The sequence below is a fragment of the Quercus lobata genome, chromosome 1, assembly GCF_001633185.2.
Source record: "Quercus lobata isolate SW786 chromosome 1, ValleyOak3.0 Primary Assembly, whole genome shotgun sequence".
NCBI classification, from domain to species: Eukaryota; Viridiplantae; Streptophyta; class Magnoliopsida; order Fagales; family Fagaceae; genus Quercus; species Quercus lobata.
This window is the reverse complement of record NC_044904.1, coordinates 3,137,929-3,210,017: the sequence shown is the minus strand read 5'-3', so window position 1 is coordinate 3,210,017 and position 72,089 is coordinate 3,137,929. Positions and strand designations below refer to the sequence as shown.

General features: G+C 34.1%; 3 protein-coding genes, 1 long non-coding RNA gene and 1 other non-coding gene across 6 annotated transcripts; 1 reads left to right on the top strand and 4 right to left on the bottom strand.

The window, feature by feature from the left end:
- Nucleotides 1-5,767: 5,767 nt before the first annotated feature.
- On the top strand, nt 5,768-7,809 carry LOC115964639. 2 transcript variants are annotated; one of them, XR_004086005.1, is made up of 3 exons: nt 5,768-5,882; nt 7,504-7,615; nt 7,739-7,809. It is a non-coding gene; the product is annotated as an uncharacterized LOC115964639 (long non-coding RNA). The 2 variants fall into 2 exon arrangements; XR_004086004.1 differs by having other exon boundaries at nt 7,489-7,615.
- A 12,086-nt stretch (nt 7,810-19,895) lies between these two features.
- Nucleotides 19,896-19,969, bottom strand: TRNAN-GUU. The gene has a single exon. It is a non-coding gene; the product is annotated as a tRNA-Asn (tRNA).
- A 16,824-nt stretch (nt 19,970-36,793) lies between these two features.
- LOC115950095 (E3 ubiquitin-protein ligase RHA2A) lies at nt 36,794-37,854 on the bottom strand. Its single transcript, XM_031067552.1, has one exon. The coding sequence runs from the start codon at nt 37,650-37,652 to the stop codon at nt 37,083-37,085; it is 570 nt and encodes a 189-aa protein (XP_030923412.1). The 5' UTR covers nt 37,653-37,854; the 3' UTR covers nt 36,794-37,082.
- An 11,847-nt stretch (nt 37,855-49,701) lies between these two features.
- Nucleotides 49,702-56,297, bottom strand: LOC115974756 (uncharacterized PKHD-type hydroxylase At1g22950-like). Its single transcript, XM_031095268.1, has 9 exons — nt 55,824-56,297; nt 54,323-54,370; nt 53,887-54,060; nt 53,632-53,782; nt 53,440-53,526; nt 52,573-52,697; nt 51,891-52,009; nt 50,161-50,272; nt 49,702-50,068 (listed from the first exon to the last, which is right to left on the bottom strand). The coding sequence occupies exons 1-9, from the start codon at nt 56,157-56,159 to the stop codon at nt 50,033-50,035; spliced, it is 1,188 nt and encodes a 395-aa protein (XP_030951128.1). The 5' UTR covers nt 56,160-56,297; the 3' UTR covers nt 49,702-50,032.
- A 4,484-nt stretch (nt 56,298-60,781) lies between these two features.
- LOC115974748 (protein PHYTOCHROME-DEPENDENT LATE-FLOWERING-like) lies at nt 60,782-70,385 on the bottom strand. Its single transcript, XM_031095255.1, has 12 exons — nt 70,128-70,385; nt 68,775-68,862; nt 68,633-68,697; nt 68,458-68,520; nt 66,986-67,066; nt 65,995-66,156; nt 65,801-65,899; nt 63,890-65,073; nt 63,160-63,380; nt 62,918-63,066; nt 61,760-61,798; nt 60,782-61,674 (listed from the first exon to the last, which is right to left on the bottom strand). Exons 1-12 carry the CDS (start codon nt 70,260-70,262, stop codon nt 61,015-61,017), a joined length of 2,946 nt encoding a protein of 981 aa, XP_030951115.1. The 5' UTR covers nt 70,263-70,385; the 3' UTR covers nt 60,782-61,014.
- Nucleotides 70,386-72,089: the final 1,704 nt, after the last annotated feature.

Sequence of the window (72,089 nt, the reverse complement as noted above, 5' to 3'; positions counted from 1 at the left end):
ATGAGAGAAATAAATGAAGAATCCTCTGGCATTCCTGCTTTTTCAATTTCTTGACAGTTAAAACACATCTGCTTTTAACTTTGAACGGTTTGAGCTAGTCATTCATCATCAAATAACTTGCATGATTATCTGTTCAAAGCTACAATCATTAGAGGTCAATATATTTTTGTTTCTTTCATTTTTCATTAGTATTTTGTGTAGGTACGTATGGTTCCGTATATATTAATAGTATACTTGACGTTGCTCAATTAAATTCAAGTGCACAGTTGAATTGACTAATACAATACAAAAAATGTTCAAAGCCAATTAAAATCAATGAAACCATGTGTTTGAATTTAACATGAGAACTTAAAGTACAACATCTAAAAAACCATACATTTGGACCCAAGTTACTCTATTGATTTAATATGTTGACCTTTGTCTAGAGCTTTGTAGACAAAGATTAGTTAGCATCGCTTAGTGTCTCCCACAAAAACATCTAGGATTTAAATTTATAGTATCATAAAAATAGGCTGGCTTTCGCTATAAAAAGCTAAATATAATTTAGCACTGCCTCTGTAGAGATAGTATTGGTATGTGTGTTTTGGTTTTGATTATTTCTTCTTTGGATTTTTCTCAAATCAAAATGCGAGGAATGTTGAACGAAAAGTCGGCCCCAGCCCCCCTCCCGCTCCAATGGTAGCGGTGGGGCACAAGTTTCCTGTTATCATCAGGGCTCCAGCACCTTCCCCCAGCTAGTCCAGATAGTTGCAATATTGTATCAAGATTTATGTTGTTCAAAGACTGATTTTTTGTTTCACTTGTGATGAGAGAATGGGTCATTATAACCTGGACAAAGTTTAATTACAAAATTAGTTGTAACTTAAGTCTACAACCTTATTCAATATCTTTTTTTTAAAGGTGAATTTTGATAAATCCATCATTGGATTACATCTTTTTCTTATAACCTCCATGCATGTTTACAAAATTTTTAGAAAATTAAATATCAATAGCTATGTCATCAATAAATAGTTTAAATTGCAAGTTTTTGTAATTTAAAATTATGCATAAAATATAAACTTCTAGATCATATAGTAAATAATATCTAATTGACACAAAATTTGACATGTATATTAAAAAAGTAAAGAACATACAATTCAACGGTTAGATTTTCAAAATATATAATAATTTTTATTTTATTGAGTAAAGTTGTAGTTTAAGGTGACAACTAATTTTGTAGTTAAATTTTATCCTTATACCTTAAAGTAAAATATGTTTTTTGGTAGTTTTTCTTGGCTAAAGGGAAATTGAAGACATTTGCTACATAATTACAAAGCTTTCAATTGTTTAATGATTAAAACTTGCCATAACCCCATCGTCAAAATTTCACTAATAAATGCTTCATTGGCCAAAACATCATATTTTGGTCATTTATACAATTCTAGCCCTTTCTTGGATCATAGCCTAAAAGGATACAACAAAGAAAGAGCTGGTCGTGATCTGTGAACTATGGTTGTTTGGGTTGATTTGTGATGTTGTTTGGACTGATTTGTGGAGAGGGTACCAAGTTTTATTTTTTCGATTTTTAATCGTTTTGGTGGTTTTAATGCTATTTTGGTCATGTTGTAAGTTTGGGAGTATTTTAATTGATAGGCCAAAAGTATTGACTCCTTTTGGCAAATTAATTAATTAATTACTCAAGTGAATTAATTAAGTCAATTTAATCATGCAATAGCGTGGTAGCACATACAAATCACCAACTAAGTTAAATGCAGCAGAAAATAAATTTAACGCAGGTGATTTATTTACGAATGAGAAAAACTACCAAGGCAAAAACTCACCGGGTGAATTTAAGGTCACCACTCTCAAGAATCCACTATTATTAAAACAAGCGGTTACAAGTAAAAGGAATCTAAGTACCTAATACCAACTTACAATTGAACCCTTACCCCAATACTCAATTGGACTTGTATTGTAGCAGCAATTTCTCCTTTCAATGCACGGCTCCCAGTACGTGACTAACCAATGATGCATGCATCCCAGAATGTGACTAACACACCAACTTGAGGAAGATGTTGGCTGCAAAGTTCTTCAATTCATCCAACAATGAAGATTAAGAAGTTCCTTGATCACAAAACCCTTGATGTAAAGACGCAGTAGCTTCTACAAAGAATATGATAAATTAGAGCAAATTTTGTCTTCGATCACAATATGCATGTATCAACAATTGCTACAGCATTTGCATTTCTTTGCATCACTTGTGACAGCTCTTAAAATAATCTTTATATATATCTTGGGTTGTGAGAAAAGAAATCCTACACAAATACTCAAGGATATGTGTGAAATTAGATCTAGAAATTCTAATTTTGTAATTCTCGACAGATATAACTTCTGTTGAGCTTCAACATTATACCTCGATAGAAAGTATTCTGTCAAGACATCTGTCGAGCTTTAATGAACATCACTTCTTCACTTGTTTCTTGAACAGACTTGCATGACTTTAATACTAAACTTGAACACTTGTTTCTTGAAGTACTAAACACATCCTAAATATACCCAATTACAAGTAAAGTACGTTTTGTCAAATAATTAGCCAATTTACATCACATATGCCTCTAACAATTCCCACATATGTCCTGACAATTTCCCTATTTGGCAATCCGTGACAAAATCACAACAAACAAATGAATCATGAGAGAAGTCTTAAATCACTAAACTCATAACCACTTGTTTGAAAAACTTTGCAAGAAGAGAGTTCATGGCATGATAGATTTTCATAACCTATCTTTCTGAAACACTTAAACAAAATTCATCAAGGCATCATGTGTGAAACAAAAATAAAGGATTGCATACATAAAGAAACATGTGTATAAAAAGAGAAAAGAAATAACACATGAAAAGATAGGTGAAGAACAACAACATCATCATATATATATCAAAAGATAAGTACAATGTATGTCAATAAATGAATGGTCACAAGACCAATATACATAAGGCTAAAGAAAGAAAAGAAAATACATGTAAACCTCACTACATCCCTCAAAATGTATAAACACTCCCCCTAACAAAAAAAAATGTCCTATACTAACTCTCCCCCTAAGTATAAGACTACTCTCATCCCTAAATTACTCCCCTTTTTTGTCACGAATGACAAAGGGTAAGTTACTAAGAGGTTGTCATCTCATCACCACTGGAAGAGCTAGTATCCGCATCATCACCATCCTCATCTGCCAAAGCCTCTGAAGAAGGAGATAGAGAAGGGGCAAAACCACCAAGGCAAGCCTATCGTCATGCAATATGATCGACAAGGGTGTTCACTTGACACAACTCATTAGAGAGAGTGTCAAGGCGAGCATCCATATACTGAAGCTACACCGTGATAGCCTCAAGGATCGCACCACCAACTAAGGAAGAAGAAGCAGACGTGGAAGGAACAACAGAAGCTGCAGGAACAGTAGTCTCCACACATGGCCGCTTCAGTCGAAACTAGGCCTCGCTCTGCCAAACAGAACCGGCATCTATGGCACCCATGGTGGTGTAGTAAGGAGAGTTATAAATGGGGATGGAAAAATGGCGAAGGATCCTTGTGATACCTGAAAGAAAGATGAGTTTATCACAGGTCGTCGTATCCTAATAGACATCAAGGATAGAAGTGATTAAGTGAAAGGGGAAGTCAATAGAAAGATCCTCTAAGAGGGACAAAAGAAAACAAGCCCGAGGCTCTGTGATAGAGTTATAGTGAGATAATGAAGTAAGAGTAAATGTTATCACCATGTTAAGGAATCTTGGATCTTTTGCAAAGCCCGAGCATAGGGTGCTTTGTTTCCTACCCCATATGGAAGGCATCTCACTAAAGTGAGACAAAACCTCTTCTTTGGACACAGTTCGAAGACGCTCACAACCTGGGTAATCAGGATGTGATACCCTCGGGACATGTAGTACCTCAGATATAAGATTCAGGGTAACTACGATACGTGTACCTCGAAATGTCATGGCAAAACAAGGTATAGAGGTATCAATGCCATGTATGTTGGAATAAAACTCTTGTATAAACACGATGGGACACCTTAAGGGACTCTCAAGTAGAGATTCTTAGCCCCAAGTCCGAATGACGCCTGGTAGAGGAGTGTCAGAAAAGTCCAATAGAACAACATGACGCTCTGGATGAATGCCACATTTTTGAAAGTTCTCAAGGAAGTCCTATTGGGCCTTCCCCTCACTAAACCAAACGTGAAGAGGGGGGATAGGATCAGAAGAGGAAGAAGAACTGAAACCATGAAGAGGATTCAGGCCTGGAGTAGATTTGCATTTAGGTGCCATATCGCAATCTATCCAAGAGAGAGAGAAAGAGAAAACACAATCACAACCAAATATAGGAATAAAATGTTACGTATGCATGAAATATGCATGAACATGTAACGTGCAAAATTTAAATTGCATCATGGGTAAAACCCAATCCAAACTTAGCACACATTTCACAATAATCAATCACACATCTAAATGCATGAAACATTGTTAAAATGCAAGGAATATGCAATCCGTGAGCATATAGAATCAAATCAACACAACCCAACCCAAAAATTTCACAAAAATCCCAAAAAATTTCAAAAACCCCAAAACCTAGGTCTAAATGCATGAATGCATGAAAAAGAGGGGATTTAGAACACATACCAAGTAGTCTGAGCTTGATATATGCCGAAAATGAAGTGAGTAGAGATATTTGAGTGAGGGAGAAGTGTTTGGGGCGAAAGAGGAGAAAATCTATTGAGAGAGAGAAGTGAAAAAAATGAATCTGATTTCATGCTCAGCATATAAATAAAAATCACATCTCAATGGATCGAGGAGCTATCGAGATATGTCGAGCACTAAATCTCGACATAAGTGAATTTGTCGAGGTGCTATAAAGGATCTGTCGACAACACTTTTTACAAAAATTTCACAATAAAGTCTATATGACATGTTGTTAATGGTAGATTAAAAAAATTATGTCACTAGTAGGTCCAGATGAGAACCAATAACAACTTAGTGCGTAAACTTTATTATGAAATTATTACGAAAATATTGTGTCAATAGCACTATTTTACTTCTAAAGAAAAGTGGCCAATCCTAAACTAGTATTTTATTAATTTATTTAATTTTATTTTGATATAAGAAAGATTTGATGCCTTAACTATTGTGAAAATTTTGTGATAATTTGTTGTGTCTTAACATAATTGAAAATTTTATTTTACAAATTTCCTTGCATGATGGACACGAATCCCACTCAAACCACTTTTTACTTTTATTTACATTTTTTTTACTTTTCTTTTACCCTTATCTTCTTTTCACCTTTATCTTCTCCCATCCACCATTATCTTCTTTCTGGATTTTCGTTGCTAAATAACTGTAATATGCTAAGTATTTTGTTAGTTGTCCTGTTGCGAAAGTATTTGTAATAATAGCATCTCGAGTTTCTTAAACTCGAGATTCAATTAAAAAATCGAGCTTTTAAGACTCGTTTTTGTTGTTTTTCAGTTGCTGACATGGCGAAAGTTTCCAGTTGGATAGCGAGTTTATAAAACTCGATTTCCAAAATCGAGTTTTATAAACTTGCTTTCGCTTTAACGCTTTTTCCCTTCCCACTTAAAACAATCTACAGAGACCCGATTCAAAATCTCTCAATCTCAGACACCGCTCTCTCAAACTCTCTCAAGCTCTCTCAAACTCTCTCAAACTCTCTCAAACTCTTCCCCTCACTGTAAAAATTTCAAAATCAACTAACTCTCAGACACTCCGCTCTCAAACTCGCCGTGCCGAAGGTGCTGCTCCCATTGACACTCAGCCACCGAAACTCAGTTTTGCTTCCATTGACAGTCAGGCACTCAAAGTCAGTACTGCTCCCATTGAACCACCGTGCGCCTAAGGTACTCTCTCTTTCTCCAACTTCAATCTTAGGTTTTGGAATTTCATGATGTTTCCTATTTCGTTTTTCAATTCCGGATCTTTCTGGGTTTTGGTGGTTCATGTCATTTCAATGAATGCATGTATATTATTCTGTTTGGTTGTTTGGGAAATTAAATTTTTTTAACTGATTGAGCATTTGATTGGGTTTCATTAGTGTAAAAAGTGTTAATATCTGGATTACATTGATATTTAATCTAGTTTGTTGGGGTTTCATTTGATTTGTTCGTGGGTTTTGTTTGATTTGTTTGTGGGTTTTGTTTGATTTGTTTGTGTATCTTGTTTCATGGTATTTTCACTGATTTGTTTTGGGTTTGTTTTAATTTTCTGATTGTATTTTCGTTTGTGGGTTTGTAAAGCAAATTATGGGTTTGATGAAATGCTTCTATGAACGGTGTATGAGTTGTGAAGTAATAAGTGAGAATATTCATTTGAAAAAAATGAGAACTTACACCAGAACATCTGTATTTGAGCGTGGACAGGGTTTTGGGGTTGTACCCCATTTGGTTCAGCCATGGGAATAAGGAATGAGTCATTGTTTGGTTTCCATAGATTGATATCTGTCAATCTTTATCATTCTAAACAGAAAGAGACCAAAGAAAACAAAGAAATAATTGATAAGACTCAATTTCTAATAGTTCAATGGGTAAAGTGTAATGAAGATAATAGTTTACTGTGGAAAAGTGTAATTTGCTCTTGTTTTTATAGGCTTATCGATGTTAATTCAAGAGCTAAAGTAGCTTCCTCATTCCTTTCTTCATATTGTTAGGAATAAACCAATTCTGTTGAGACTCATGATTGATTTCGATGTTGAGAGCTTCAATTTGTCCATCATCATTGTGAAAATTAACTTTAGCTATAATGCTCTTATAGTTAATTTAAACTAGATGATGTCCCGTACGATACACGGACTATTTTACAATTTCACTTGAACGTGTTACATGACAAAACCATAGGCTACCATAACCGAATGAATTATATATATATCCCCTAACCAATTCGAAATGAGAATGAGGAGAAAGAGAATGAGAACCTCTTAATCTCATTCTTTGAATAAATATGCGAAGGTACCACAATGAAAAATTTGAAATAATTTTCTTTTGTGTTGTCCCTGTTTTGTTACAACTGCATTGTTTAATGTCAAGATGGGTCTCCTCTTTTTTTATTTTTTTGGATAGTATAGATATGTCTCCTTTAGTTGCATTGTTTAATTCTTATAGGTGTCTTTGTCACTTCTCTACCTCTCTCTCTAAATGAACAAGCTTATTCTTGTGGGGGTATAAACTCAATTCTAAAGTACATTGATTCAAAAAAAAAGCAAAATTAATGAAAGTAGTCATTTTATTTGGTACATAATTCAATTTCTTTTAATTGTAAAAGTTTACAAAATTATTCCAACTCCAAAAAATTCATTATGTTTTTTTCTAACTTACCAATTCTAATTTCTTTGATTGCGTAAACATCATCGATTTGCATGTTTTTTGGTATGATTGCGAACTTATCTTTTTTGAAGAAAATTCTATTTTACAGTAGCACTCCTTTGCCCCTACACTATTAATGATCTCACAGTTGCACTGTTTGCAGTATGGAGCCTCAGATTGATGAGGAGTTAGAGGTCTTGGACCCCGGTCTACGTCAGAGGTCATTGTTAACACGACAGCCATATCATCGATCAGAGGCCATTTGGAATGGCGAGGTGAAATTTCAAGTTCTAACAACTGTTTTAATATTTACGTTGTCTTTGACTGTTAGTTAGCAAGTTCTTTCAATGTTGTATTTCTAGTTCTAACAACCGCTATTATTTTGATCGATTTTGTAGGACTCGGGCCCACTTACGTGCCGTGGTCGCACTAAGGAGATGGCAAACGTTCAGATGCAAGATAATCGAGTCATTGATATTATCAAATTGCTAAGCCTGGAAGGATTATTTAGAGCCCCTTCAAGAGAGATAAATAATTGCCTAATATCGGCCCTAGTTGAGCGATGGCAGCCGGAGACTCATACTTTCCATCTTCCACATGGTAAGATGACAATCACCCTACAAGATGTGGAGGTAATTTTCAGACTTCCTATAGTCGATGACGTCTTGGTTGGGCCGACTGCTGTGGTGGATGATGGGGGTTGGAGGCAATTGCGTACGGAGTTGCTGGGTTTTAGTCTGCCGAATGACAATAAAACATTGGTGGGGCAAAGAATTCTCATCAGCCGACTTGTTGAGGCCGTTGCAGCACCATTGCCTCATGACGCAACGGAGATGCAGATACACCGGTATGCCCGGTGCTATATTTTAGCGCTAATAGGGGACAAACTTTTCATGGACAAGTCAGGAGATAGGGTGCATTTGATGTTCCTGGACTTCATGCGTAACCTTCGTGATCCGCCACAGTATAGTTGGGGTAGTGGTTGCCTGGCATGGTTATATAGGGAGTTGTGTCGGGCAAGCGAGAAAGGGGCATCGCAGATTGGTGGGGCGTGCACGTTGGTCCAGTATTGGGCATGGGCAAGGTTGCCATTCTTGTGCTCGAGGATAGAGCCCCCACCTGGATGTGATTATGGCCCATGGCCATATGCTCCACTTGCATCTAAGTCTTTTCCTGATACCAAGTGTGTTCTGCAATGTACTCTTCTTAGTAACTAAATTGTATTATTGTTCTTATGTTATTTGCTTGCTTGTAATTGTAGGTGGGTGCGGGTGCCAAGCCCCAAGAGTAGGCCATCCGGCATGGCCTTGGTCCACTATCGCAAGCTATTAGTTACAATGCAGCCAGAGCAGGTAATAATATTCAAAAAAATTGTTTGGTTATGATCATCTTCGTTAATAATATGATTGCTTCATCCTTTAACATATCTTTTGTTATAATTTTAGTTTTACCCTTTATCTATGTATTTTCCCTTGTTTCACATTTGAAGATGCTATGATAATTGTTTTTTTTTTTTTTCTATCGTAGATTGTGTGGCAGCCATACGAGGCACACTTCGGCCACCTTCCTGAGTTCTGCGTTGCAGGGAGGGATACGTGGACAGCAAAGGTGCCGCTTATGTGTTTTTGTATAGTAGAAAGACACCACCCAGACCGTGTGCTTCGACAGTTTGTCTTGGCGCAGGAGCGGCCTGACCATGTTGTCTACAATGATAGACTGCATAAAATCGACTTACGTGGGAAGGTGGAAAAGAATTGGAGGGAGGAGCATCGACCATATATCATTTCCTGGGAAATAAGACGACAACAACTTTGTCATGCACCTCCTCAGATTGGTGAGATGCCCCGCAATCATGCGTATTACGTCTGGTACCGTCCGGTCACTCGAAAGTATGTCGACCGCAACAGCGCTAAATTAGATACTATGGTAATGTGTTCTACTTACATTTGATTGCCTACTTCGTTTTACTTGAGTACATGTATGAACATAGAATCAATTTCTATGAATTTCTCAGCAAATCTGGTTTGATTTGACTGACATGTAATGAAATAGTTTTTGATACATATAGTATTCTAATAGAACTGTTAGTTTTGAGTAGATTCGTAAGTATTATATTATTCATTCATTAATTGATACATAAATGTCTCAAGTCTAATTGTACTGGTTCTTTCTCCGTTTCAGATTCAAAGCCATTTAGCGCTGTCGGCGATGCTTCCTGAAGGCAGCCAAGCTCACAACCATGTCCGGCGTGTCCTAAATAATGTGACTGGCCTTGGTGGTGGTCCTGCAGTAAATGAGCATGCAAACAATGGGGATGAGACTGAACTAGCAGTTGCTGCAACCCCAAGCACAAGTGCAGCACCCGTAAGTACACCGACCCGTGGTCATCGTGCTACTACAAGCCCAAGCACAAGCACAGCTAGGGGTCGTCTTCGGCCTGCTACAGCAACCCCAAGCACAAGTGTAGTCAGGGGCCGTGGTCGGCGTGCAACAACCCCTTCACCCATCCCATATGCATCTCCTCAGCCCGAGGTCCCTTCACCCAGCCCACCTTCGCAGCCTAATTTCGATGTCAGTATTGACCAAAATGTGACCCCTCCTATACTCCCCGAGACACCCTCATACCCACACACCGGCTCTAGTGCACCCACTCCTGGCCTCTACATAGAGCAGGATTACCCACCTACCGCATCCTCATCTGACCCTCTAGGACCTCCGGTTGGGATTGACACTGTAGAGCCACATACTGATGTACCGGACGAGCATCCCCCTCATGAGCCCTCACCCCCACGAGGTAGACCGCAACGCAGTAGAAGAGCACCCACTTGTGGGACAGGTGGACACAAAATAGGACACTGAGGCCCTGCTATGGTATGATAACTTTAATTTGAATGTAATAATATAATTTCTACTTCACTTTATTCTTACCATTATATCGAATATTGATTGCATGCATCTAATGGAATTTGCAACACGATGATGACCCTAAGGTTGATGCCCCGCAGCCTCCTCCCCCACCCAAACATTACACGAGGGCTAAAAAATACAAAATTGGTGAACCTTGAGTAAGTGCTAAAGTCATGGAATTGTACCATAATATTGACTTCTCAATATGCATTGCTGCGTTCTTTACCTTAGCTCACATCTAGTGACTCTCTTCCTCTTTTCCTTAGCTCTCTTACCTTGTAATTAATGTTTTTTGTTTTTGTTCTCTGCTTTTCTTTTTTGTACTTGTGTTATGCTGGTGCTATTTGGCATCTAGTAGTTTTTTGAATATATTTTTTCTTACCTATCAAAAAAAAATAATGTTGACTTATAGAGGTTTGAAAATAATATGAAATCGAATGTTGCTGGATGCATGTAACATTAGGAGTTGTACTTGGAAGTGATCCAACTTAGCTTTCTTGGAAAATACTGGGAAGGTAGAAAGAAACTAGCTGCTTCCCACAGTTGGGTGGCTGACTCCAAGATGTGGTATTATGTTATTAGGGAAGCTTTACTTTTGGTTTTGAGGGAAAGCTTTTACTCTATGTCTCCGCGTTTAACTAATTGTTCTGAAGGGGTGAAATTGCTATTTGGGATTTGAGCGAACTGCTGGAGATTAGAACTTGTGATAGCTGATATTGGGATCCTGCAAACATGGTTACCACTGTGCTAGTTGAGACCCATTAGTAAATTGGGTTTGGTAAGGTCAGGCGGTTAGCATTAAAGGCTTCTAGTTGTACTTCATATCTTTTGATTTATGCAAATGCCTTCGTTAGGTATCACGCGGCCAATCGCATCTCTGAGGCATTGTAAAAACCACCTCCAACTAGACCCTGACTCAGAATCCACAATAGCAAAGACAAGAGGGAATATCTTGTTGTTAGCGTCGGTTGCCATTGCAACCAACAACTTTCCTTGATATTTACCATACAGATGGGTCCCATCAATACTGATAACCGACTTGCAATATTTGAATCCATCAATGCTTGGACCGAATGACCAAAACACATAATTCAAAAATACTGTGTCATCTTCACCAGTGGATGTGGTACGATAGAACACCTGCGTAGTCGGATCCTGATCAATATATGCCATTAGCAACTTTTGCAACCTTTGATAAAACTCTTCCCAATTCCCAAACATCTTCCCAATCGCCTTTTGTTTCGCATCCCACACCTTGTAGTAAGAAGGCTTTTGTCCCTCATATTTCGACTCTATCATAGATCTGAGATGCTTAATTGGGGTAGTGTGATCCTCACATAACTTCTTAAGGATGTCATTTGCAATAAATTTACAACTCATCATTCTACCATCATTTCGCACCCCAGTCCATATACACGTGTGAGGACCCTTGTACACGGTGACCATCCATAGATTGTGGAACTTGGGCTTCATGACTACGCAAACATACCACGTGCATGACTCATCAACGCATTTCGCACAAAGTTTTGTCGTGGTTGACCTACTGATCATAAAATGTTTGTTTTCCTTGAGGGCACACTTTGTTAATACGCGTTGCACCTCCATTTTATTGGCAAAAGTCAAGCCTTTGCACAAATTCATCCCCTCTCTCCAACTAGACAAAATGGTGTCTCAATATGTGAAGGATCAACCAAATTTTCCCAAGTATTTTCAGAAAATGACAAGGTAGGTGGTGAGTACACAGGGATTGTGTCTGTAATGTTTTGGACACTAAGAACATTGTATGCATCAGGTTGACTACCGTCTAATGTCTCATCGTCATCAATGTCCCTCTCAAAGTCCCTAAAGTCCCCTTGTTCAATCATGTCTTCAATCTCATCTTTATCGCCAAAATCTTCACCGTTAATGGCAATATTTTCATCAACATAGTCATTATCCTCATCCTCATCCTCATCATCATAATCATCATCATTCTCATCATCATCCTCATCCTCATCATCATCATCATCATCATCGACATGAACATCTTCATCGGCATGAACATCAGCATGCTCTACATGTGTAAAATACTGGTATTGAGCATCTGGAACTGTAACTTGTAAACTTGTTTGTGTTTGTTGGATTTCCTCAATACCAACTTTTGCACGTGGCTCCAACTGTATGTACAACTCAATGTTAGTTACTTCAGGTATTCTCTCCAACTTGTCAAACATGATCTTCACATGTTTGTCTGCTTCTATCGCCATGTACTTGTAATTAATCCGGTGCTTCAGGATTTCATTTGGCATGCGATAAGTAATGTGTATGTTGTGTACAGCGGGTGCTTCAGGATTTCATTTGGCATGCGATAAGTAATGTGTATGTTGTGTACAGCGGGTTCTCACACAACTCTTCCATAACCATCATCTTCAATTCGTCAAGGGTCTTCAACCTACGATCAATTTGGGTATAATAGGTCTTTATACCCGGCCCTTCAAATGGCAATCCCTTGTTCGCATTGGCATTCTTTAACGGACCACCGTGGTATATGATTATATCAATTTCAGGCATTGTGAACCTGTTACAGTCAAGTTACTATGTTAGTTAACAAACATTTTCAAGTTCCCTGATCTAAAACAAATTTTTTAGTAGGTCTTTAACTTTCTAATAAAAAGATGCGGCCGAGAAACTTTTATAAGTTGCTTTTCATCATACATACAAACTGAACATTTTTTCGTGCCATTTCTTAGTGTAGTACGACTATATTTAACAATTGAACATATACAAATCCATCTATCCTTCCTATATACAAGAGGCTAATTACAGCAACATGGTATGAGAGGTAAACACATGTAAAGCAAAAGATAATTGCAAACGCAATTTTTTTTAACACATACAAAATTGCAAAAGATAATGGGGGACTAAATAATTGCAAAAGATATATCATATAATTTTATAACACAAACACAACCACATTTGTTGGTAACACATACAAACCCCTCCCCCCCAAACAAAAAAGAATCGAGACCTTTTCAGTATTTGCAACATATTTTATGCTTAAGACATTAGTATCAACTGAAATCCCAATCAACTATTTTATTAGATTCCAAGACTACCTTTAATAACCACATCAGAGTGGACCTTTTAGCCTAATGAATACACGATACACACTCATTACAAATTAAATCTGCTTCAACATTGTGACTGTTCTCAACAAAAGCCCCTTCAAAAATGAATAAGAGAACCTCTGCTCCATAATATTTTGTTCACACATACACATCTATATTAACCTATACTAATCTATACTAACCTATACACATCTATACACATCTAACCTATATTAACCTGTACTAACCTATACACATCTAAACTCAATCTGCTACACCACTATAAAAAGTTTTAGGGACTTTAAAGGTTTCACTGGAAAAAAAAAAATGTAAACGTCCACATGATTTACCTATAACAAAATCAATGGTTCTTAAGTTTGCATCTTGTACAGAGGCAGACAATTCCTAAATAAAGGAACTGTCATGTTCTAGTGCTACGTTTACCATTTACTAAACTGAAAAGGGGCAACTCAAGCAGTTAAAATTACATTAATGTCTCTAGCACCGTGTCAGAAAGCAAAATGAAGGAAATATTAGGCAGCCCTTAAAGTACTTCTTAGTAACTACACAAATAATCCTCTCCAAGTTATTTTTTTACTATATTCTGAGATGTTCACAATTTCCAGGCATGGCAAACAACACAGTCAACTCCAAAGCAAGACTTACATCCTAGCATCCACACCTAAATCCCCTGAGATATCTGCATACTCATGTCCTGCTAGTCTTTTGTATGCATTATTTCAAGAAGAAGTTTTGTAACTTCAACAATTACTATAACCATGTGCCCATTTTATGTCTTTTAACAATAAATTCAAACAATCCACTAGCTCCTTCAAGATAAAGTGGTGACTCCACAATCAAGCAACACTCCACATATCAGATAACAAGGGAAACGTACATTGCTATGAATCTTTCATAAAATTTTCTAACCTACAAGAATTTGGTGAATCTAATTCATGAAAGATTCATTCTCTTTAAAATTGGCAGATTTGATCAAGAAGAATTAATGCAGGGAAACACCTCAAAAAGGATAAAGTCAATGAGAACAGAATTTTTTCTATTTCACCAAAATGGCTAATGCAAAAACATATTTTTATCAAGATGGTTAAGATTAATCACATGAATTAGTAATAAATCAAAGAAAATATAACAAATATTATATAGCTCAAATGACATGCAAGCCAATAAAAACACGGAATTGAAATCAACAACAATGGGATACTACAAGAAGAACATCTTATATTAGGAAAAAACATGGAGTCATTGGAAAACCCATAAAGTCATTGGGAAGTTCTCTTAGTGGCAAAACCCATACACAACTAATACCCAACTACAATAACAATCAAATCAAAAAACCCATACCTGAAATATGAAATTCTTGAGAGGGAAGAGCAGTGAGAGAGGCAATGTGGTGAGTGAGAGTGAGAGTTAGTGAGGCTGAGTGTATGGGTGAGAGTTAGTGAGGCTGAGTGTATGGGTGAGAGCTGAGGATGCTCAGTTTTTGGGTGAGAGTTTGAAGATACTGAGTGTGGACTGAATAATATAGTCCAAGGAACACGTTCTGAAAACTACTGCTATCTGTTTTTGAGTGTGGACGGAACGGATTAGTAAAATAGTTCCACCAGAACTCGAGTCTTATAGACTCGAGTTCTGTTCAAAGTTTATTTAGAACACCGTTTGGATAAGTAAATCTCGAGTCTTATAGACTCGGTTTGTGCCAGGCAAAACTCGAGTCTATAAGACTCGAGATCTGTTGAAATTATTATTATTCCTCTAATTGAACCTCGAGTCTTATAGACTCGGTTTGTGCCAGGCAAAACTCGAGTCTTAAAGACTTGAGATCCGCGTGGCAATTTTTGCCACCTCAGCAGTGCAGAACAAATGGAAAGTGATTGTATAAAAGTCGGTTTTTAAGTTGAATCTCGAGTTTCAAAAACTCGAGATGTTAGTTTTCTTAATTGTTTGAAAACGTGCCTAACTTACTATTTTGAATGGCTGAAGGAATCTGATATGCACAATACCTCCTTCTTTCTGCTTCTCCTTTTCTCTAATTTCATCAAATAGCTTCCAAGAACCAAACTGAACTCCTCTCAAATTTGTTATCCAACCTCATGCATGCCAATTAAAAATCATTAAGAGTAAGTTAATTTTTTCTTAATTTCACCCAAAATCAACTCCTCTCTCTCTCTCTCTCTCTCTCTCTCTCTCTCTCTCTCTCTACGCGCGCGTGTGTGTGTAACCCTAAAACCAAATTGGAAGTGAGATTAGATGTTGAGATTTAAGAGTGAGATTGGTAGTGGAGGTTCTTATCCTTCTGTGTATATTTTGTTGTATTTTCTACTGTTCTTTTGTGTATGTTCTTTTGCCAATAATTTTCTTTGCATGTCATTCTCTGTCTATTTTGTGGTTGGTTGCTTAAAATTTGGAGAAAAGGAAAGGAAAGAAGAACCACTACTACCGGCACAGTGGAATTCTTTTTTTGGGCTTCTTGCAATTGACAAGCAGGGAGCACAAAGTGTAGAGAAATTCTTCTCCAGCTCCATGACAGTATTTTTTTGGGTAGAGATCTAGGTATTGGGATATTATAATAAAAACAAGGATAGTTTATGAATAATACTTAAAATGACCAAGGGTAACATTTCAAATCATATTTGCATTTTTGAATGGTAGTTCCAATGGTCCAATATGAAAGAAACCTTTAGGCTTAGAAACGTGTGTTTTGGGCTCCAAAAATGGAACCAAATGCTCACTAATTTTCCTGTGAATGTTAAGTTGAGACACTATTTCCTTTCATAAATTTGGGTCCAAACACACCACTCCAAATGAGTGAAATGACTAACCATGTCAACATGTTATTGCAAATGACATTAATTTGTACTTAAAGTGTCATATCAGAAAGGTGAAATTAATTTTCTTTCACAAACGACTTGACAGCCACACTCCAACTAAAGAGAATCAATTTATATTACTCCACTATACAAAATTTGTGTTTGGTATTTCTCTCTCTTTCACTCTCTCTTTAAGTTGTAGTGTAGTATTTATTGCTATTACGCTTTTATTGAGCCATATCAACAATCATATCATCCACCCATTTTCAACATTCACTCTCTTATTTTTAATTCTTTTTTTTCTTATAAACTTTCCAACTTATTGTTGTATTTTCTCTATCCCTTTATCTTACTTTTTTTTTTTTTTACTTTTCTTATTTCTCTCCTCTTACTATAAATTTACAATTTTCTTTTCTATTCTATTCATAGTTTTTTCACATACAAAAGGTTATTTCTCTCTCTCTTTTTTTTTTTTTTTTTTCTCTGCATCTCTACTTTAAGTTGATGAATTTTTGTATTACTTGGAACTCTACTTTAATAAATATGGCAATATAACGTATCTTTCTGGTAAGGTGACACAGTAAACTTACTTTGTTTGTCATTAAGTGGTATATATAATGGTTGTTGCCAACCACAGAAAGCACCTCCACAACAATCTCTGTTATATCCTTTACACTTTTGGGTCTAATCTAAATTTTCAATATGGAAGATACAACTTCTTCTATTCATATCACATTGCAGCCACAACAATTCTACTACCCCAATTAGGGATATGCTAAATCTATTGTAATAGAACGAATTGGATTGAATACAGAAGTTTGATTTGATTGAAGTGTTTGATGTATTGTACACCTTGATTAATTAAGTGGGATGTAAGAATTTTCATACATGTCACATGTGTTCTCTTTTTAAGAAATATTATGAAACAAAGGAAAAAAAAAAAAAACAAAAGGAAATTTTTTTAAATGTTCCTCTAAATTTCATCATTTTAATAAAGCACTAGGCATACCTATATGTTAGTATATGACACAATGTTTTTTTTTTTTTTTTTTTTTTTTTCAATGCCCAAGTCTCTCATTCTGGGTTGTTAACATTTCTCTTATTTATGGGTCAAAGGATCCAGTTATCCAAATCACAAAAAAAAAAAGGAATGCAAGTTTGTAAATTTTCATGATTGAAAAATCATTAAGTTGGTTTTTTAAAAGAAATGTTAATGTCACCATTTATGGATCATAGGATTCGGTTATAAAAATCACATAAAAAAGGAATGTAAGTTTGTAAAGATTGTCAATGCCCATATATAGGAGAAAATATGAGTTGGGTGCATGCATCCTATGTGAGACTAACATGTAGCCTCATATATAAAGATATTTGGTCTTAGTAGATTTCTTCTGGGAAAAAATTATGTAAACATTTTATTAATAACTATTAAAATTATATATCTTGAACCCATCATAAATATTGAATTTAATTTCCTGTTCAAAAAATTTTCAATGCATAAAATACATGTTTCTTTGACTTTGAGAATGGAAAGTTCAAATTTAAAGTTAAGGGATAAATGGTACCTCCTACAAGCCAATGTTTATGGAATTTCTTAAAGAGACACTCTTTTTCTTTTTCTTTTTTTGGAGATACACATACAATTTTTTTTAAGGAGATACATAATCTTGAAACATCCCACCGTAATTACGATTTTATGAAAGCTCAGGTATGAACAAATTTTTTTTTTTTTAAAAAGAACAGCAATCTAAGCTTTTGGGATCGAGATTAATTTTCCTGTGAATGTTAAGCTGAGACACTGTTTCATTCATAATGCTTCATTCACTCTTGCGTATTCGGTTTAAATTTGGGTCCAAAAACGCCACACCAAATTAGTGAAATAACTAACCGTGGCGGCCAAAATGGCCCATTAGCATTAATTTTTGAAATATTTAGCAACAGAGCACTGTTTCGGAAATAATTAGGGAAATACCACTTTTTCGGGCCCTATAGCGGCGTTTTCCTGCAAAATTTTTTTATAAGTCCCATAACAGGTTTAAGGGGCCCTATAGTGACGTTTTTAGGCCCTATAGCGGCGTTTTCCTGCAAAATTTTTTTATAAGTCCCATAACAGGTTCAAGGGGCCCTATAGTGGCGTTTTTAAGCCCTATAGTGGCGTTTTTAAGCCCTATAGTGACGTTTTTGGGCCCTATAGCGGCGTTTTCCTGCAAAAATTTTTTATAAGTCCCCATAACAGGTTCAAGGGGTCCTATAGTGGCGTTTTTTAAGCCCTATAGTGACGTTTTTGGGCCCTATAGCGGCGTTTTCGGAAAAAGTGGTACTTCCCTAATTATTTTCGAAACAGTGCTCTGTTGCTAAATATTTCAAAAATTAATGCTAATGGGCCATTTTGACCAACCGTGGCAGCATGTTACTGCAAATCCAAATGTGTGTGTGTATATAAACCAATTTTAACCATTATTAATAGAAGGATTTTACTAACATGTGTCTTAGTAAACTATTTTAAGAAATTTTTTATTAAAAAAAAGTTTATTACATTTTTTGACAATTTTTTCAATTTCCTATAAAATGTTTCCCAAAATAGATGATTAATATATGCCCTTATAGAAAATATTTAAATACAAAGATACTTCATGTGGTATCTTCAACGAATTCATACCATAACGAAGCAGCAATATATTTCTTACATATGTCACGAAATGCTAAATGGTATTATTAGATTAATTTCTTAAATTCATCATTCTTAATAACTTAATTTTTTAGAACAATAAGTAATTTATCAAATATTTTTATTTTTATAAATAAAAATTAATTTATAAGCCAAGAACCTTTAACTAAAGAGAGTCAATTTATATTACTCCATTATACAAAAATTTGTGTTTGGTATTTATTTCTATTTATATATATCTAAAAATTGAAGTGTAGCATTTATTGGTACTACGCTCTTGTTGAGCCCTATCAATAGCCACATCACCCACCCATTTTCAACATTCACTCTCTTATTTTTAATTTTTTTTTTCTTATAAAATTTCCAACTTATTGTTATACTTTCTCTAACTTTTCCCCTCCCTTTTACCTTTCCATCTCCCCACTACTATCTACCTTAATATCACTTATCCTCTATCCCTTTATCTTACTTTTTTTTTTTAAACTACCAAGAGCTTGCATAAAGAAGACAAAACACCAACCCTCCTCCTCTCAAATTCCAAGCATAATTAAGTACATACACATCCACTCAAGGTCTATGATTTAGTGAGGTTATTTACAATCAATAATTATCTTATGCATTTGACATATACACCCTCACAATATGTAAGTATATAGTTGTGTAAGATTCACATGTTGTGAGATATAAAATGCATATATCAAATACATTACGTGTTAATGCTAATACTACTAAATTATATTGTTCAAAGATTGATAATTGCTTTCATTGGTGATGAAGAATAATGGTTTGCTTGTTTCAAAATTTCCACTCAGAAATGCTAGCAGTCTAATAGCCCGAGGTGCAATGAAATATAAAGATTTTCACTAGCCGAAGTTTTTGTATTTCCTTGGAGATGTAATCTTGACAAACTTCTCCCATAATTGAATGATTTCCTTTGATCCATGCTCTATAAAAATATAAGATAATCAGGCTGTGGACATAACCTAACCAAATCGTTGAAAATGGTATGGAACAAGCGCCATGAAAGTGTGTCAACTATTTCAATTTTTTGAAAAAATTAAAATAGCGCTAGAAGGAGGGCTTGAACCTCCGACCTTGTGGTTAACAGCCACACGCTCTAACCAACTGAGCTATTCCAGCTGTTGTTGCTTGGAATGTACAAAATTATTTGAAATAGTAAATAATCGAAAGAGCTGTATCCCATGGAATTGTGTCTTTATTTTCACTTAGCTCCTTACCAAAGTTGAAACAGTGTTGCCAACTTTGCGCATTAAAGAGATGAACTAGTATATTTTACTTTGCAAATTATGAGCCTGTTAAAATTCAAAATATTGCATGTCAAAAATTGTGTAACTTAGTTGGTATTTTTAGAGTTTTAAATAAAAAATTTTAGGATTCAAAATTTCTCTTTCTTATCTTTCATTTTTTTAGGAGACAAATATAGTATTGGGCCATTGGCATTAGAAGCAGGAAACAAATAAGAGAAATGACTCGTTTTTAAATGTACATAAATCTTTATTTCAAAAGTTATTGAATCTCCATGTGTCAAACAAATTGAAATTTGAGCAAGTTTGACCACATGGGCCTAATACAATAATTGATTCAATTTAGTCTTACTGTGAAGTTATCATTTAATTAATGCTCAAACCAAGCCAAGCCCGTTAGAATCCTAATTAAAAATTAAAAAATAAATGATTTTAGTATATATTAATGTATGGCATGTGTGAAAAGTCTAGATTTTTTGGGTTATTTATGAAAACTAGAATTAACCTGTTCTTATGAAATTTGTATTCATAATCATTCTTAGAGGGATCAAGTCTCCCTAACCCAAGGTTTAAGGGATCCATGACCTCTTAAGCTAGACCAAAACGAAAGATTTGAGCTTGACAATGAAACCACTTACAAATGATCTCGTTAAGGATCTCCCTAAATGAACAAAATTACTTGGTGGCTGAGGTAACTAACATAAGTCATCTAAAGCATGTTCGGGATAAATAAATAAAAATTTGGTCGGTCTCCTATTAAAGAAAAAAAAAAAGTTGTCTCAAAGAAGTGTCAGACCCTTGATCCGTCATATTTGTATTTATTATCTTATAACCAACTGTTGATTTCAAATTCAATGCTACAAGTTAATGAAAACATTCACCCACGCCCTCAAAAACAACAACCTAAACTCATGTTCCCTCACTCAACTTGAGGGGATGATGACCAAACCCCACCAACAAAAGCCTGTAGATAACCCCCCCTCCCCCCCAACCCCCCTTGAATCGTGAAGATTTATACTTTTTTCCTAACTACAATTGTCACTCCGAATTTATCTTCTAGACCTCTTCTAAGTTCATATAATAGTATAATATTGAGATTGGAGGATTTTTTACCATCCTCATTAGTCATTCATTCCCAATGGGTCCCACATTGTGAAAGACCGATAATTTGTCACTTTTATTTGACAAGAGCCCTTATCATGATTCTTACTCTTCAACCTACCTACTTATAACCCTATTAAAATTAGATAGATAAGTTGTTTATCCATCTTATTTCTATTGTAAATCAAGTATAAAGAATAGACATCTTCCTAGGTTTAGGTGAGAGTTGTTATTTGAATGCTGATTTACAAAGAAAATAGATCTTCCTAGGTTTAGGTGAGGGTTGTTAAAAAAAAAGTTGTCCCAAAGAAGTGTCGGGCCCTCGATCCATCATATTTGTATTTAATATCTTATAACCAACTGTTGATTTCACATTCAATGCTACAAGATAGTGAAAACAACACCCTAGACTCATGTTTCCTCACTCAACTTGAGGGGATGATGAATTATTAGAACTCCTACACTTTATGGGATAGTGACCAAACCCCACCTACAAAAGCCTGTAGATAACCCCCCACCCCCTTGATTCATGAAGATTTATACATTTTTCCTAATTACAATTGTCACTCTACATTTTCTCTTCTAAACCTCTTCTGAGTTCATATAGTATTTTAATCTTCAGATCAAAGGACTTTTGACCATCCCTATTAGTCATTCATTCCCAATAGGCCCCACGTTGCTAGAGACTAATAGTTTGTCACTTTTATTTGATAATAACCCTTATCATGATTCTTACTCTTCAACCTACCTACTTATAACCCTATTAAAATTAGATAGATAAGTAGTTTATCCATCTTATTTTTATCTTAAATCAAGTATAAAGAACTTACATCTTCCTAGGTTTAGGTAAGAGTTGTTATTTGAATGTTGATTAACAAAGAATATAGATCTTCCTAGGTTTAGGCAAGGGTTTGTTAATTGGATGCTTATTAGACCTTGAGTGATAAAGGGGGAGATGGTGTTATTCTCTAGGTCCTCTTTAGTATCATTTTTTATCTAACCAACTTTGATTTATATCTCTTGTTTGGCAAATAAAGCTTTCATGACGTTGGTATGAATTAATTGTTGAAAATGAGATGTAAAATCGAATTCCCAGCTTAAAAAATGTTCAAATTAAGGACCCATGTATGACATACTTGAAACTGACTAGCTACCATTATCATCACCCATGGTATATCCTTGGCTATGAAAAGCCAAATCCAATGTGACAAATCACTCAAAGACAAGAAAAAGAGAAAATAACTTGGACCCACGAAAAGCAATGCACGAGCATGTCAATCACGTAAAGATTAAACCATTTAACCACATCTTTCTCTTTTTTTTTAATAATTTCTTGAACAAAACCTATATTTTAAGGTAAGAATATAGTAACTTCCTTGCAATTGCATAATTCATACCATAATGTCAACATGAAAGACAAACTTTATCCCCTATAGCCAAAATTTCCAAATGCCAACCCACTCAAATCTCCAAAAAGCACATCAAATCAAATACACACACACAAAAAACACTTTCACATGGCCCTCAATTTCTTCCAAATTCTTTACACACCTAACCACATTAACCATATAGTAAAAAAAAAATAAAGAAAAAGAAAAAAAAGTGAACACTACCTAACGGGATCCAATGTAAAAAGCAGAGCGTTTGTGTTCACCGAATATAGCCCCAGGTTGGGCTTGAAACGGCTCAAATCAAATGGGCCTTGGGGGAGTGAGTGGGTCCCACTTTCTACTTTTGTGCCAGCTTAGATACACTTTCGAGGCCTCACGCGCCGCACTTTGTCTGGCTATCACGAGACATGAAAATAAAAGGGCGCACACACGATTGCCACTTTCTAGGATTTCTTCCCACACGAGACAATTTGGCGGAGATGAGTATCCAATGATTGATTATTTTTTTCTTCACCTTTTTTTTGGACTCTTGCATTGGCTAGTTTAGGCAAATTTGATTAACAGTTCTTCTTGGTGGGATCACTTAATTTGCAATAATTTGATGATATATGTAATTATGATTTGTGTAACATCGCTTTTATATGTATAGATGGGTCTACAATTTTTTCTTTCATCACTCATGTTAAATATTAGTAACGAAGAGATGTGTTATATCATGTTGTGTATGCTAGAATGGATGCGGAAGAGAAAGCATAGAATAGGAACACTGAGAACACGAGGGTTACGTGGTTCAGCCTTGACGGCCTACATCCACGGAGGAATCCCTTAAGGGCTACATCTTTATTGTATGAGAGTGTAGTACAATAACTTCCTGTGTTACAATGAACCCTAACATGAGTATATATAGGTGACTAAACCCTAGACTACTAGTATAAGCAGGAATGGGCTTGAGCCTATTACATTGGGCTAATATGTCTAATATATATCTCTAACACCCTCCCTCAAACTCAAGGCGGAAGCTCGATGAAGACTTGAGTTTGGATAATCATGAGAAGATCACTTGGAGATGCCTTGAAGAATGCCTTTGAAGAAACCATAATGAAGAATGTGTCAATTGACTAATTTCGGAGCTTCAAATGAAGAAACGGAGGCCAAAATCGGAATCTACGCGAAAAACTGAGCAAGATAGGCCCTTTTGGAAATTTTGCAAAAAGTCAAAAGTCAAAGTCAACACAAAAAGTCAACAGTCAAAGTGCTCACGGGTCAGATCCGGGTGGTCCGGGTCGGGTCGGTCCGGGTCAACGACGTGGTGCTAACGAGACGACACTGCTGACGTGGCTGATGACGTGTCGCTGACGTGGACTAGGGCTGACGTGGAGGTGCTTGCGTGACTGCTGACGTGGAGTGATGACGTCATCCGATGACGTCAGATGACATCAGCAATAGTTTTCCGGCGAGTGGATGGCACGTGACATCGTTGCCGGCGCTTGGAGGAGAAGCCGGAAACTTGTGAGGCGCGTGGAGGCGCGTGTAAGCTCCGTTGAGGCCCGTAATTTCAGGTTTCGTAGATCGGCGGACGAGGAGGCCGACAGGGCGGCGCGTGAGTCCAGAAGACGATCTAGAAGTCAAGAATCTAGGCGGCGCGTGAGAGATTTTCCGGTTGCTTCTGCGGCGCGTGGAGGCGCGTGAGAGATCGTATGATTACCAGATTCTCAGGCCAAGTGGATCGGTGGACGACAAGGCCGGCTTGGCGGCGTGTGTGACTGAGATCCGAGCTGGGAGTCGAGAATCTTCGGCGGCGCGTGTGAGAGTTCCAGGAGCCATTGGTCGCGCGTGGTGGCGCGTGCGGCTGCCGTTGGAGGTCGGGTTTCTGGGTTTTGGCCGCGATATGCCGTGGAGCACGTATGTCTTGTTGGTTTCATCAGGCGAAGTCTTGATGTGCACAGATCTGATAAGTTAAGTCCTGGCTTTGCTTGAGTTTGTGGATCTTGGACACAGCACTGCGTCACGGTGGCTGCGAGATGCCATGGATTCTAGATCCAGCAGAGAAACATGTGTGACTTCAGATGGTGGTATGCACGTGAGAATCTTCTTTGCTTGCTAGAGATGTTTTGTTTGATGCCAAGAACGGAGTTTGGCTCTGATACCATGTTAAATATTATTAGCAACGAAATGAGTTATACCATGTTATATATGCTAGAATTGGATGCAGAAGATGAAGTATAGAATAGGAACACTGAGAACACGAGGGTTACGTGGTTCAGCCTTACGACCTACATCCACGGAGGAATCCCTTAAGGGCTACATCTTTATTATCTGAGAGTGTAGTACAATAACTTCCTGTGTTACAATGAACCCTAACATGAGTATATATAGGTGACTAAACCCTAGACTACTAGTATAAGCAGGAATGGGCTTGAGCCTATTACATTGGGCTAATATGTCTAATATATATCTCTAACAACTCACAATCTCAAGTCAAATTATGACAAAAATTGTTAAATTTTTGCATCCAACTTCATAATTTACTAATTTGTGCGACTATAATTGATTGATGATTCTACCTATTACTAATCATATGGATCTATTACTTTTCATCGATCTCTAATAGTTACATTAATTAACAAGTTGTAAAATTGAGTGTGCTATTAGTATTGTTGTAAGTTATGGGGCAGAAGTTGTCTCCGACAAGTTTTTCTTCTTTTTTTTTTCCTTAAAAAAAAAGCTGTGAATTTTATTAAGTGTAGTCAACGAGATCAATTTAAATTACAGCAAAAATGTATAATGAGACATATTCTGTCTATAATAAAAAAACTTATAACATAAATAGCATATCTAATAAAATTATGAGCAACAAAATTTTTTTCGTAATAAGAAAAACTAATATACGGATAGGATTCTTTAAAAAAAATTGCATCCTGCATTAAAAGACCAAAAGGAGCCAAGGAGTGAGAAACATCTTTAGGGGAGTTTATTACCAACTCTGAATCACCTTCAAAGATACTACACCCAACTCTCGAGTCTCGAGCAAACTCGAGAGCTCGTACAGCTACTTAATTGGTTAAAGTTTAAATTTTAAACTACTGATTAGAATGAAATTTTGTTAAAGTTAATTTGATTTTGACGTATAAATGGCGTAGAAGTGACGTTAAACATGGTGGGGCCTAATTGGCTCAATCAAGATAGCAATCAGCAAAATTGGACGGCTGTGATTGCACTGATTGGGAAGTGGAGCACTCAATGTGTATGAAAACTACTACCAAAGAGGTTTCAAATTTCAACTTATAGGACCTTGTGCAATAATGGGTCCCATTAATCTGTTATTGCTCTATATCATGAGGAGGACCATGGGAATTGTTGGTAGTCAACTTTCAACAGCTAAAATGTAACATCATATGATAAACGAGGTGCTAAGTCTTAAATAATAGCCGTTGATCAAGATCAGAAGGCTGTACGAGGTTGTGATGATCCTAAAGAGGAAAAAGAACAAGACCAATCAGGCAATTATTGAGACAGCCCACCAACTTTTTTGGTAGTCTGGTGGTGGAACACAGTGAGTGTGAGACCCCACAGGAGTCCCAAAAATTACAGTATATGCTGAAGTTGTTTTTATTTTGACATTAATTTTTCTGAAAAATAAATCTATTTTTAAAGAAATTTTTTTTTTAATGTTTGGTAGCGAATTTAAATTAAATTGAAAAAATATTTTTTGACTTTTCTTATTTAATTTGGGATCAGATAAAGTTATTTTTTTAAAAAATTTAGAAAAAAACAACAGTAACTCGCACCAAACTAAACAAGATAAGTTAAAAAAATAGTTTTTTTTTTTTTAATAACTATCAAATACAGAAAAGCGAGAAAAATAATTAAAAAATTAAAAAAAAAGTGTAAAATAAAAGTAAAAAGAAAGGAAGAAAAGAGTAGAAAAGTAAAAAATGGAGAGTGACATGAATAGCAAAAGGAAAGAGTTGGAGAATCTAATCGCTGACTTATACTGAGCCCTTTATATCTTTGCTTTTTCTCATGTCATGGACAAATCCATGGTAAAGTACTGTTGAAGCTCCAGTTTTCCTTGTTTGTTTATCAATTCATTTCTTCCTCCATTAAACCTAAAAGTATGTTTCTCTGTCTCACCATGGATAATGACTTATGCAATTATTTCTTCAAATCCAAGGCTGTGTTTCCCACCAAATTTTGACAAAGCACATTCTTTTTACCACTTTTTATTTTCCATATTAGTATTTGGGAAGAGAACAACCAAGTGAAATCTCATTAATGATGTTAATTTCAGATGTATATATTTAAGTTACAAATAACATAATTTTGGTTAATATTATGTCATATAATAACTTTTGAAAAAATATCGATGTGTGCGTTTAGTCAAATAATATATTTAATGAGTTATATGATTTATTTAAATAATCTACATGATTGGATTTATAAGTTATTACATAATGAGTTAGAGCTCCATTATTGTTTGGAGAAAACTTAATCCATAATTTTTATTTAACATATTTTTTGACAAATTTACTATTGAATTATATTATCTCCCAATATCCTTATTTTTAGCTTTGGAAATAGATCTAAACTATCGTTATTCTCCTCTTACATTTTATGGCCAGTAAAAAAATTTACTAAGATATCATTTTTGAGATGCAATTAGTTCTTCTTTTCTTATTCTTTTTTAAAAAATCAGAATCAAAATTATATTTTTAGTAGACTTTATAATTAGAAAAATATTTATAAATAAAAGAAACATGTCTATAATATAATTATTGTGGGGGTGAAAGACCAGGGAGCCCATACCTATATATATGTTGGGCTAAAGGCCCGCCAGGCAAGGCCGAGGACAAAGGGAACGGTCTACTGTTGAGAATGACACTCCAGACCATTCCATGGAAAAGGATAAGTATTAAGAAAGAACAGGATAAAGGAAGGCATAGAAATATCTAAGAGAAAGCTATTACTATTGTATTAAATGCTTTGCAACTAACTAAACCATGCTTTCCAACCTTTACAACCACTCCTAAAGACTTTGGGGGGGGGGGGCTGATGGGACAAGTATCAGCACTATCAATTTAAATCTACACATGGACGGTGGAAATGAGAGGAAAATAGTATAAAATAGAGGAGAAGGGAAAAAAGATGGGGGGAACAAAATCTGGAGACCAGACTTGTAAAAAGTATTACGAACAATATTTAAGAATCAACCTCCTCGAGTAAAATCTGAGAACGTCTCTCCCTAGTAAACTTATGTTATCTTTCTTTCTTTATCATCAAGACCTATTGGTCGATCATCTAATTCGCTAAGGTCCAAGTTTCCAACCTATTCTCTACAAATTCATTGTATTGGGTTCATTAGACAAAGTTGTCATACATTTTGGGCTTGGGCTCCAAATTGTGACCCTACAACTATAATAAAATAAAATTTAATAAGTAAAAAAAAAATAATAAAAAAAAAACTTGATTTATTAAAGATACTGTTGTAGCTTTTACTTATTAAACAATAGAGTCATTCGATAACCACAACCTTCACAAGGGAAGATGTATTCACATAACCAAATTAACATTAGAAATTTTCACAATAATCTTGTTTACAAAGCATAATATATAAATCAACCAACTTCTTTGCTTTAGTAATAGACCACTTCTACTAACAAAAACAAATAATTTGGATTCCATTTAGGGGTAACAAAGCTAACCCTGCACCACTGACATATCACAGCACCCCCGAGTTTCTTGACGCCATTTAAGTTCCATTCCATCATGAATTGCCATCAACAGAAAAAAATAAATAAATAAATAAATAAATCCAAAGTTTTCAAGAAAATGTTTTTGCTTTATAATATTTTAGTAGCTGTTTTTAAAAATTGAAAAATAATAATAATAATTTCATCAAACAAAAAAAAAAAAAAACCAACCAAATGCTACTTAATTACCAATTTTTTTTTTAGAAACTGAAAGCTATTTTTAAAAATAGCAGTCAAACAGGGTTAGCATTTATAAAATATCCACTGATTAGAAGTTTTTGGCATGTTTTGCCCTTTTACTTTCTTTCGTTTTAACGAACTGTTATTCGTTGCCCTTTCTTCTTTTTTGGGTAATAATTGTTCATTATTCGCTGTTCAATCATCCATGCATAGTGCAGAAATTACACATAGACAGGCAGGGTCAGCTGAAACTTGGTCCAATGGTCTGCTTTCAAAATTTTACGCACACCATTCTAGATAAATGCCCCACCATTCACTACATCTTTCCAAGACTCAATAATAAGGTAATAAATCTATAAAGTTAGCCATGAACACTTCTGTCTTGCGCCGTGTGAGATCATTTGTAAACACTATCCCCTATTTTTCATGCTGTATGCAAAGCCACGTTCACGTATACTGACAAACCAAACCCATCAAGAGCGATTCTACTATGAGACCTCTCTTATAATAGTAGTGATGAACTCACCATTTTTTAACCCACCTCTGTTCTTCTTGAACCCTACAAAAAGATAATTTAATTGAAAATTTGAGCACAACAGGAAAGGAAAATGATCTTCTCCAATTAAAATTGAGCGTTATAGATTTAAAAGTGTGTGTTGGATTAATTAAAATTGAAATGACGCGATATTATGTACATGGTAAAATTCAAAAAAATATATATAATCTTAACCTTGAAATGATTTCTCGTCATTTTAAGTGGATTGCTTGTATGCATAATATTTTGCATTGAAATTTTAGATATGGGTCCAATCTGCTATCCATTGATTTGGTTTACATCTAGAGCTTTCACGCAAGTATGATAGAAAATTTGGAGAGCTCATGATGACTACAATGAGAGGGTTCTCACTATAGCAAATTTTCCCCATAGGTGCCCATATGGCCATTTTCCTTTTGAGCTTCATGAGAATAATATGAAAATTCCAAGAGCCTTGGAAACCGAGTTAGTGGAGTTATTTGCATTCCCCACAAACATGCCCTTATCGAGCTTGGACCAAGAATTTCAACCTCACTTTAAGAAATATACATTAAATATAACACCAAATTAGAAAAGTTAAAAAAAAAAAAGTTTTTAAAAAAATATCCACTAATGTTGAACCACAAAAAGCTACAATCTCGCCTTTATATACGACCCATAATGTCCCCTCAATCCTATACTCAAAACACTCTTTCGAGCCTCTCTCTTGCTAGCTATCTAGGCAGCTTAGCTAGTAGCACTTCAATTTTTCAGCTCATTTTTTCTAAACATTTTTGTTTTAGGTTTTTTGTAAACTAAGCAGAGACATCAAGATGAGTAATATCCAATGGCAGTGCTTCATGAATTGGGGCGGTGGTGACGACGAAGGAAGTGATGGTGGTGGTGGCAACAAGGTGAAAAAATGGTTCTTTTGTAAATATGAGTGAAAGCTGATGGCAAAAGAACAACAAAAACAAAAGCTTTGCAATTGCACTCTCCTGAGTTTCTAGCCTGAGTGACTGAAAAAGGGCAGAATTGGGAGAGCGTTATTGTTGCATCGCGGGGAATTGAGGGTAGCGGTCCGAATTTACCTTTTAACTTTAGGTCTAATTGTGTTTTTTTACTCTTTTTTTGCCTTGTTTAACCTTGGTTTATTGTGCTTTTTACGTCTTTGCCATTACTCTTTTTTTTTTTTTTTTCTTTGGGTTGGAACAACATGGGATGTAAGAGATGCATACGAAGTAGCTTGTTTGTTTGCTAAGGTTTGGGACTAGATTGTGGGTTTGGGATTTAAGTATTTGAGGAATGTAATAGTTTGTAATGCTGCTGGGCATGCATCGCTTACACCTTTCATGTATTTTCCTTTTTATCATGAAATGAAATGAAGATATGATAGAATGAATGACTTTATTTTCCTTTCTTTTTTCTTCCTTGTCTCTATGATCTATTCTCTTTCTCTTGCTCGAGGCAAAGTGTGCACTCTAATTTGGTAAAGTTTTGCAGCAAGCAAAATCCGATGCTTTAATTCTTTTCTCTTCTCCACTTTTGGACTTGTTCCCCTTTTGATTTCAATCTTCAATTGGTTGAACAGAAAAGGAGAAAAAGAAAGAAGAAGAAAGGATAACTTGAATTCCAATAAAGGAATATAATTTTTAACACGTTTTATATGATTAATCGTTTGAAGGCGATTAAAAAAGTATCTCTTGTTACAAGAATATTGAGTCAGTTCATATAATAAATTAATAAGTAAATAACATGTGGGGGTTAGTAGGACCAACTCCAATAAAAGATTATAAGTTCATATTTTTAAGAATCAAAAAAAGTATAAAATAGCATGATATAACATTAACTTATTGGATTATTAACATGACTGACTTAGTACGTTTGTAATAAAAATACATTCTTTGACTGATGACCCCTGAGTATTATGGATCCAACTATTGAAGTTAAAGGACTGCCACTGCTGTCGGCTTCTATATATACTTTCAAGAGTCAGTTTTGTATTTTTCATTATTATTTTTGTGCTGTAAGTGTAAGGTACTTTCCTGTGTTGTGCTTGTGCCTCTAGTTGTTGAATTGGTAATTTTATTTATAAGATTGACAAATAAGGAAAACAAAAAAAGAAAGCATATGGTATTAATATATATATATATATATATATATATATTAAACTTGCTACAGCAACGGTTTCAGAACACATTAGTGAGGGATTTAATTGGGTGGAGAGGGTGGTTTTTTTTTTTTTTTTTTTTTTTTTTTTTTGGGGTGGCATGAGAACTACAATTTTACAAAATGACGATCCATTATTTCTATCGGAACTAAAAGTGAACATTTTTCCTTTTTCCAAAAAGCAGAAAAAAAGGTTACTTTTCTAGAACATGAAGGGCACTAGCAGCAGCAAGAGCACCAGACATTACTCATGACCTTCCTAAATTTTATAACGATACTTAATCATCACCTTATGATAAAAAACTGATTGAAGAAGGTAGTTGTTAGAAGGTTGTAACAAACATGGTATGCCTTTTCATATATATAAAACAGTTATGAATAACTATTTAACCTAAAAACTTAAGAATTAAGATTATGAGCCTCTCTGTGTGTTTGTTTTCAAAAGAAAAAAAAGGGTAATTCTCCCGCAATACTTAAGAAAGTGTGTTATGCTTATGTGTAGTATAACTTACCATTCTTTCCCTTAAAAGTTATCATATTTTTTTAGTGAAGTTGTGGTGTGCCTTTGTGTTAGAACCCATTTCCCTCTCTCTTATGTGTGTAGGTTTGTTTCTCAAAAAAAAAAAAAAAAAAAGATTATGAGCTTGAGTCTAGTTATGTTATATATAGTTATATTTTAATTTCTTTACTCTCTTTTTTTCACGTGAGACTTTAATTCACACATGAATACACAACAATTTAAACAGAATTACATGAAAGCAGGAAATTCACACTTGATCCTAAGCTAGCTTTTTAAACTAATAGATTTTACATAATTCAAGAGATTTGAGGTCCTCTTTTCCTTGGGCAGAAGAGAAACAGAAGAAAGATTTGTGGGTTGTGGCTCACTATTACACTCTAATTAATGTGGATATTAGTAATTGGGCTCTAAATTGTTTCAGTGCCTTAAAGGTAGACATTTTCATGTCACACTCAGTGGATTGAATTATATTATCATAAACCTTTTGTTACATAGCCCAAAGATACAATCAGATATTAAAATTCTATAGCTTGTCAAGAAAATAAATAAAATAAAATTCTGGAGCCCTTTTCACCACACTGGGAACCAATCAAAAGGGAAGCCACGAAACAAGGACCTTAGGGTCCAGTGACCAACCTACTGGGTTTGCTCCATTGGCGTAGGGCCCAGCTTGAGAAAAGGAACAGCCTGACTGAGAGGCAGCCCAGGCCCATAAATCAATAACAGACTCAATCTCTCTATTGACTACTGACTAGGCTAAGAATATCATTGACAGGGTCCAACAACGGAGAGACTTCATTCTGGGAGAAGTCAGTAATCTTATTGGAGAGCTAGGAGCTGGCTGGACTTTACTGTAAAACACTTCCTAATTTTAGCAAAGTTCAATTACTTTTTAGTTTTATTTGTTAACTATCTCAAAGAGAGAGAGAGGATTCAAATCTTAACTTTAGCAAAGTTCAATTACCTTTTAGTTTTATTTGTTGTGACTACCACCTCCTGAAAGAGAGAGAGGATTTTGTTGTGACTACCCCCTCCCTAGAGAGAGAGAGAGGATTCAAACCTTAATTTCAGCAAAGTTCAATTACTTTTTAGTTTTTTTTGTTGTAACTACCACCTCCCGAGAGAGAGAGAGGATTCGAACCTTAGATGTCATGGACATACTAAAAGTTGTTATCCTGTTGAGCTACAAACCTACAACGATTTTGGCTATTAATCATTGCCTTTAAAGTCTACTTAACTATAAATTGAGAAAAAATAACTATTTAGTGCAGTTCAAGTCATAAGAGAGATAAGAGGGAAGATGTATATATCTAATAGATATTATTTTCTTGTTAAAGCAAAGGACTAATCTTGAACTTGAACATTAGCTTGAGGAATCAAGTCTTTGTTTTCAAATGTCAGCTTATTTTCATTGTTAGTTTAAATACAATTTTTTTTTTTTTATAAAATTATATTTGGGTAAAATCTGTTTCACCTCTTAAGTTTTTTTATTTATTTATTTATAAATAGCTCAATCTATGGAACCAAATTTTGGAAATTGGAATTGTAGGATTCCTTTCGGCCAATAGTTTTTATTTATTTATTTAACACAGCACGGCTTGTCGGATACTTGGGCTTAATCGAGTCAAGGCCCGAGACTACATTATTGGATTATAGCTTTGAATACCAAATTCATGGACTGTGTTTCGGGCTTAAGCCTAAAAGAAGTATTAGATATTAGAGGCCCAACTAATTAACGTTTGGCCTATGAGGAGATAAAGTCCGACATCAATCATCATGTGATTCATGTCCCACAAATCATAATCAGAAAATGAGAGAGCACATTTTCCTAAAGATAAGATACAAATTCATTTTTTACCAAAAAAAAAAATACAAATTCATTATTAGTAAATAACTTTAATCTATATTTTGTGAAGAAAAACAAAGTGAGAAGGATTTCTTTATTAGAATCATCTACATTATCCCCAAAAAAAAAAATCACTTCCTAACATTTTATGAGAAAAAGAGAAGAATAAAATAAATAAATAAATAAAAAAGGTTAACATCAATATTATTGTTGACTTTCTAGCTTTTTACCTAAAAGCGTAGAAAGAAAATCTCATGGTCATGGCCTCCGACCTAATGGAATCCCTTTCCCTAAAGCAAGCAGATCACATGTTTGGCTCCTTCTATGGATTCAATCATTTTAGTTTTGATTACTCATTAGATTTTTTTGCATTATTAATTAAGATACTGCTTTATTTTCATCAAATCAAATCTTAATTAGGTAGAAATACCACTTGAACTAAAAGTTTTCCGTAATCAAACAGGTATCTTAATTTGACTGAATAGTTACATTTGGCAAAAAAATTTCATTCGCGGATTAATATTTATGATACAAGATAATCGTTCATTTAATTGATAAACTTTGCCGCCCTTAAATAAAAATAAGAGATTTGAAATCAAATCTCATCCATAAATAATCGCAAAACTCATTTGTGTTTTGATCTTTGACCTAATGGTAAAAATAAATCATCATTGCTTTATATCGTGTTCCTTTGTCTTTTTCTTTTTTTAAATCAAGAACACATCAAAACCAAAAAGAAAAAGGTCATTTCTTTTCCCGGAAGTTTCAGCCCATAGTGGACGCAATTAAAACAGTCATTTTCACAACATCATTACTTGTCCTGTTACTTAATGTAAATGTTCTCTTCGTTCTGCCATACTGTGGCAACCTCTATTGAATTTGTACCAAGACTGACTGACAGAGGAAAATGATCTAGAGTCTTCTTTTTCTTAAGGTCCAGTGATTGGGCCCATGTATTTATGAATTATCACAATCTTAGCAATTACTCTATAGATGTCTTCAAATGGTGATAATTGACTTGATAAGAGAGTAATCGAGTCATGTCCAAATCCAGCCTTGGTACTACTAGTATATGCTTCCTTCACCCACCAATTTCAAATATTAAAATAACTTGTAAATTACTTGTACTATTGTCTATTGTACACCATGCCTTTTCACCTTTGTCATTTTCCCCAAATAGTATGGGTACCAATTTTGGTGGTCTAGGACTACCTATCAAGATCTGTACAATATATTTTGATGGTGGCTTATATCTTCTTTCTTCTTTGAAGTTTCATTTCTTAGATCTACTTTCATGTTGGGTTTTCACTTTTCACTATTATCCTTTGTTCTGCTTATTGAACTTACCATGACTGAACTCCAAAGTATGAGATAGGCAATGATCATGTCTTAGTCTAAAATCAAATATTAGGAATGTAGAGTGGAAGAGATAATTGCATAATTTCATTATAAAAATAAAAAATAAAACTACCTTAAGATGTGTTTTAAAGCAAGAAATGAGGTGTGATGCATATAGAAAGTCCAATCTTATATACATGTTTGTACGATCATGATATTTGGGAATTTCATATTATAAGGTGGCATTTTATGATTGGAGCATTTAACATTAATTTTGACCTAACACTTTTTTTTTTTTGGGACATAATTTTAGCTTGTTAACATCAATTTTTAGTTTATTAATCATAAATCTAATCAAAGTTGTTTACCTAAAATATACACAGGTTGCACAAATCACGAAATTGATGAATAATATTTGTCAAGGTGGCACCTAGTAATTGATGCATTATACAATATATTAGACCTAACACTCTATTTTCAGCATGTTGGCATCAATGCCTTAATAATTCATCAAAAACACGAGTTTAGCATCAATCTAGTCTTAGTCGTGGTGGACACACCACATATGTACATATGTTGGCCTAGTGATGAAGCTAGTTAATCCTACTTATTGACTTGGTCTCCCATACTTAAGTATTTAACAATATCTTAGACCTTTTTAGGTTGATTTTAACACAATAACATCAATTAATTGGTTCATCAAACATAAAATTAATCGTATTTATTAAAAGATGGCTTGGCTACAACCAATGGCTACAATTCCAATTAAAAAAAAAATTAACATTGCTATTTATTTTGAAAATCTAACCGTTAAATTGTTTGTTCTTTATATGTTTTTAATATACATGTCAAATTTCATGTCAATCAGATGTTATTTACTGTTCGATCCATAAACTTATTTTTTATATATAATTTTAGACTACAAACACTTAAAATTTAAACATTTGATTGATAACAAGCATAAGGCATAAATGATATAAGAAGAAAATGTATTCTAATGACAAAAATTCACATCTAATAAAAATATATTGATGAGTGAAGTCGTAGCCAAACTTTGTCCTTTATTAAATCAAAGTAGTTTACATACCGCCTGTATATATACTGTATGAATTATAAAACTAACAAATCACATTATTTTAAGTGGTGTCTTATAAGTAGAGTACTTAGTCGAATCACATTATTTCCAATGGTGTCTTATAATTGGAGTAATTAGTCGATAGACTAGACCTAACACTTTGTTTTCTTTCAAAACCATCTACTTCAACCCAACTTGAGCTTTTAGCATCAATTAGTTAAATCATTAAACATGAATTTTATCATCATTATCATCCTAATCCACATTCCACACAAACACTTTGAGAAACAAAAACCAACTATTGGGATAGTCAATTCAATAATCAAGTTGTCATATGATGTGATTCACCAATTTGCTTGAATTTTTCAACATCAATTTGAAAAAAAAAAATACAAAAAAAAAATGATTAAATGATCTTTTTTTCTTTCCACCTAAACTCTTTATTTTTCGGTTTTTGGGTCATGTCCCTAAAGAGATTCAAAATCTAATTTGATTCCATATGTAGCGGAGTTTGGATTGCGTTTTGAAAAACAGATTTTTGCATTTTGTTGAAAATTTGGTGGGTCCTATGTTACTGTTTTCATCATTTTTTGGTATTATTCTAAGTTTCACTGTATTATTTCAACTAACTTTTACATTTATCTACAGTACTTTCAACGATAAATTTTTAGTTTCAACAAAATAAACAATATCCAAACACATCCGTAGTGTACCAAACATCAAAATACCATTAAAGAATTGCCTTATTTCTTATCACTAAAGAAAACAGGAACCATATATTCCAATTGTAGAAAAAGTATGAATACACAGCCAAGAAGAGAACAACAACCACCACCACCATCACTTTCATTATTAAAATCACTAAAAACGTGGAAAATTTACAGCAGTGAAAAAGAACCCCACCAAGAGCTCTTCCAAAAAACAAAAAAAAACAAGAACCCAAAAAAATAAAATAAAAATGCCCACCGGTCAAAACTGTCACCAACCGCCCAAAATAATAAAAAGTTAAAAATGTAAAATTTTTAACCTCCAAAAAAAAAAAAAAAAAAAAAAAAAAAAAACTAAAGCACCGCCTCAACAATAATATTGATGAGGGCGTTCACTTCACCGCCAAGAGAACCAAGCGAGGAGGTCCCCACCGACGCGCCGGGAAGCGAGTGGGACGCGCTGATCAGAAACAAGCGGGGACCGACACAGAGGACAATTAAAGTTAAGGTGGTCGAGCCAGCCATCGAAGCAATCCTTATGGAACACGTGACAACAATCCAGCTTTCGAACTTGGTCCCCATCTCTGAAACTGCTAAGGCACACCACGCACTCGGGTCGGGCCACCCGACCCATTTCCGACCCCGACCCAGCTGCATCATCTTCATCTTCATCTTCACCTTCTTCATGTTCTTCTTGTTGTTGTACGGAGCAGTACTGGTAGGAAAGGGCACGGTTGAGGTTGAGTTGATCGGCTAGGACAATAAGGCCGGCGAGACCCGACCCGACTGAGCCCAAGAAGGCTTCGTCGACGTTGTGGTGGTGGTGGTTGAATCGGGTAAGGCCCATGGATTGGAGGAGGCCCAATAGGAAGGAGCGGAGGCAGCTGATAGAGTTGGCGATGAGAGCCACAAACAGTAGTGGGATCGAGTCCGATGACACGTCGTTTAGCTGGCTCTGTAACCCCATATCTCCTCTTTTTTATTACTATATTCGTACGCTTTTTGTTTCAGCTTTGGTTCTATTTGTTTTGAAGAATTTGAGAGAAAGAGAGAGTGTGGGGGGTGAGGATATGAAGGGGAGATGAAGTGTTGTGTTGTGTTGGGATATATAAAAGACGAATGAGAGAGAGAGAGAGAGAGAGAGTGGTTAAATTAAAGAGAGAGGAGTTAAAGTGAGAGGATATGGAAAGAGAGATGGGGTAGGCACCAAGGCAGACTTTGTTTGTTGGTTGTGATAAGTTTGTAACTTGCCACCACTTTCCTCTTCATTTCAACGTAAACAGGCCGTTTGATAATATTGTTTTAGTAAGGTTTGTATTTTTAAAAATATATGTGGATAAAAAAGTATATAAAAATATGTTTAAATATTTAAAATTATTGTTTAAGCAATGATAACAAATATCTTTTTGATTACTTCTTATGAAAAAAAAAACATGTAGCATTCTACGATTGGTGGAATATAAAATAAAATACTTAGGATATGTTTAGATACCGGTTATTTGCTGAAAACTAGAAACTTATTACTGAAAACACTATAGTAAAATAATTTTTAAAGATATGAATAGTATTGTGACTCAAATTTACCTAGAAATTTGTATTTTGCTGAATTTGGTGGTACGTGAAGAGTACCTATGAGACCTACTAAAAAAATGTTGAACACGCGAATTGGGCAAAACCTCCAATCCAAACGCACACTTAAAATGCGATAGATGATTTTTATTCTATCAACATTAGTTTTGTTTTTACTACTCAATATGTCGGCTCAACTGCCATGAAAATTTTTTAATTAATTTGTATAAAGATGTTAAGAAAATAGTGCGCAACAAAATTTATTTATTATTTTTTAAGGGACCACCTTTAACATTTATGTGCAAACGAATGAATCATTAACAAGTGTATTTTTTTATTAAAAAGTACAAACATTAATATTGTTAGCATGTGCTGTTAGAGCACTCTTCAACAATGTACTAAAGTAAATAATGATTATTTTATTGTGAATATTTAATTGTTAATAATAGTGTTATTCATTTAAAAATGAATAGAGTAGATTCTAATACAAATGAAATTTAGGATGGGTTTGGGTTGCACCGAAAAGGAAAGCAGACGCACATTTACGTTTTTTCTGTGAGTCCCGTGCATTGTTCACAGGACCCACAAGTATGGATTTCAACAAATTTTTCTTTAAAACTGGGTCTCACAGTACTATTCACACATTTAAAAATTATTTTGTTACAATATTTTCAGTTTTCAACAATAAGCGATATCCAAACAGACTATTAATACTCAACTAACACACATCAAATCAAATTAGACTTTATGTGTGAGGTTCTAGCCATTCAACTTAGGTTATGTTTGCTAAGACAAAAATGAGAGAAAAAAGAGAAGAAGGTGGATGGAAAGGAAATATAAGTCTCTTCCTTTAGATAGTTGGAAAGAAAAATAGGATTGGAAAGAGAAGGCAAAATGAAGGGAAATAGAAGATAAAGAATATAACTTTTTCTTTATTATGTGTTAAAATAAAATATATAGAGAGAGTGGAAGTAAAGGTTTACATTGTTTGGTCTAATGGCCTTCATCCACAACGGAAGACCTTAGTGGTTACATTTTTATTATTTTAACTTGATTTTACAGTAAACCTTAAATAGACTATAAATAAGAACCAAAGTTGATTTAGAATAATTTCTTGATTAGACTAACATAAATGACAGTTAATTTTCTTCGATTAACTACAATTAAGGATATTAACATGTGCTAAATGAGTATGACATGTATGACACACCAACATCATGCAAGAACCACAATTTAGTTTCTTATCCCTCTATTTTCCTCTAGACAACCAAACACTACAAGGGAAGCAATTTTTCACATCCTTTCCTTTTCCTCCCTTCCATCTAATAAAAAATGATACTGTATAACTTATTCAATAATTAAATAGTGAAACGGAAGAACGGTCCATTCTACTAATTAATTGAAGAGGAATTTATAGTTTTTTTAACTCATTTATCTAAAATACAAAATATATTGAGCATGATAGAAAAAGTATATAGTCATTTCTTTTTAACTTCCTTTTTTTTTTTTTTAATAAACTCTTAAATGCATTAGAATAGAAAAAAATATTTATTTATTTTTGATTCATTTATGTCTATCTCTTCCTTTATCCTCTTTTTTTCTCCTACTCATTTTACTCCATCCAAACATACCCTTAATTTGAGGAAATTTAGAAATTTCCTTGATTATTTTATGGGTGGGTTAGATTTTTTTTTTTTAAATCCATTTCATATTATCAGTTATGAGTCTTATGACATTTTCTTTTGTAAAGATACAAATGCTTGTTTGGTTGAGCTTATTTTCTCCTAAAAGAGAATGTATAGCTTTTTTTATAATAAAAAAATAGCATTATCCTTTATAATAAATAGCTCTATAGAATAAGTTAATGAAAATAAACTCATCCAAACACACACTACAAATGATGATATTGCCTCTAGTTCTTAAAATTAAATTAAAGAAATTTTGTTGTCTTACAATTAAAATGGATTGGCGGTTCCTCAGAAGACACATTGAAAATTGATTTAAAATAGTGCCGATCAAATGAATTTGGGTCAATGAAGCTAAACTAGTGTAAACTTGTCCGAAAAGATCAAGTGGAGAGAAGATTCTTTTTGTTTATCTAAACCACTTGAGATTAGATAAGGATAAAGCTTGCGTCTTTCAATTTAGATTGTTAACCCAATCCATTCATCACTTGGCGTGGATGCCTTTTTCAAGTTTCATACAAAATTGGTCTCAAAGTAAAAAACAAAAAAGGGAATGCTTAATATGAGAAAAGTTTGCTTTGTCTAAATTTTAAGTTGTCCTTTCTGTTTAGTGAAATATATTCACTGGAAAAAAAAAAATTTTCTTTCATTTTTTTTTTTTTTTTAACATTGATTAAGTTGGGAAAAGAGGTCGAATCCTAAACGTTTTCTTTGAAAACGTCAAGAGTTACTAATTTACTCGAAGATGATTAGTTATTTTCCTTCAAGTCTACAATAAAGATGTAATGGTTTAATTTTCTTTATTCTTAGGCCCATATTATTGAAACCTCGTGCAAATTCCACATCAAACTTAGTAGATAATATTTGCTCTTTTGATGCACCAGTGTATGCAAGTTTTGCATAACACAAGCAAAAAATTAACAAAAAGACATCTAAACAAATTACGAGAAACCTCTCTCTCGCTTTTACACAAAACACATAAATATAGAAGAAATGAAAAGAAAATAATTGAATCTTAGCAAATTGAAATGCATTACTTTTTTTTGTTACTTAAAACCTGCACAATTATATTAATTAAGCTTGCAAATTCACACTGAAAGATACCTGAATTCAAGTGAACTTTTTGAGAGAGAGAGAGAGAGAGAGAGAATTGTAAAGAATCTTAGCATGGCATCAGAAAATTGTCACGTTATTATCACTGATGTTAACTGATCAGAGTTGTGATTATTATCATTGATTTTGAGAAGAATTCTCCTGCAAGGATTCTCTTTTATTTTACACAAACCCCACATATCACATGCAATGTTCAATGAAGGCAGACGCGAATCTCTTTTATGAGGAATGTTATGAGAAACATGTGCTAATTAATAAGAGAAGCGTGGAAGGATAGAGACCTCAAATTCTAGTTTCAGCATTGTAAGATCGATGCAAAGGCCAATTTCATATTATAAAAAGTTGATCCATCATTCATAGGCTTTTTTGTTCATTATTGTACTTTTTTTTTTAACTCTCTCTCTCTCTCTCTCTCTCTCTCTCTCATGAACAGAAAAGTATGCATAAACTTAAGTGATAAGGAATGTGATGCTCCCAACCTCCCACGGCCTAATATGTTGTGCATATTAGAATAAATGCAAAATACATTAATTGTTTTTACTAGAATAATGGTTAAACGATTAAATACATATTTTCTTAACATCTTAAATTATAGGGAGAATGCGTAATTTATTTGTTTCCGTAGTTTATATCTTCTGCTCTTCTCATATAATTATTCTTCTACTTTAAAGAGTTTATGAGACACAAGATTTTTCATTGGTGAATCTTTGGAAGGTTTCTTTTTGGTCAAATTCTTAACTTGTACGAAATTATATCAGTATTTTGCTTACTACACTCTTGTCCAATCTTATCTTATTTGATATATCTCCCCCAACCTAAAATTATAATTTTCAACTCATACAAGCACCTATCTCAATCAGAAGAGTACCAGCTACCCAGTAGTCTCATAAATTCACTGAATTAAGCAGCTCTAATATCGGGTGAAACCACAAACAGGGGCTTGAGGGATCCACTTGCACTAAAGTAGATATCTTGCTTCTTAATAATGAACTTCTCAATGTTTTTATTCCCACCTATTTGTTTAGTAAACCACTTGGTTTTATACGAATATCCTTTCAAGTTTAAGCAACTGTTCTTTTTTTATTAAGTTGCGGCCTTGGGGGTGGTAGTGAATAAAAAATACTTCAACATGTATAATTTACAATTTTGCGTACCATATGATAGTGAGAAGAAAAATAAAATTTAATATGTAGATTAGACATTGATTTGAGCACTCCAATGTTGATTAGATGCATGATTGCTTTGTGTTTGAAATTTTGTGAAAGGGCTTGGTTTGATTGTGGGCAGTGGGGGGTGTTTTGACTGTTTTCTAAATGCATGCACTTTCTAATAAACATAGCTTGTACTACTAGTATTGCTTTGCCAGATATGTTCTCATCCTCATCTTCACAACATTCATCTCAAAATTCTTAGTCATTCTAGTCATATCTGCTAAAATCACTAAAAATATATATAAATATATATATATATATATAAGTTTTTTAACCTAAGAGAAAAAAAAAATTATGGGAATCAGAAAATATTATTTTGATAGACATGTTAAATTTGAATCTTTAATGTCCACTTATAAAGATTGGTAATGGGTGCAACCAGCTTGTGAAAACAATGGAAAGGAGAAAATATATAAATATATATATATATATATATATATAAAAGGGAGAGAGAGAAAATATATTTTTACCCTTTTTTTTAAGGGTGATGTGTAATGGCAGTTAAAGGATTGAACCACATGTATCCTTCATACCATGGATAAGTAACGTGTAATTGTCTCATATTGCAAGTGGACAAATAATAATTATTTCTAAATTTTTTTAAATATTAAATAGTTAAGGAGGAGGAATTTGAAAGTTGATACCATAATGTCTTTGTTGAAAATACCAAAAAGTATAAGTTAAAAGTTTGACTCCAAACCTGTATCAAGCTATCTTTTCCCACTTAATACGTAACAAATTATAAGACTATTTATATGTATTATTAAAACAAATCACATAACTCATTAAAAAATTTATGTGACTAAACCTACATGCAAATAGTCTCTTCAATTACCACATAATAGCTTCAAAGCCAATCTTTTTCTTTTAACAATTATCCCTTAAATTTCGAAAAAAAAAAATAGTTCACTGATTTTTTTATTTTTTCAACCTTTGCTTAAATGATTGTAATATTAATCTTAGTGAGATGGTAATACAAGGAAAGTACACCTAATCCAAGGAATAGTGTCCCATTTAGAAAGGGAGGGGTGGCAAAAAGAAATTGTCACCAAGATTTCCAACATGCAGGTGATTAAATAAACAAGTGAGATAATTAAACCTGGTTGGGCGGTGGAGGATTAGACAATTAATAAAGACAGGGACCAACTCTGAGATAAAGAGATTTTCCGCGATCTCAGCTCATTAATATTCACAATTACAGGGTTAATACTAATAATTACTTAGGACCACAAAATAAAAATTAAATAAATACAAAATTAATCATAGGCTTAGAGTTGAAATTGACAAGCTTTAGCATCATGCAGATGCTATCTCAACCGTCCAAGAAGATCCCGGATCCACCGACCAAATATACTTTTGGCTTTAAAAAAAAAATCTTTTATATGAAACTATTCACAACTTGTTCTTATTAAGCAATTATAAGTTTTCAATTTCGAACACAGCTTGTGTCCAGTGCATTAATGCACTGAACATGTTAAAATACAGATACTTATTTAAAATTGGACATATGTTCGCATTTTAACGTATTCAGTGCATTTTGATGCACTGGACACAACTCACAAGCTCTTTCCTTCAACTTCATTCGCTTGCCAATTTTTTCCATTGAGGTGGGGGTCCTCCTCACTTGCCACCTTTGCTATGCATGGTTTTGACAGCTTTGTATGGAATATGACAGCTTAACGTAATGATTTTTTGAACTCTATTTGGAATGTTGCTTCATCGGGTACCCTATCATCCTTATCACCTTTGTCATAATTGGAATACTTGGTCATAATTCAATTGGGAGAAATTAACACAGTAATGTGTTTTTTTGTAGTGCCAAACTTGTGGTTGACAATAGGCCTTCCCACTCACCCCCTTAATTGGTGTGAACTATTGACTTCATGAATTATACGTAATTGGTGGAGTTCAAGGACTTGGAGAGCTCAAACGTTTATTAGTTATGATCATCCCCAAGTGTGATTCATCACTTTTGAACCTTTGATATATAATAAACTACACCTATCCATGCTTAATTTTGTAATTTAACTACTAAAAATTTGATGATGCTAATCAATTGTTAATTCTCTTTACACACATATTTGGTGGAAGAAAAGAAGAAGTTTAAAATGTTATTTACAGTCAAGTCCAAGGGATTTTCCTAATGATTTCTAAGATCAAATGAAATTTATGAGGTCTTGAATTCAAAACTCCTAAAACTATTGTTGTTAATTACTTAATTTACCTAATAACGATTTGTTGGATGGAAAAAAGAAATTGACATTATTTTTAGGTGGGCTAAGAACAAAAATGTGGATGATCATAAATGAATGGACACATCAACATCTTTGTAATAGTCAATTGTGTAAATTGTAAGTTTTAAAAAATTGAGTAATTGACATAGAGATAACCTTAAACTTATTAGTTGTAAGTTGCATTTAAGCCAAAGAAGAAATACTAATTCCAAAATTCACATAAAATTAAGTTCCAAACCACCTAATTTCTTACTTGATAACTGTTAGGGAGAAACATTTTGAAAGAGTTCTTAGGTAGCAATATACTTCAACAAGAAAATACCCTTCAAGTTTTTGGTACAAGCTTCTACAAAAATATTCCGCTTTCACATTGTCCTTGCAATGTGAAACTTAACACCACTCGTTTCACATGTAAATTCAAGAATTCTATTCTTTGTGCATGACCCTACCACGAGCACCACACTTCGTCAAGAATCGTACTTGCCATCACGTTCACGTTCCCTAATTCAAGAATCGTACTTACCACCTTTCAACATGAAGCAATGCTAAATAAAATAAAATAAAAAATTTGAAGAAAAAAATCTAAAATCATATCTTATTGTGTCACAACTTCATTATAACTCTAATGTAACAAATTATGAATAGTAAAAAAAAAAAAGTAGTGAGTTCATGTAAAAATATGACATACAACCACAGTCTGTCACATAAAATAACTATAAAAAATGGTATAGTAAAGTGTGTAGTATTAAAATTATTCCATAAAAAGTGAAAACATTTTTTACAACAGTCGAATTGGCAAACTTATAATTATATTAATTAGCTCTTATATAAGTCCATCATTAATATTATATTTTTATTTACCATTATCAATCTACCACAACAACTAATGTCAAATCTTTTTGAGTGTTTTATTTTTATTATCTTTTTGAGCCTTCTTACTATCATTTCTAATACCACTTACTGTGAGCTTTAATTAATAGTTAGGAAAGTCTTCGTATTCAGTCTTGATTACACGTCGCAACACTAGGTTAACGTAAAAGTTCAAAGCTCTTTAAGTTCTAGCCTTCTAGGTATAGGGTTCCAATCATGTAAATGATCAATCTCTCTCACTTTTATGTTATCCTTACGTACAGTTTAGGACTACATTTCTCACCTAGCTAGCTAATACTAGCTACCATTAAATTAGAAACATGGATCAACAACAACAAAATATCCGGCCAAAGCTTTGGGGTTAGTTATGGTCCTTCATAAACTAAGCACATGTATTCTTTTTTATTATTCTATCTTATATAAAATTATAATTATAATTACAATTATTATTTATTAAGTTATATAAGATGTTATTTTTTTTATAAATTTACATGTTAATTTTAATTTATTGTATAAGACCGTACCACACGTTAAGAAAGTTAAAATAGAAGCCCAAACGAGGACTTTTATTTTTTAAAATCGCACTGCAACTTTTTAAACAGTTTATAAAACTGCATATCCGTTTGGATACTGAGTTTCAAGACAGCATTTCACGTTTTGGCTTTTTTTTTTTTTTTTGGTTTTAGAAGCGCTTTTATGTCTTTTCTAGTGGGTCCTATGTACTGTTCACAGGACCCATAAACCTCTTTTTTCACCAAAATTTTCATTAAAAATTGGTCCTACGGGACTATTCACACATTTAAAATTTATTTTACTATAGTGTTTTCAGTTTTCAGTTTTCAGTTATTATCATTGAAAACTGAAAACACTGTAGCAAAATAATTTTTAAATGTGTGAATAGTACCGTGGGACTCAAGTTAAAAGTTATATTTGCTAAAAGAAGTACTTGTGGGTCCCGTGAACAGTGCACGGGACCCACCCAAGAAAACGCAGACACGGATAACAACGCGTTTAGTTTCGCCGATCTGTACTCTCTCGGATATAATTATCATTTTAAGATCACTCCTAAGCACATTAAAAAATACAAAATCCTACTTAGGTGTAACAACCACACCCTAAGAACATTTTTTATTAATTCTTTTTTGCTTGACAAGGCTCTAGAAACTTGGACTATATAGGTAAGTCTTTTGAAAGATAAGCAAAGGAGATTATAAAATTACACAAATGCTGAAAATGGCAAACTCGTCCCCATTATAGAAAGATGAGAATGTCCAAAGAAATTATTTTCAAATGGGCCTCCTTTGTCTATCTCTCTGAACAAATTCAATGCGTTCTTCATTCTGATTTGTTACCACTGATTTTCATATAGCTAGTGCTTTCTATGAGTACCCCCATAATACATATTAAAAACTGCTAGAGATCTTAGAAGGGTCGAGATAAAATTTGAATGATGATGATAATAATGACAATGACATATAATTATATATATAAAAAGGGATTAATTTAAAAGATCACCTCAGAGTAGATTGAATTAGAAGGAACACAATCGTGTAATAAAAAATTATGTCAGGAAATGGTACTATAATGGATTTGAAGAGTCTAAAGTATAATTAAGAAAGTCTCTTGGTACATATAATAAGTGAATTCAGCCTAGAAGATTCTTTAATTAATAATTAGGTATAGATAAAACTAATGGAAAAGCATGCCCATTCGTTGTATTTGGGTAGCCTCAGAAGAGAGAACAATAAACATTGAAGAATAAATTAAGAGCATCATCACAAATAGTTCATACATTCAAAGGAACCTCAAAAGTGTCACCATTAAATAACTAGCCACCATATTAGACGTAATTAAACATCTATAGTCTATTGACTCATTGATTCTAAATAGATAACTCATAACCAGAATCCAAATGTATATACACCATCTCTCTCATAGCGTGTAAATTATATAGTTGCATAAAATCACACACTATTAGAAGGAAAAATCATATATATATCCAATAAATAAATCTAATTGTCTGAAGTTAAAGAAAACCCTCAAAACTTCAGGAAAAAAACCAAGTTGGTACTAAATGAGAGTAACTAAAGCCTAACTTAGATTTATACGAACACACTAATAACTATCCCTAAAATTTTCAACAAAATAGACACCAGCAATTTCATTCCAGGAAAAATTGCACCTTTGCATCGATTTATCTTCTTTTTTTTTTTTTTTTTGCTAAAAAAAAAAAAAAAAAAATTCTTTAATGTGAACTCATCGATTCACGTCATATGACGGTAAGGGTAATATTACGTGTACGACTAGAGTCTTGATAAGGCTATCGTTGTGGGCACCCACAACACATTCTTTAGAGCATCATTGTTCGAACCACTCAACTCCTGTCAAGTATCATGTGAAGTATCATGTGAAGTATTATGTAAAGTGATACGAGTACTCCTAGCTATTACCACACCACACCCTCCACGTTGGTCTTTTCATCGATTTACCACTACCATCAATTTACGATAAGATATGCCTACAACTCTTGGTCAGTTACCTGTAACTTCGAAAAAAAATCTAGCACAAAAGCCATTCTTAGTGATGTTAGGTATTGCATTTGGTCACATCAGGACATGGTTTATGTTGCTACGTACATGCCTACAAATTTGCTCGATGGTGATTTTCTTCTGTCTGAGTCGTTGCTATCGATACGGTCGATCATGTTCACGTGGACAAACAGAGAAAGGTAGAGACTACGATTGATGATAGGTCTATATTTGTATGGTTTTGGCTCTGCTAAAACTTTTTTTGATAGGAAGGTACAAGAAGACTCCAAAAGGACAATTGACAGGTTCATGCATTCCACACCTTCCAATTTTGTAATAAGAACTCTGCAAAATATGATAATATGGGAAACTTTTACTTTTCACCTCCATAGGTTTTACAAATTACTGAAAATACTATAAAGGAATTCAAATTACTGAACCTTACTAAAGTTTTCTAGCTTTTCTGTCTTGATTTCAAAAGGTTGTGTTCTCCCTCACAGAGAGATAAAATATTTTTAAAAATTTTATTTAAATTTTACAAAATAAAAAATAACTTGAAAACTGAACTTAAGAGTAGTGGGTTTGTAAAGAATTAAGCTGAAATAATACAATTTCTTGGGAGCAATTTGATGCATATCTTATTGTTTTTTAGTTTAATATGTCATAGGATGCCTATCCTTAGCCATTTGTTATGTAGAGTGTAGAAAATACGATTGGATATGGGTGCTGAAGTGGGTTGATAATAGGGATATAGTGGCTTTTGTTGAAAAATTATTCTCTTTTTCCTCAAAATTAAACAAATTTTCAGTCGTCTAGTAATATAATAATACATCGAACGAGAACCCTACGAACCACATCCCTAAACTTTGTGGATATGAGTTAGTACTGTAGTAGGCCCTCAATATTGAAGAGAAAGAGACCTTTGGAAGAGCCAAATCTCTGGATCTTCTAAGATTTGATTTCAGTCATTTTAGCAAAAATATAAACATGTAACATAGGTGCATTACCAGTATATCTTTTCCGTTACACTTTTTGTTTATTTGTTGTTTTACCAGTGTGAAGTAAAATTTACAGATGACTTATTATTGGATTGAGAATTTTCCAACCCAACCCATCATATATGTCAAAACCAACCCATGTGGGTCGATCGGTTGGTTGTGCTTACATGTCTTACAAAACATTATTTTCATCAGCTATTTAATTATTTTTTTAATAAATTATTACAACATAATAATATAATATGCCTAAATTATAATGCAACTCCATATTTGTCAAAACTAATTTTTATAATACCAAAATAAATTAATCTAAAAAATTATAATAAGAGTAATAAAATATAAACTAATATATTTGGTTAGTTGAGTTTGGATCGTATAAGTTGAAAAAGACTATCAAACCAACACAACCAGGACTCAAAATAAAATTTTTAACCCAGCCCAACTAAACAACTCACAAAAACCAATCCAAGGCAACATAGAATTGAGTTAGATTGGCGAGTTGGATGCACACACCAAGTTGGGATTAGCAAAGGTTCACTTATTTGGACCAATAGGGGTCTCATACGCAAATTTGGACTGGAGGTAAACCCACACTGTTGCTTGTTGGCTTCAAGTCTTCAACCTTGTTTTGGACCTTCTATCATCAAAAAGGACATTAGAAGCCCATCAGAGTGTTTTCTCGAATTACCACATCGTTCTGTTGCTTTATTCAATTTATTTTTTCTCTTTTTGTAGGAATCTAAGAAAAAAAACTGTCCAAAGATGGGACACCATTGCAGTTACTACTATATTTTGCAGAAGGAATTACTATCATTAAAGCTGAGAGTACATTTTACTGTCACTAGTAACTAGAAAATACTAGCACGCTGTACTTGCAGTACATCGACTATGATTTGATATATTTCATTGTTGGCTGATAATGAGACATTGCAATTAAGCTACCTCATGTTATCAACAACGGACTAAGGAAAGTAGATTTTCCATGCTACCAATTACCAAGGCGCAGAAATACACAAATTACCCCTAATATATTACCAACAAAAGCCTATGCAATAATGCAAAATATACGTATAACCAAGTGTTGATGAGGATGAGATTCTGTAAATTTACAACTTCAGATGACTTGCATGTGAAATAGCTCATGAAGTGGGTTTCTGTAACCTCTTGAATAATTCCTACAAATCAAAACCAACGAGATCAATCAATAAATGGTATATAATTAGATCCTCCTAATAACCTTTTTCCATATATATCAGATGTACCATACCAGTTTGGTTGCACCAACTGCCAGACGCTGCCTTTCTTTCTTCTCACGTTGACACTCTCCACACCATTTAGAGAAATCTTTCTGGTATTTTTTCAGCTCTCTGAAGACTGAACTACAGTAAAGATTGTGCATACAAATTGACCAAATTAGTAAACAGCACTACATGATAAACTGCAACCATTGCATTAATTTATGATTCTGCTTGGAAAATCGGGCCAATGGAGCATATTAAAAACCCAACATAACATGGACATTCCCCGTAAGGATACATAGAAAAGCTTCACAAATCTAATTGTTATGGTACACTTAAATGATAGTATTTCAATGTCAAGGTTCTCTTACTTTTCCTTCTCGACGGACTATTGCAACTTGCATGTTAACACTAAACAATGACCAGCAAAGAAATGCATATTGAAAAAGTAGAAATCCATGCATCAAACAAGAAGGTTCTCATACTTTCCTTCTTGACAAACATATTATTGCAATTCGCAGTTACTACTACACTACACAATGACCAGCCAAGAAATGCATATTGCAAAAAGTAGAAACATTCATCATTATACAAATTGATGTTAGTCTCCATTATTAAATAATAATTAAAAAAAGAATAAGAAGAAACAACAACCTTGCATTAGATAATGAGTGAGAAATTCATTTCATTTTGCTTCCACAAGAGTTAAAGCATGTATACACAAGATATCAAAACATTATACAAGTACTGCTAAATATGAAAAAATCAGAATCAGTACCCAGTTTAATGAAGATAAAAACATAAAAGTAAATCATACAAGCAAACATAAACCACTGACAAGCAAAAACTATGTTATTATAAGCAAATAAGTTGTTTGGAGAAGGATTTGATTTTGCAAAAACTAGCAGTGGTGTCAGGAACCAATTATGTGAGGATATGAGGCTCCAAATAGCCAAAAAAGTTTAGTAGACTCCAGGTTCATGGTGTGTTAGAATGTATTAAAAAAAAATAGAGAGACGATTCATATCAGAATGCAGAGACAGTTCATTCAGAAAAGTAACTGAAAAGAAAGAAATCCAGTTGTTCAAGGATCAGCCTCCTCTCCTGGAATAACCGGCATTTTGAGAACTTGGAGAAAACAGTTTCAGATGTCAAACTTTTCTTTTTCAAGCTCTTCTGGATTGGGTTGCAGTGTTAGGACGTCATTCTTTCATTTCAGTCCAGGATTTATTTTCTGTTCATGGGCTTTTGGATTTTTGTACTTTATGCTCTTGATTTGTACTGTCCCTGATGTATACTCCCTGCATACTCAGGTGACACTTTTTCTTCTTTTAATAATATATTTTTATTACTTATAAAAAATAAATAAGGATCAGCCTCCTCTCCCAAAACATAATAACTATACAAAGAAAGAAATATCAGAGCAGCAGCAGAAAAATATGATACAATTACAGTAGTGTAGCAACACCCCCAATCAACAATTCCAAGTTTAATTCACTGAGATTTCTGACATAGTCCTTTCTTTCTTACCAAATATTTTAAATATAACTGTAATGTTAGTGTCCCCAAAATATTAAATTCAAAATCTTCTCATATTCTATTTCCCCAGCTAATGCTAATATTCAGACCATGAACAAATTGGAAAGTAGTATTTGAAGTGGTATTCTTTTCATATAGGGGAGCAAAGTCATGCTGATATCACACCTTGGACTAGGCTTCTTGCAAATTTTTAAGGAAGTAAACACAAAGGAAAAGGTACCTTCTACACCACAAAAGTAAGTTGACCCTCTGCCCAGATGTTGTGGCTCTAGCACCATGCCGATGGCGACCACGATGAAGAACAGCACGCCCAGGAACATGGGAGTAATCTATGATTTCCTACGAATTACCATTTAGGGGGAAAGCAACAAGTAAGACTACAAAAAATAAGAAATGATAACCTAAAATAACTAACAAAATATCCAGATTAAGAAATATAACAAAAGTTTCCACGTTGGGCATAACTAATAATGGAAAGAAACAGGAAATTTCACTGTTCATCAATTATTAGTTTGTTTTCCTCTTCATTAATCTCCTAATTTAGAATAGAATAAAGAGTAGTAAAGGACCAGCTAGTGAGTCACATTAATGCCTACCACAGTAAACTATTAGCCCTGAAGTGCAGGTAAAAAATAAATATATAAAAAAGGAGTAGAAGCATCAATGACCTTTAATGGGTCATTTCTTTTCTTTTTTGGAATTTAATGTGCCTGTTTTGAAACTCAGTAGAATTGAAAACTTTCTTTTGAATTTTATAATGATTAAATATGATTTTAGAAAGAATATGCAAGTGTTAAAGTTGAAGAATTAATTAAAATATGACCAGTTGGTTAGTGAATCAATGATAAGCACTGCTTCCAGACGTCGTTGGACTCAAAGAAACGATATTAAGGTTACTATACCTCTGGTTGGGACTCTGAGTGTACATGTTCATCACATCTAACACCACGGAAGAACAAATCTCCACCAGAAAATTGCTTACCCAAGCAAACATTCAATGTGACTTCTGAGTCATCCACATGGAAACCTACATAAAATTAAGCAGCCCAAATTTCATAAAATCTTATGAAGCTACTAACCAAATAACCAGAGTTTGAGAAAGTGAGGCACAAATACCAAGAAATAGAAGAAATTAATAAAGGAAAAAAATTTATTACAAGTAACCATAAATTTACACTTTGTATCAGTCATAAGAAATGCAGCAAACTAAAAAATTGAGAGAGAAGGCAAATCTAATGGTGCTAAACCTTAAAAGTAAAACTGTGGGAGAAAATGAGGGATAGTTATATGAAGTCAAATATAAAAGAAAGAGGAGTTAGATGTTCCAGAAGCAAAATTAATCTTTTGATCAATTTGGGATCAATCAAGAACTCTCAAAATGGCTTCAAGAGTTAGACTCGGTATATATTAGTCTCTTCATTATAATGTAGGATGGAATACAGGTATATGCCCCCCCCCCCCTTCCCTAGCTAGATAACAACGGTTAATTGAACATGAGATATAGGGAGGTTTAAGTGAGAAGGGGAGCATGCACATAGTGAACACCAACCAACGGGTATTATTGGCCAAATGCTGGACAGCAATAAAACCTTGCATATTGGAGTGCTAAGAGATAGAAGTAGAAATGGGTTAAACACGTTTGAGAATGGAACTAATAGTAACAGTTTTTTCAGATCAGATCACACAAGATGTGCATGCAATAAGTTGGACAATATTTTAATTGACAAAAACTGGTAAGAAAAATAAAGAAGTTTAAGGTAAGAACCTACCAAGCTCAACATCTCTATTCACTCCGTATTCAACAACAAAACCATGATGAGAATCCAGAGTGGATCCACCAACTTCTGGAAAGAAAACTACAAATACAAACCACAAAAAGATGAGTCTAAACCATAATGCCGATCCATCTATCCTATGTCTAAGTTTCCAGGAAGAATCTCATGACAGATAGAAACATATACCTCTGGATATAGGACATATAAAGCCCTCCATTAACTTTTCAAGCATGGTTTCAAATCCAAAGTCATCAAGAACAGCACCATATCTGTTCATTGTGTTAGGTCGCATGATTCTGAATTTTTTCTCATGGACCCATCTTTCAAAATTTTCCACCTAAGCAATCAGAACCTGATAAGAAAACATAAAATAAAAAAACTATATGAAAGAAAAAAATCCAAATCTTTCATGCAGAAGACATGAAGAAAGGCTGATGATACCTCAGATAACAACAATTCACAGAAGCGTGGCTGAAGCATTTCAAATGTATAAATTCCAGGAGAGGGCTCAAACATTATACTTCTAAAACTCTCCTCTGTATTTTCAGCGATTGCTTTAAGAAATGAGGGGACAAAGAAGTTTGCCTCATGAGTATATAGCTCCCTATGGAGAGGCTGCAAAAAAAAGAACAAATGAGAGAGAGAAAACAGGGGGCTGTAAGTTATGAGGATGATTAGCATTTATGCCATAAGCAAAAAGTAAACTCCAAACAATTGAAAATATAAGCATCAACAAAATGCAATTCACATTTCCTCTATGACACCCACAAAGGGTCTAATCATGATTTAATAGATTTATCCCACAAAAAGTAAATAAAAAATATTATTGCACTAGTTTTGAGGAGATAGCCCAAGCAAAAGTCACCACAAAACACACCTGATAGTTTAATATTATCTTCTGCCTGTATTCTTTATGCCTTTTAACCTGTTACATAAAACACGGGAAACTATGAACAACAGTCTGTCCAATGAACAAAGAATAGTAAAAATCAGGGAAAAAAAAATGTTGCCAATGATACTTGTCCCAGAAAATTGAATTGCTAGGAAAAGGCGAATTTAGAGTGTGTTTGGCATGAGCTTATAAGCTCAGCTTTTGACTTTTAGTTTTTTTTTAGCTTTATGTACAGCTTTTTAAAACTTCATTTTTTCCCGCATTTTCAAATTTGTTTTCAAGGTACAAGGATACTTTTTCAACAAAAAATTTTCAGTTTCAGTTAAATAAGTTATTCCCAAACAGACCCTTAATCATTTGACCATTATGCTAACACTCCCTTTCACATGTGGCCCCCCAATTCCCCATTAATAAATGGGGCCAACACATTAGATTTTTTTTTTTTTTTTTTTTTTAAATGGAAAGTAGATTGATAAGAATGGAGGAAAATAATAGATACGGCTGACCCTAACTAAACTGGTAAGGATCCATAGCCGACCCGAAATTTTTGGATCTAAGACTTTGTTGTTGTTGTTGTAATTGGGAGGTAGATTGGAGACATGCTCAAACTCAGAACCATCTGATCTGATAACATGATAAATTACCACTAATTCCAAAAGCTTAAGCTGTTCAAAAATGGTGAATTTAATTATTTAAACTTTCTAACCACTGACACAAAAATTTTATCCATATGAGGATTGAGGGACAAGGGAAAGTACCTTGAAATGTTGAATGACAACAAGCTGGAAAAACTTTATGTATGAAGGCGGCATGTAAAATTAAATAACCATAGTGATGCAAGACAAAATTCTCAAAGAAATTTGCGGGCAGAAAATAAAGAAAAAGAAAAACAATGACTATGAGTCTATGAGTCAACACTAAACATGAAAATAAGGATAACCCAACAAATGAAGAAAGATTGCTTGCACTGGACAAAAATTTCCAAACAAATATCCTTAATTTCTCAACCTAGCAAAGTAATAACAGCTCTAAAGAAATGAATTAATTCCAAATTCTTCGACTACCTTTACAACACGATCCAACATCGAAACAAAAAATTAATCCAAAATAGTAACAATATAACAATCAAAACCAACACATTTTCCATTTTTACGTGTCTTTTTTTCGTTTTTATAAGTGCATACTACTTTCATGTGTGATAACACAAAGAACAAAACATTTGCGTCTAAAGTTCTTCAATTTCTCTTCGTTTCCTACATTTTCTTAGCAACCAAACAAAAAGCAAAGCAGATTTTTTGAAAATAATTAAAAATTGAAGAAAGTGTGACACTTTCACGTTTCTTTTTTCTAGATAAAGTGCGTATTTTTTTCATGTGTGATGATAACAAAAGGACAAAACATTTAATTTTCAAAACTTCTCACTTTCTCTTCGTTTCCTTCATTTTCTTAGCAACCAAACAACAACAACAAAGTGTTACACACTTACACGAGCGCGTTCGCCTTCGGGAGAGTAACGGAGGAGAATATGACGCATGTACTGGAGCTTGAGTTCACGCGAGACGTGGAGCATGTTGAAAGGCAAGTACTGCTCGAGCGAGCTGAAGAGCAGAGGGCTAAACTCCAATTGCATTTGCAAGTCCTCGTAGCTCTCCGGCTTGTGATTCTCGTTCGCTCGTAGTCTCAGCCTCAGCTTCTCCTCCTCCTCCTCCTCCTCTAACTCCCCCTCCTCCTCCTCCTCCGCCGCCGATGCGACGCCATTTGCGTTTCCGTTTCCGGCGGTCGGAGCGTGGGGCTGCTTTCTGCGGTCCACGGAAGCTTCCATTGAAGAGAGAAACAGAGAGATTGGAATTAGGGTTTTGGGGGATTGAGAGGAAGAAGATGAAGAGTTGAAAAAGGGAGTGAAAGATTTGGGCTGTGCCAGTTGGATTTGGCGATCTTTTTTTTTTTGGAGTGGACTTGTTTTCGGATCCGGAGAGGTGGGGGGTCAGCTTAGTCTTGAAGTGGGCCCGGGATGACGTGGCAGGGCACCGTCCTAATCTCCATATTTTTCTTTTTTTTAATAAAAGAATAATTATGGAATATTCTCTCAGTGTAATAAATGTGATTGGCTCATGACATGTAGGGCTTTCCACCGTTCGAATCGGATCAGGTTTGGGCTCAACCCGCATCCAACCTAAACTAATCGGGTGTAACCATCATCAACCTACTGTCGATTGGTAGGAGAATTGGATCGAGCTAGTCGGAGTTTTAATAAATGTCGGGTAGATCGGTCGGGATTGAGGATCTGGAAAACAGCAATAATCTGGCGAGAAAAGATGAAAAACGTCCAAACTCCAATGAGAAAAAAATTGCAAAATGGCCTAAATCCAGTGAAATCTCACCAAATCTAGTGAGATCTTGACCATTTTTGGCAAGATCTTGGCTAGATCTAGCGAAATCTCGCCAAATCTAGCAAGATCTTCCTAAAAAAATCTCAATTTTGTCGGAAAACACAACTGAGTCGGTCAGTTCGGGTTTCTCGGATTTGAGAGGAGGAAATTCGATACCCAACTCGTCGATCTCAGTTTTTGGAGAACGAAATCTGTCGCCAACTGTCGGAGCAATTGGTTCAGTCGATGGCGGGTCAAGGACGACGGGTGGGTCGAGTCCGACGAGTCCTTGGACAACCCTAATGACATGTAAGAATTAAAAATAATTGATTTTTTAATAATTTCTTATATTCCTATTTTCCATAAAAGTAATATTAGAAGTTTTCTAAAATTGTTAACTCGGACTTTATTATTTAAAAGCTAATATTTTTTCACCCAATATAATTAAAAACGTGACTTGATTTCAAATTGCCCTTGTTTAAACAAGTTACATAACTATTTAAAAAGATATATGACTAAAACTACACATAAATGATCTCTTCGACTACTAGTTTACTACATAATAATAACTTCTTCTTTTTTAGAAGAAATACATAATAACTTAGAACAAGATAAATTCAAACATGTTTAGAGTCAAACTTGTCTCATATTAATTAGTGAAACTTACTATTATGTAAAAAGAAAAATTAAGCATTTCTTATATTCCTAAAGTTTTCTATAATACTTTAGGAATACTTGTGAGGTGTGGGGATAAGGGCCGGGGTTCAAGTCTCCAGGAGGAGCTTCACACACATATATACTTAGATTATGTTAGAGTAAAAATTCTATCTTGTATAAAAAAAAAATTTAAAAAAAAGTATTCTATAATTTTCCAATAAGTCTTGAAAAACGTTTTTTTTTGGTTAAAAAAAATGGTCAAAAAGGGTAACCAATATAACTTCCCTACCTGAACATAACCATAATCGCCTCTAACCACTCCTAAACTAAGACCTCATTTTGATAAATTATAAGGAGCACCAATACATCGTTAGTGGGAAAGGGATGACTCAAACCCAAAAGACTCCACATAGCGAAGTCTTGTTAGCCCAAGGCCCAACCACTAGGCCACCAATCATGTTGATGATCTTGAAAACTTACCGGAATGTGAAGGGATGTCTTAAACCCAAGCACAAGGAATCAAGCATTCTTTCCATTTTATGCTAAATAGAGTAGTTACAATTTTATTTCTAATGAAAATTGATTAATTCCATGTTGAAAAAAGTGAGTATATTACTACATTCCCACTATTTATTTAGTGAAAAATAACTTTAAATAATGTGATGTCATTCTCATATACACCCTTTTAAGATGTTCATATACACTTTTAAGTTAATGAAAACTAAATTTGAACCAATAAATAAACTCTTTATATTTCGAGAGTAACCAAATATGCTAATACTTAAAAAGGACCTAAACAAGAAATTTTATACAAGTCAATTTAACTCTTTAATTAGAGAAACTCATTATTATGTAAGATAAGATAGTACGTCATTATTATACTCTCTGAGTATTATATAATTTCCCCTTAAACAAGCCTAATAAGATGCTAAAATATGAGATCTAAGTAAATTGATCTAAGAGTGCATACTCAGGGATGTAACTACCTTGGGGTTGAGGGGAGCCCCCCCCCCCCCCCCCCCCCCAGCCTTTGGAAAAAAATTCCCTAGTATATATATTAGCATAAAGAATTTACTTTTGACTCTTAAAATTAATATACTTGGCTCCCCATCTCCCAAACAATTTGGAAGTTGACCCATGAAACCAAAAATGAAAAAAAATTATCAAATCATCCCTTGTCTGGTTGTCCCAATAATATCAAGAAAAACATTTAGCTAAACATTTGGTCAATTTACAAATCCAGACAACAAGGAAAATCTACAAAATAATTAATATATTCAGATAATAAAAAAAATCTTTGGACATGGTCTAAGTAAAAAAAAAAAAAAAAAAAAATACAACAAAAAAATTATAAATTCTAGCAAAACAAATCACAAAAACCCAATAATCTTTACCCAATTTTTACCTCTCATTTGAGAGCTCTTTGTCCCTCTCAAATAACTCCACCCCATAGTCACAGAGACAACTCCTATGCTGCTAATCACTCCATCCACACACCAATTAGTGTCACCAGCAACTTGGATCAGTTGGTGTCTTCAAATCAATCCATGAAAAAATATTATTCTTTTAAAGAGCTAGTGCTCTTTAACATAACCGTGGAAATTTTTTTTTTTTTTGAATGATAGAATTTTATTAATTTTTAATGTTTTAGTAACTTTGGGACACACTTGGCATACATGCATAAATGTAATACACATGTGAAACAACAACAATCTACTGTTTTGTGTCTTACCCAAACTGCCACCAGAGCATGTGTGTGATTAGTTTATTAGTAATAAACTTTGTGCCTTAACTAAATTAATTTAGTGATGGGAAAACTTTATTATTTACATAGTTAAAGACTCAAAATTACCGTTGTGGGAGGACTTTCATCTCGGTCTCCAATCAGGTATTGTTCGCTTTGGGATGGACAATGATCGACCTATGTCCCACCCACACGAATTTGCTCAATCCCACATCGGGGAGAGACGCCTCCCACCCTTTCCTTATAAGCCTTTGGCCTAAGGAATGGTGTACTATAGTGTGTGTCGCCTTTTTGTGGGAGGACTTTCGTCTCGGCCCCCAATCAAGTGTCGTTTGCTTTGGGATAGGCAAGGATCGACCTACATACTACGGTACAACCTTCTTTAGGCCAAAGGCTTATAAGGCAAAGGTGAGAGCCATCTCTCCCCGATGTAGGATTGAGCAAATTCGTGCGGGTGGGACGTAAGTCGATCATTGCCCATCCCAAAGCGAACAATACTTGATTGGGGGCCGAGACGAAAGTCCTCCCACAACCGTTCATTATTATGTGATTGTTTAACATATCTATTTTTCTTTTCTTTCTTTACTACTTTTTCAAAATGGCAATTTTTTAAAGGAAAAGATCTCACGTCTTTATGCTACCTCAACCTTAACCAAGTAATTATATTAAAAAATCCTTAACCAAGACATCAATAATTGTCTCACCCTTTGTTCGCTTAATATTAGTGCATGATGTTTATTAACCATTATTTTAGTTGTTTTATTAAAGTAATACTAGACATGAATTTGAACTTTTAACTATAGTTTTTGTTTTTTTGAATTTTTTATATATAGCATTATGAAGTTATTAGGTATAGAATTATGTGAAAAGAATAAATAGATTTAAAAAATATATATATATATATATAGATAGAATAAAGAATTGGTCTAACCTTAGTCAGATTTTGAAAATATTAAGACGTGTCAATTGACTTACAAAACTCTTGATTATAAATATCTATTATTGATTTTTTTAAAAAAATACAAGAAAAAATTAAAAAAAATCCTAATAATACATCGTTGTCAACCTCTAGTATTAATATTCCAACTTTTTAAAATTATTGAACAAAGAACTTTGGCCCTCCCAAAATTTGAATCCTAGTTCCGTCCCTATGCATACTGCCTTATAGGGCCACTAATCCAAGTCTAATGAACTCTTTATATTTGTGAAGTTACTACAATATGATTTTTCTTCCCTTTTCCCCCTCAAATTTTTGGAGCATAACTGCATCAGCAAGGATAAACCACCAAATTTTGGGATTTCTTCAGATAATAGGATAGTGTGACCTTTATCCCTAAACCATCCAATTTTAAGTGAAATTCATTATTAAATCACTAGTATAATACATACCAGCTAGACTAACTGAATCACCTAAACTTTAAGATTTACATTCTAGATTGTAAATATTAATGACACCAATAACATTCTCCTGTTGTGAGGCTCAAATTGTTTGAGGATAATACTTGGGTTGTTAAGAACTTAAGACATTTTCTAAACACATTCAAATATCTTACCAGCCTAAAGTTGTAGTTGAAACTTGAAAGGGATGGAAGTAGATCACTGACACTATTAATCAGGGGCCTTTTTCCTTTGATTAAGTCACAGCTCCCAACTCAAACCAAATAAAAGCGCTAAACTGATATTAACACAAGTGCTTCACATACAAAAGAAAAGGCTTTTAACTATGGATAACCCCTGCCAATTTACACAAAGTTAGCAAGAAAAGCAGACATTTTTATTTTGAAACAAAATGACTATATATATCCCTAACCTTGGTATTTGCTATATATATCACCCCTGGCTAATTACACCACCAGATCAACCCAGAATGTCATCTTGTAATAAGAGCCTATCTATTGCTACTACCTTCAGATCAATGTGTCCAATGTTCCAAGCTCAGTTACGAACTTCCAAATTAATTCCAAGCTGGGGCTTAGTTGCTGTGGGCTCATTTGAGGCTGTAGATCATATTCTTGCATGGTAAAAGGCACACCCGCATTCCCAGCTAAACTAGCCACAGCAGGAGGTTGGAGAAGTGATTTCATTTCCTCTAGCTGCTGCAGCATATGTAGTTGTTCTGGTAATTGTAGATGCATCTGCCGCTGGTTGTTCAAGTTACTTGCCATGCATGGAAGATTCAATGTGTCCATTGTCATTCCACTAGTAATTCTGTGACTTGGAACTCCACTGAACAAGGTTCTCCCTTGGCCTTCTGCTGTCCTCAGCATTGCCATATCTGCTGCTGGAAGATTAGAGAATATGTTTCCAGGGGAAAGCAAGTGATATCTAGAGAAAACGTCTGGGGATAGTAATGGCATGGCATTACTGGCTGAGAAGCTGGAAGGCATTGGATTGAGCATGGAGGATGATATCCCAGAAATCAAAGTTGGGGAAGGAAGTCCAACTGTTCCAGTTGCTGGAGTAGCATTAGCTATGACAATTGACTGAGGACTGCTAGAGTCAACATCAGTGTCAAGAAAAATAGGCTCTACACGATTGAGAGCTATGTGGTATCCTTCATCCCCCATCTATAGAATAAAATAGGAAAAATAAATAGTTCTGTATAAGAATCAAAAAGATCTTTCACATAAATAACAAGTGCAATTAGCCTACCAATGAGGTGAACTGAGAAGCAAAAAGGTCCGCTGAAGGCTGCCAAGAAAACACCAAAATATCAGAATGATCAATTTAATCAAATAATTCAGATAGTAAGCTGTGTTAAGTTTGTGACAGATTTAACTACCAGAAAAAGTCCTACAATACTAATGTGTATGCAGCACTAAAAGATAATTGAGACCTTCTGCAACAAATCATACAGCAGCATGATTCTAAAATGAAAATACTCACCGCGCACCCCCTCCCCCCACCCCCTTCCATTTTCCTCAGATGCAGGATAACAATTTATATAACAGAACATAGGCTTACTAGATATATATATTATTTATTCATACAATGAATAAATTATGGTGCAACCATTGTGTAATTAGACAAAACCCTTTGAAAGCCTGAGATTAAGGCAATGCCCAATAATAAGTGTCCAAGTTTGTTAATTAGAGCATTTCTTTTCTTTTCTTTTTTGCTTTTCTAGGGTCAAAGGTGATCTTATCGAGCTCTAGTCAATTTTAAGCCCTACACCCTTTTTCTACAACTCTAAACCCTAGATTTACAATTTTCCTAACATCAAATCCATCACAAGCATAGGTAGATAGATTCAATAAACTTCAATTACATTAATATCACATACCAACATCAAACTTCATATGCTAATGTGCTCTAACTTAAATGGCACCTTTTATGGGGTGGACGGTGTGGCTGTGAGTTCAACCACATTCAGAAGAGGGGGGAAACATCAGTCAATTGTACAAAAAGTTGTTATTCAGGCATCATTGAACATCGTAACAAACAAATATTTAAACATTATATTGTAGCATGGAAGACAGATGTGAGAGAAAAATATGTTAAAATGACTGATTCTGAATTGACAACAAAAGAATTGAAATGATTTGATATAATTTCTGATTTGAGAATATATAAACAACTGAAGTCAGCACAATTCAGCATATTCATCTAAATAGAGAAAATAGAAAACAGCACATTAGTTATATTCACAATACCTGTTAAACATCAGTAAAATTATTGATATTAGAAAATCATATAGATTCCATGTACTTGATGGAAAAGGTTTAGAGTTGTTATCAAATCCAAAGAATTATCAAACAAACATTTATCAGAAAAAGAAACTTTTTCAGTTATGGTAAATGGTGAACTCACAGTGCTAGAAAAAGCGAGAGGGATAACAAAAGAATTAATCTCTTCTTCATTTCCATAACGAAGACTTGCTTCCAGTATTCCCTCTCTAAGTTTTTCTGATATGACCAGTGTGATCTGATCCTTGCTTTCAACCATATGGATCTCATTTCCTACAAATTACTCAGCAAGAGAAAGATCATAAGACCCGATAAGAGGAAAGGTAAAAGAAAAGAAATGAAATGAAAACAGAAGCACTTTCTTACCTTGATAGACATGACATTGACGTACAAATTTCATGGTTCTAGTCTTACAGACATTAGGTCTCCTGTCCATAGACATAGGAACTTCATCTATAGCAGCATCCTTTGACTTTCTGTTCCCCTCAGAACATAAGAACTGCGAAGCAATCGGAGAAGTTGTACATAAAACCGAGTTTCTTTGCAGAAACTGGTTTAATTTGCGCTTCATGTTGTTCAGTTCATACCTAAACAAAGTGCAATGTCATGCATCATAACCCAGTAAGATCACAAATGATAAGAATATGCAGTACATCAAATGTAAGAATAATGAAAAAGGATCCTCTCCGTTTGATTTTGAAGTGGAGAGGTGATGCAGGAGTCTAATACATACATGGATAATGACGATATGGCACATGGTGATGTGGTAAAGGGGTGGTCTGGCACAAGGCCAGCTGAGTCTAAAGGCTGAATTTCACATGTGCCATATAGCTTTTGTAGATTATTTTACATGTGCCAAGTTTGTTGTACTATTTGAAAATTGGAGTGAAAATCAGTTACTAGCAGATGTGAAATTCAGCTCTTGGGCTTAGCTGGCCTTGTGGCATGTCACCCCTCATGCCACATTACCATGCCACACCATCTTCATCCATATTATGCATTAAAATCCTGCATCAAGATTTTTACCAAGACATGAACCCTCTTCATTTCAGAGCAAATGGAGAAAATCTTGATCCAACAATAATTATGACCATACCGTCGAGTCACCCCTTCAATCTTCAAGAATCTCTCAAGAACAGGGTTGACTTCAGTTTGTGAAGGCTTAAGTAAAGGAACATTTCCAACTGGAAGGTTGCTTCCATTGGCTGCATTCGAATTTCTCATGCTAGCAGAAGAATCAACTACTTTTATATTCAAGCCTGTAGACTGAAAAATTTTTGTTTTCTGCTTTGGAGGTACTGATGCTTTTTTTGCCAGATAATCATTGTGTTGAGAACTTATAGTTGCACTTCTCAAAACAGTTGTAGCCCGTGGATTCTGCAAAGCTTTTCTCTTGTGAGTGGCACTTTCATTTCTCAGACTTTCGTTAACCTGAGCAACTTGATTACACAATGAGTAGTTAGGCAGGGCCTGGACATTGGCTCTTAAATGTGGCGATGGTTGTTGCTGTTGTGATTGCTGAAGAATATATTGACTAATTCTTCTATCCATCACAAAGTTATCAGTTATCTTCCTAACATCTGAACCCCAGAAACTAGTTTCCACAGGCTCTTGTTTCACTGAAAAAGTGGGCATTCCAGCAAGCAGCCTTTGAATACCACTGTTTGTTAACAGCGAATTTGATTCTTCCTGAAAATTTTCACCTCTAAGCTTTTCAGCCACATTTTTCTGATGTAACAGATCATTCTTCCACTGTAGTTCAGGTGTGAGAATGCTTTCAGGTTGATTTCCAGGAAGCTGCTTTTGGCAAAACTCTACAGGCTCTTGCTTGGGTTTCTTAAGGATGTGTTCTTGAAGTGCTCTTGTTTCACATCTAGCATTCTCACCAGGAGCCATTAACAGGGATTTTGTCAGATCACTTCTACGGTTACTAAAATGTTGTTTTGGTATGCTGACAATATTCGATGTGGTCAGAGCCATCAAACCAGATTTGTTACAACCATCTGTTAATCGATTGCTTGCTGTCGAAGGATTGGATTGTGATGTAGTCTCTACCACAACATTTCTTTCTTGTGGATTAAGATTAGAGTTCAAAATCTTACGCTGTGAACATGTAACTTCTCGATCTTGATTTGCAATGCCAGATTGAGAGCTAGAATTCTGGACAGCAGAACTACCTGAAATTTGGGCAGCATGATATGGATTGCTGAATGTTGTATCAGTCGCTATTGTATCACTCACCTTTCTCCTTTTCCAGCTCCATGCAATTCCCAAATTGAGCTGCCAGAAACCAACATTTTCATGGATATTTAATCATGCATGCTGAAAAGGATTTTATTAATATCTCCATTGGAATCACAATTTCAAATTGAGTTGAGGATTACTCACTGTTGGCAATAACCCAAAATCATATATGATGCAGACACAGGAAATGAGCCTCCCTTTATGTAAAAGGAAAAAGCCTAACCTGTGGTCTAGTGGATGGAGCCTATTATTAATTGGGCCTAAAGACCTAAGCCCAATCTCCTAATAATAAGGATTTTATTTTATGTGATTGGTTATTTTCTTTTCCTATTTGGTTTAGGAGTTTAATTTATTTTCTTGCAAAAGAAGTAAAGTTATTTTCTATTCCTACTAGGAAAATAAGTTTGGAACTCCTTTTAAAGAACCCAAGTTTCAGTTTTGTTTAGTTAATAAATTTTTTTGGTAATTTTTCCAATGGTTTGGTGTTGACTCCTAGGAATTTCTCTGCTGATGCTAACTCCAAGCAGCCTAGGTGCCAACTCCTAGGTCATCTATTCTTAATGCAGAAAAGGAGAAATAGATGTTGGCAATCTGAAATCAGTCCCTAATACATAACTCAGAAGTTTAAACATATAGTTCTGTAATTGTTTGTCATAATCACAAAAAATAAACTGTATGTGATAACTTTAGGTTATAGACTTGTAATAAGACTCATAAATTTGAAACTCCTCCAAAACATACAAGATATTACCAAAACTACTACCTTCTTTATCAGGGGTTCACCGTAATATCTGTCCTGCAATGGCTTTGGGTTCAGGTGTAGATCAGGTTGCAAAGACTTAAGAATACGGGACTCAATTTTCTGAAAAAAAGAATGACCGACTGTATAAAAGATCAGCTTAATACGCTGGTGAGGAAACCAAAGTGAACTAATGCTCATTAGAAAAGCTTATTCACCAATAGATCTTCATAGGTCCAAGAATCCTCTGAAATCAAGGAGATATCCTTGACCACCTGTTCCATACACATACGTAGGAGCACTTTATGAACAATTGGAGAGTTCTCCATTGAAGCAGCAGTTCCTCCTTTCTGGGTCAATAAATTACGATAATCTCGAATCTGAAAAGGAACCATGTCTAGTGATTGATATAGATTGTTAGATTAAAATCATAAACTACAATCATCCACTATGGCATAAAATATTTGAGGATTTTTCATATCTCAAAAGAATAGATATCACTTCAGTGCAATCAATATTTCATGCAAAATGAGCCGATTCACATCATATATTAAACAAAACAAAACAAATCAATTTTCAATCTGTAATAGGTCATGCACTGAATTTAAAAAATCATTCAGTGTTGTACCAATCAATATTCATTGTTATGATGAAGTGGACACTTTTTTTAGGCCAGATGATGAAGTAGCATTTGAGACTAATTATCTACTAATTACTAAAGAATACATTTCTTAAGAAATCCAGGCAGTTAATTTCTTTCACAAGTAATAAAGAATTTTATTTAAGAAAGAAGAATTCAAGTATACATGAAGTAATCATTGATGAAGTTAATAAGAGACAATTTTATTGTCTATTATTCTCTCTCTTTCTCCCACAAGCCAACAGATAAAGCTGCTGAAGTAAACTCTACCGCCTTCCTCTTCCTCTTAAAATCAAGCATAGTGTTCACTGTTCACTCTTAAAAAAAAATTAAGACACATGGAAGCATGGAAGTGAGACAGAGAGTGATCCAATGCTAAAAATATATAAAATGAAATATGTTGTCTTGGTACGCTGACATTATCGTATTGTGTCGTGTTCATGTACATTTCCATGCTTCTTCGACCGCAATCAACAATATATACAAGAATATCCATAAGTGAATCACTAAAAAACTTCTATTCTAAGGAGGAATATGTACATACAATATTTTATATAGTTTTGCCTCACCTCACATAGAAGTGCCCCGTTGACATATTTGCAGGGTATATCATCAAAAAGATCTCCAGGTAGCCGACCATATTCAATTGCCTAAAATGAATAACAAGCATGGAGAAAGATAACAGATTAGAAAAACAGACCATCAGTAATCTGCAGCTCACTTCTCAAACTGGGAAAATGTTGTAAAGATAACTAATAATAAAACTATTAAATGCATAGGAAAATGTTAGCTGAATGCATATCAAACACTTAGCATCTTCCATTCTAGTATTCAAATTTCCAATTTCAATACATCTTTGGAATACCAAATGTTTATAAATTAATTTATGGCCTAACATGAAAATTTGGGATGAGAATGTTTGCAAACATGCTAGAAGAGAAGATGGGACAATTATCTTAAAGATGAATAGCTTTACCATCAATTGACCTTCCTATCTTTCAAATGTTCTTTTCCAATTTATCTTTGGCAATCATTTTTCCACTTCTTACAAAGCAAGAGACAAAATAATACTAGACGGACTTCACAAGCAAGATTGACTAGCTGAAGAAGTAGATTTCCACTGAATTCTATGCATGGAAAAAGAAGCAGCTAGAAAAGGTAAATCCACCCCTCAATAACCGTATCAAATAAGACTAAATTAAAATAAATTTTTCCTTGCTCTTCCTGCGACAAAAGGTTAGGCTTTAGAAAAACATTGTTCTTTTGGTAATGCACTCCTAAAAATCTTCAAAAGTATTTGCATTTAAGAAAACCATGGTGCCAATTCAAGTCCACTGATGGATAAGATTCCAAAGGTTTAGACCTTAGAATAAGTTTCCTTATAAAAAAATTGAGGCATGCTCGGAGAAACTTCAGCACAGCCAGCGGCAAAAGAAAAATGACATAAAGAAAACAAGCCTTTAAGCTAGAACAGGACATTTTGTAGTTGAAAATATGAGAAGGGAATGGAAGCACAAAAACCCAGGAACGTATGAGTATACATGTATTAACTATTAAGTATAAGAAAGGTACTTAATCATAAAATTATTGAAAGAATTGAACAATTGGCAATGCTTGTGTGCGAATATTTTACTTCAAACCGCAGAGAATTGTGTTGCCTCTTTATCTTGTTGCCAGCATAGGCCCCATGAGTAAATAAATAGAAACAAGACATATAAGGGAAAGAAGAGAGTTTCAGAGGGATACCACAACTGAACCAAAGATTATTTTGCTCATTATTTCCCAATGATCATCATTGATCAAAGAACTAATTGACTGGATACATTCATTAGACACAAACACTTCATGCTGCATATACTATCAAGAATTTGCACATGCTTATATTTATATTACACTAATGTGCATATAGGCAAGATCTCTATGACTAGTTGCAATATGATCAGTATTTGTTAAAGCATCCAATCTAGAAGCATAAGCTAACAGGTAGGGAGACCCAAGTAGCATATAGAACTCACATTTAAATTACAATGAACAAACTTACAGAGAAAAGTGTCTCTGATGCCCTATCATAGGGATGTCGTTGCTTTGGTTCATCATTGAACAACTGCAACATAATTAGATATCATGCTAATAGATATTGGAAGCAATATATGACCTTATCGTTCTATAGATAAATAAAATAACTTCTGAAATTTTATGATGTAATGGTTGCTGACCTCAGTAGCTTTTCCAATAGAAAATCCATTTGGAAATAAATTCAGTGAAAAGGACACTTCAAGATCTACACAAACGCAAACTTTCAAACATGTAGGGCTTCGCAGCACATCATTAATACATAATAAAAGTGGTTTGCGTTACCATCTGAAACTGTGTCTGGTGCAGAGTTGCTCAACACATTTGAATGCTCAACAACCTTGGCTCCTATTCCAGAAATATTGCTAATGCCCTACACCCAAAACAGCTAAGCTATGCATTCATTCATTTCAAATAAATAAATCGTGTACAAGTATATCACCATGTCACAAACTTTGTCCAAGGTATTCCAGTACAAGATGTTGAAATAATTAATTAACAATAAATAATGTTGTGCAATCAGCAATTCAGAACAGATCAAGTTACAAGTTTAACAAGTTGAACAGAAATCTGGCATATCTCAGTACAAGATGTTGAAATAATTAATTAACAATAAATAATGTTGTGCAAGCAGCAATTCAGAACAGATAAAGTTACAAGTTGAACAGAAATCTGGGCATATCTCTTAATCCAATAAAACAACACAGATAATAATAAGCCCACACTGAACCACACCACCCCCCCCCCAAAAAAAAAGAACCTTTCCCCTTTTCAAAAGCAAAATAAATGATCAACCATTCATAGTTGAAACACTTCTTACAACAACAAAATCTTAGTCCCAAAATTTTGAGATCTCGAAATCTTAGGAGCAATTAGAAGAAGTCGTATATTTGAGGAAGACCACTTAAATCTTAATAATTAACACATGATGAACCACTCTACAAAGCAAGCCAAACATAGATAATAGTAAAACAAACAAAGAGCATTTCCTATCATATACACGGGAACATAATTGATAAGTATGAGTAAACTAGCTAATAAATAACTCTTCTAAACTAATCCCCAACGCACAATCAATTACAACAAAAGCACTACAAAGAAATGCATAATTTATTATTATCTAATCTTCTACTCTATGTCCCAATAGCAATCTAGGATGTACGAACACTTCACTTGGGGTGCTGGACCGTGCCGTAGCAATATCTTATTTACTATATCATGTTATAATTTTTCAAAAACGGCTCATGTCACCTTATTGTACCCGTACTCATGTCTGTAGTAATAAATCACTAATTGCCCCCCAAAAGGATAGCATGCAAATGCAATTTGCACCATATCACCATGAAAAGAAAAACAAACCCAATAAACCATTTAAGTTACACTATTCAAACATTGAAACATCCATAGTTGACAGCATCACTATTAGCCCAATTCCCACAAAAAAAAAAAACTGAGACCCCCCATTAAACCAAATACAAAACTAAAATCTCTCCCACAAAACTCTAGCAAAACAATCTGAAAAAATAACCCATGTAACAGAAAGAAAAAAGTTTAAAAAAAAAAAAAAGAAAAAAGAAAAAAAGAAAAAAAAGAGAGTACTATAACTATACTTGTATATTAGTATATATAGTTATAGACCTCGTTAACACTATGCTCATGAGACTCAGTGACAGAGGCGTTGTCTCTGTCGTTGTCGTTGTCGTTGTTCTCAGTCTGAATCTGCTTCGGCCGGTATCTCCTACCTGTCTTTGAAACCTTGAAAGAGACACCCATTTTGGCTCACTTTTGTGTGTTTGTGTTTCACTGAGAAATTTGAGCAAACACTTTGTGTGTGTGCCTGTGGGGTTGAAATCTTTGAGAATATAAGAGGAAGTGGAAGTGAGCGTTACGGGCACTGTGCCCACAGCGCAAGAAAAACTGCCGAGTACCGAGTGGAGTACGTTCTTGCTTTTATAGGTTGCCAACTTAGCCATGAAGGGTTTTTTACACGTAGAGATATTATTGTGGGCCCTTGTTAGTTGATTAATTTACTTTTAATTCCTTTTTTTACTTTCCTTTTTTTTTTTCTTTTTTTTATTATATATTAGAATTTTTTTTATTAATAATTTGATAGTTATGGGTGAGTATGTTTTAGTTTGAAGCACTAAAAATATTGATTAAGTTACAAGATTTTTAGTTTAAAAAAAAAAAAAAAGTTACGTGATTCTTAGTATTTTATATTAAAAAGTTAAAGAATAATTTTTTTTTTTTTTGTTAATAATAGCAATCGGGAAACATGGATTTAAGTTATGATTCGCATAAGAAAAAAAAGAGCAATGATGATACTGAGTTACAAAACTTTTGACTAAAGAACATAAGTTGTTATTACATAATTTTTTTTTTTCACTAATGCTATAAGTATTAAAAAATTTACTCGTATCAAAAAGATAATAAAATCAAGATTAGGAAATTAAATTTTTTTTAATAAAAATTAAGAAATTTCATTTTTTTTACTTTGAAATTATTTTGTTGTTGAAGTGGGATTGTGGTGTTAATCTCATGCATTGTCATGTTAAACAAATATTTTGTAGAGTAATTGGTAATATATTAAACATTTTTCCAAAACTTTTTCATAAATGGTTGAGTTTACTAGTTGTGCTAATGAAGTTGTGCAACTTGTACCAATGAAGTTTTTTTTTTTTTTTTGAGAAAGTTGTACCAATGAAGTTAAAAAATAAAAATAATAATAGAGAAAGAGATTACACTCCATTTACAGTTACAACCTCAATGAGTTACAAAATCAATTGCACAAATTTTCTTGCAATTGAATTTAAAAAATAAAAATAATAATAGAGAAAGAGATTACACACCATTTACAGTTACAACCCCAATGAGTTACTAAAAAAAATGTGTTATTAAACTTGGTGGTGAAGTGAAGTAAAAGCCAAAGGCCATAGCCATTTGGCACCTATGTTGCATGGCATAAATGTGTTGAGGGTTTGGTGAGATTTGCTTTTCTTTTCTCTTATCTGTATATTTATTGCTTATTAATTAATAAGTTGACCAAGCCATTGTGTTACTGTGGTCCATGGTTTTTTTATGGACACTACTACTATCAACCGTTGATTTGAAATTGGTGTGGATTGAGTTATGTGCATGGCCTTTAAAAAAATAAAAAAATAAAAAAATAAAATTAGCCTCATTATACTCGTTTGGTAAGTGTAATGTGTCTTCTTTTTTTTCTTTTTCTTTTTGGTTTAGGATGATAGTTTTCTATTCATTCATCTCTTTTTGTGCACTAAAAACCTGTGGTGAATTTGAGTTTGTTAAATGCCTAGAAATTTTTATGTTCAAAATAAAAGAGAATGTAAAAAAACAAAGAAAAAAATATAGAGTGTGTCTGTGTAAATTTTGAAAAAAGATAAGAGATGGGGAGCTAAATAGGGTGCATTTATTTAAATTTCAAAAAATGATAAAAGATAAGGAGATTATAAACTGTTGAGAATGTGGATCTAGTGGAGAGTTTTAAATTATGAATTTTTATTTTATGAATTTGTCCACTTAATTGAAAATGTGTAAGTAAACATGGAGAGGATATTTTGAGATATCTAAGACTTAGAG

What these genes read in the sequence shown, in the direction of transcription:
- LOC115974748 (XM_031095255.1), bottom strand. Translation starts at nt 70,262, where the DNA reads ATGGGTGTCTCTTTCAAGGTTTCAAAGACAGGTAGGAGATACCGGCCG. An exon ending in ATTGAAGGGGTGACTCGACG is followed by an intron (nt 63,381 to 63,889) that starts GTATGGTCATAA and finishes CACTTTGTTTAG; the next exon opens with GTATGAACTGAACAACATGA. An exon ending in CTTCTCAGTTCACCTCATTG is followed by an intron (nt 61,675 to 61,759) that starts GTAGGCTAATTG and finishes TTTATTCTATAG; the next exon opens with ATGGGGGATGAAGGATACCA.
- LOC115974756 (XM_031095268.1), bottom strand. Translation starts at nt 56,159, where the DNA reads ATGGAAGCTTCCGTGGACCGCAGAAAGCAGCCCCACGCTCCGACCGCC. An exon ending in GAATAGAGATGTTGAGCTTG is followed by an intron (nt 52,698 to 53,439) that starts GTAGGTTCTTAC and finishes AATTTTATGTAG; the next exon opens with GTTTCCATGTGGATGACTCA. An exon ending in CAGTTGGTGCAACCAAACTG is followed by an intron (nt 50,069 to 50,160) that starts GTATGGTACATC and finishes TTTGATTTGTAG; the next exon opens with GAATTATTCAAGAGGTTACA.
- LOC115950095 (XM_031067552.1), bottom strand. Translation starts at nt 37,652, where the DNA reads ATGGGGTTACAGAGCCAGCTAAACGACGTGTCATCGGACTCGATCCCA.